At 39.5% G+C, this 65,789-nt stretch overlaps 1 protein-coding gene across 3 annotated transcripts; it reads left to right on the top strand.

Annotated features, from left to right (window-relative positions):
- Window positions 1-7,461: 7,461 nt before the first annotated feature.
- On the top strand, window positions 7,462-62,985 carry LOC134336680 (cadherin-like protein 26). Of its 3 annotated transcripts, none has more exons than XM_063031048.1 (17): window positions 7,462-7,528; window positions 11,112-11,234; window positions 15,747-15,905; window positions 18,659-18,806; window positions 23,922-24,088; window positions 24,221-24,349; window positions 31,489-31,674; window positions 33,101-33,360; window positions 36,238-36,380; window positions 36,606-36,839; window positions 37,312-37,533; window positions 44,754-44,869; window positions 46,143-46,241; window positions 49,919-49,999; window positions 52,894-52,977; window positions 55,133-55,183; window positions 61,187-62,985. In XM_063031048.1, the coding sequence occupies exons 1-17, from the start codon at window positions 7,487-7,489 to the stop codon at window positions 61,391-61,393; spliced, it is 2,451 nt and encodes an 816-aa protein (XP_062887118.1). In that variant the 5' UTR covers window positions 7,462-7,486; the 3' UTR covers window positions 61,394-62,985. The 3 variants fall into 3 exon arrangements, with proteins under 3 accessions (XP_062887118.1, XP_062887110.1, XP_062887126.1); XM_063031040.1 differs by having other exon boundaries at window positions 55,094-55,183; XM_063031056.1 differs by having other exon boundaries at window positions 55,153-55,183; window positions 61,187-61,348.
- The last annotated feature ends 2,804 nt before the right edge of the window (window positions 62,986-65,789 follow it).

The following is a 65,789-nucleotide window of genomic DNA, read 5'->3' as shown; positions in this document are numbered from 1 at the left end:
CTGATGTTTCTTGTGACTGTCTGCAATCTTGAACAAATTTGTTCCTTTGTATTTGCTCCTTTGCTTTATTTGTAAAAGAAAAACAAGGCAAGGCAATCCATAGTAAGTGGCAAGAAACTGAGAATTGCAAAGGAAAAGCAAGACTGATTGTCTGTCAGTACATCCTTGAAGATTGCTTCAAATGATGTAGTTAAGGAGACCTACAGGATTAATATTAAAATAAAAATCTGCAAATGCTGAAAATACTCGCACACCAGGCAACATCAATAGAAAGAGAAACAGACTTATTGCTTCAGGTTCAATTCCCTTCAAGATTGACTTAATCATAACATAAGAGCAAGGAAGTATTCTGGAAGGGAATATGTAAAAATCTACCTCCAACTAGCATAGTAGGACAGCATGTATGGCCAACAGCAAGCTCCCTGTGCTCACAGCTGACATTCAAAGAAAGTATTTTTTTGGGTTTAGGGTAACATATAGAACATAGAATAGTACAGCACAGTACAGGCCCTTCAGCCCACAATGTTGTGCCAAGCCTCAAACCCTGCCTCCCATATAATCCCCGACCTTAATTTCCTCCATATACCTGTCTAGTAGTCTCTTAAATTTCACTAGTGTATCTGCCTCCACCACTGACTCAGGCAGTGCATTCCACGCACCAACCACTCTAAGAAAAAAACCTTCCTCTAATATCCCCCTTGAACTTCCCACCCCTTACCTTAAAGCCATGTCCTCTTGTATTGAGCAGTGGTGCCCTGGGGAAGAGGCGCTGGCAATCCACTCTATCTATTCCTCTTAATATCTTGTATACCTCTATCATGTCTCCTCTCATTCTCCTTCTCTCCAAAGAGTAAAGCCCCAGCTCCCTTCATCTCTGATCATAATGCATACTCTCTAAACCAGGCAGCATCCTGGTAAATCTCCTCTGTACCCTCTCCAATGCTTCCACATCCTTCCTATAGTGAGGCGACCAGAACTGGACACAGTACTCCAAATGTGGCCTAACCAGAGTTTTATAGAGCTGCATCATTACCTCATGACTCTTAAACTTTATCCCTCGACTTATGCAAGCTAACACTCCATAAGCTTTCTTAACCACCCTATCTACCTGTGAGGCAACTTTCAGGGATCTGTGGACATGTACCCCCAGATCCCTCTGCTCCTCCACACTACCAAGTATCCTGCCATTTACTTTGTACTCTGCCTTGGAGTTTGTCCTTCCAAAGTGTACCACCTCACGCTTCTCCGGGTTGAACTCCATCTGCCACTTCTCAGCCCTCTTCTGCTTCCTATCAATGTCTCTCTGCAATCTTCAACTAAACTATCTACAACACCACCAACCTTTGTGTCATCTGCAAACTTCGCAACCCACCCTTCTACCCCCACATCCAGGTCGTTAATAAAAAAATCACAAAACGTAGAGGTCCCAGAACTGATCCTTGTGGGACAACATGAGTCACAATCCTCCAATCTGAATGTACTCCCTCCACCACGACCCTCTGCCTTCTGCAGGCGTCAATTCTGAATCCACCTGGCCAAACTTCCCTGGATCCCATGCCTTCTGACTTTCTGAATAAGCCTACAATGTGGAACCTTGTCAAATGCCTTAATAAAATCCATATAGATCACATCCACTGCACTACCCTCATATATATGACTGGTCACCTCCTCAAAGAACTCTATCAGGCTTGTTAGACACGATCTGCCCTTCACAAAGCCATGCTGACTGTCCCTGATCAGACCATGATTCTCTAAATGCCCATAGATCCGATCTCTAAGAATCTCTTCCAACAGCTTTCCCACCACAGAAGTAAGGCTTACTGGTCTATAATTACCCGGACTATCCCTACTACCTTTTTTGAACAAGGGGACAACATTCACCTCCCTCCAATCCTCCGGTACGATTCCCGTAGACAACGAGGACATAACTATCCTAGCCAGAGGCTCAGCAATCTCTTCCCTCACTTCGTGTAGCAGCCTGGGGAATATTCCGTCAGGCCCTGGGGACTTATCCGTCCGAATGTATTTTAACAACTCCAACACCTCCTCTCCCTTAATATCAACATGCTCCAGAACATCAACCTCACTCATATTGTCCTCACCATCATCAAGTTCCCTCTCATTGGTGAATACTGAAGAGAAGTATTCATTGAGGACCTTGCTCACTTCCACACCCTGCAAGCACATCTTCCCACCTTTATCTCTAATTGGTCCTATCTTTGCTCCTGTCATCCTTTTGTTCTTCACATAATTGAAGAATGCTTTGTGGTTTTCCTTTACCCTACTCACCAAGGCCTTCTCATGCCCCTTTCTTGCTCTTCTCAGCCGCTTCTTAAGCTCCTTTCTTGCTACCCTATATTCCTCAATAGACCCATCTGATCCTTGCTTCCTAAACCTCATGTATGTTGCCTTCTTCCACCTGACTAGATTCTCCACCTCACTTGTCACCCATGGTTCTTTCACCCTGCCATTCTTTATCTTCCTCACCGGGACAAATTTATCCCTAACATCCTACAAGAGATCCCTAAACAGCGACCATACGTCCATAGTACATATCCCTGAAAAAACATTATCCCAATTCACACCTGCAAGTTCTAGCCTTGTAGCCTCATAATTTGCCCTTCCCTAATTAAAAATTTTCCTGTCCTCTCTGATTCTATCCTTTTCCATGATAATGCTAAAGGCCAGGGAGCGGTGCTCACTGTCCCCCAGATGCTCACCCACTGAGAGATCTGTGACCTGATTCGGTTTGTTACCTAATACTAGATCTAGTATGGCATTCCCTCTAGTCAGCCTGTCCACATACTGCGACAGGAATCCATCCTCGACACACTTAACAAACCCTGCCCCATCTAAACCCTTGGAACTAATCAGGTGCCAATCAATATTACGGAAGTAATAGTCACCCATGATAACAACCCTGTTATTTTTGCACCTTTCCAAAATCTGCCTCCCAATCTGCTCCTCAGTATCTCTGCCGCTACCAATGGGGCTATAGAGTACCCCCAATAGAGTAACTGCTCCCTTCCTGTTCCTGAATTCCACCCATACTGACTCAAAAAAGGATCCTGCTACATTACCCATCCTTTCTGTAGCTGTAATAGTATCCCTGACCAGTAATGCCACCCCTCCTCCCCTTCCCCCCCTCTGTATCCCTTTCAAAGCACTGAAATCCAGGAATATTGAGAATCCATTCCTGCCCTGGTGCCAGCCAAGTCTCTGTAATGGTCACTACATCATAATTCCAAGTATGTATCCAAGCTCTCAGTTCATCACCTTTGTTCCTGATGCTTCTTGCATTGAGGTACACACACTTCAGCCCTTCTACCTTACTACCTTTACACCCTTTATTCTGCTTCTCTTTCCTCAAAGCCTCTCTATATGTTAGATCTGGCTTTACTCCATGCACTTCCTCCACTGCTCTATCGCTCCGGGTCCCATCCCCTTTTTAAATTAGTTTAAACACTCCTGAACCATGCTAGCAAACCTACCTGCAAGGATATTGCTCCCCCTTAAGTTCAGGTGCAACCCATCCAATCTGTGCAGGTCCCACCTTCCGCAGAAGAGATCCCAATGATCCAAAAATCTAAAACCTTGCCCCCTGCAGCAACTCCTCAGCCACGCATCTAACAGCCATCTCCTCCCATTCTTAGCATCACTATAACAGAGCACTGGCAGCAATCCTGAGAACGCCACTCTTGAGATCCTGTTTTTCAGCCTTCTGCCTAGTTCCCAAAACTCAAATTTTAGGACCTCATCCCTCTTCCTGCCTATGTCATTGGTACCAACATGTATCACGACTTCTGGTTGTTTTCTCTCTCATACCAGGATTTCGAGCACCCGGTCAGTGACATCCTGGACCCTGGCACCCAGGAGGCAACAAACCATGCGGGTGTCCTTCTCATGTCAACAAAATCTCATGTCTGCTCCCTTGACTATAGTGTCTCCAACGACGACAGCTCTCCTCTTCTCCATCCCACCCTTCTGCACCACCGGGTCAGACTCAGTGCTGGAGGCCCTGCCACCATGGTCGGTCATCCCCATCAACAGTATCCAGGACAGTATACTTATTATTCAGGGGAATGGTTGCAGGGGTGCTCTGCACTACCTGTCTACTCACCTTCATTTTCACCCCTCTGATTGTCACCCAACAACCTGCCAGGCTAGGTGTGACTACCTTCCTGTTGGTCTCATCTATGACTGCCTCATTCTCCCTTATGAGTCAAAGGTCATCCAGCTGCTGCTCCAGTTTCCTTACGTGGTCTTCCATATCACCCAGCCGTATGCACTTCTGGCAGATGTGACTCTGCAGGAGAGGGGAGTTCCCCCAAGACTGCCACATCTCACATGAGAGGCACATCACCATCTCAGGAGGCATTGTAAAGCCTAACTGGGAACAAGCTCGTCCTCCACCTCTTCTCAAAGCTCCACCCCTTCACTGGTTGCTCCGCTTGAGCTACCCCTCTATTTATCTGTTTGAGCTTTTCAAAATGTTTGGTCACCTGACCTCCATTGCCCAATCAGCTGCTTTCTGCTGAGTCTGAGCTATTCAAATCTTGATTGTCTAATCAACTGCTTTCTGCTGAGCTATTCAAATCTTGATTGACTTGATTGCACGGTCCAACTGCCAGAATCCCTCGAGTCAAAGCCTGGCGGCGGATGAACTGCAGTGTCCGAGTGTTGGACGTTGTGAGTAGGAGAGCGGGAGTTGATTGTGGAGCTCACTGGAAAGTGGCGGAGAGAGAGAACATCAAGAAAAGAGCCAAGCTGTTGAAGGAATTTTTTGGCGAGAGTGGAAGTAAACTAGAGATGGAGGTCGGCGGGAAAGAGGAACGGAATGGAAAGAGGAAGAAAAGAAAGCAGAAGTACGGGAACCTGGAGTCAGCGGACGGTCAAGACAGGACAGCAAAGCAATGGAAAGAAGATGAGATTAAAGCAATTGTAAAACTAAGTGAAGTCTTTTGGTGATTGGAACCTGATTCATTTGACGAAGATGCTCAACAAAATTATAGGCGAGATTAAAAGAGCAAAGATTTTGCGAAATGGATCGCTATTAATGATTTGTCGGGATAGTGCTCAGCAAGGCAAAGTGATAAGATTAAGTAAAATAGACAGCAAAGAAGTACAGTGTTCAATACTCAACAATAGAAAGTGGACTAGAGGAGTTATTTCATGGATACCAACAAAAGTTACTATGGATTAGATTAAACAGAATATAAAAGGAACAAAAATTATTGAGGCCAAGCGTTTGAAAGTTACAAGAAACAGGAAAAAATGTGCTAGTTTATTGGTAATGATTAACTTTGATGAAGAGCGATTGCCGACTAACGTTTACTTAGGGCTTATGTGTTGTGCAGTTAGAAAATATATACCACCGCCTTTAAAATGCAATAAATGTCAGAAATTCGGGCACATTGCGGCGGTCTGCAGAGGAAAACAAAGATGTGGGCGATGCGCTGGAGAACACGAATATGGGAAATGTGAAGCAGGAGCTAGGCTGAAATGCTGCAATTGTGGCGAGGAACACAGCGCAGCTTATCGAGGGTGCATTTATAGCAAGAAGGCGGCTGAGATACAATATGTAAAAGTAACTCAAGGAATCAGTTATGCAGAGGCAGTGAAAGAATTCGCTAAGAAAAGGCTATCAAGCAAACAAATACAGGGAATAATAAACTGATGAATTGTGAGGGCTGTAATATGAAAAATAAGGACACACTATTAATGAGAAGACAGGATTTCGTACTTTTTATGGTGGATGAAATTAATTGTTCAGTGCAAACAAGCAAAAGAACTGGAAAAATTAAAATTATAGTCAAGTCTGCAGAAAAGTATCTTGGTATTAAAGGGATTAGGTGGGAAGAAGTCAAAGAAACGCTGAATGGAGGATCCAACAGTTCACAGGCAGGGGAGATGGAATCTTAATGGCAGTATATTTATCACAAATGGTCAAGAATTTAAGAAATATGTTTCAGAACTTGAGGAAAATCCTCAGATTTTATGGTTGAAGCCCAGGGTAAATGTGCAGAACTCCAACAACAAATAGAAGTACCCGACAAGAACAACTATGAGTTGGAAAAGAGATTGGAAAATGGAGGAAATTATTACAAGGATACAAAAGGAAAAGGAATTTGTTGCAAAGTGAATTATCTACATTCAGATTATAAAATGAAAACATGGAAGCAAATGAAGAAGAATTCCGAGGACTCAGTAAACAACTGCAGGCTACGATCCAAGAGAAGGAAAACCTGAAAAAGCAGATAGACTTGGAAAAACAGCAATTTTAAAAGTATAACGTGCGATAATTACTATTCTTTAACAAGACGATTTTAGTCTTACAAGTGATGTAGATGAAATGAATGTAATTGAGGTAATGAAACTACATGAAAACGTGACAAAATTAGGGAAGAATAGCAGTTTGCAGCATTATCTAATTAGCGCATTAAGCATTCACGAGGAATTGCAACTACGGAGTGATGCTAATAGAGAACTGCAGGCTGAACTAGATTGCCTAAAGTAGAGAATTCCAGGACATATTTGGTTGGAACACCACAAGTCTAGCAGATGGCAGTATCTTCTTTCAACAGCTTCCTCTTCCATTCCATTGTTAACTTCACCAGGCTACACTTGTGTCATTTTAATGACTTAAAAAACAACAGAATTATTGCAGGACAACAGCCAAATATCTCAGAATCCCAATCTCAAAGTTAATCAGGAGAAATGAGACTAGCCTGCAGGCACTGCTAGATACTTTGAAAGAGTACTTCATTCACATGAACTTTGTCTTCAGCTGCGTGAAGTTAAGAAGGGGCAACATGGCTTTTGAAAATGATGAAAATATCTAGCTGTGAAATATTGTTGCATTTCTGTTGACACTCTGTTTTTCTGTAATGGGATATGATTTATTTTGGAAAATCTGAGTTGGAGCTTCAAAATTACGACAATAACTCCACCCACAATCTGAGCTGAGCAGTATCAGAAATTTCTTCTTTTTTCACATACATCAGTCTCTGATCAAATTTCGATTCACTGAATGCAGATTAGCCTTGGTACGATGTACACTTTTCAGACAACAAACAACAAATAGATACATGCCTGCAAAGAAAACAGAAAGCAAAGTGATATTCCTGTGATGGATTAAGTGAATTTGTTACTAGTGTTTATTATTGATTTCTAATTAAAGTAGCATAAACTTTAATTTGTTTGGATTTATTGTTCAAATATACTGTAAAATATCATTACTCTGTTAAAGTCAAACCCAACTTCATCGTAACTGAGAGAAATTCACTTAATTCTCTGGAACCTGTAGTTACTGGTGGAACATTAAAGAGAGGAAAACTGTGAAGTAAATAAGTTGACATTAAAAACAGGAATTTCAGGTTGCGTTATTTGATCTTATTAAGCCCTCTCACAGAGAGTTAAAGAAGCCATCCGCGACTGTGATTTGCAAAACAAATTCAACATCAGCGTTGTTGGATATACAGTCATCATGGAATTAGGAATGCATATGTTTCTGCTTTTCTTTGTAATTGTAAGTATATTTTGCTGATTTATTTTTTAATTTAACAAGTCACTTTGTTAGAAAAGACTCACTGAATTTAATGCAGAGCAAGAAAATGCATATTATTTCTGCTCAGTATATAAACATCAATTTCTATTGTCTCAGTGCTTTAGCAAAGACTGGTTTGCTTCATCATATTAAATTTTAACCTCTGCACAAGGTGATGGGAACTTATTTTTATAAGAAGGATTTGTATATCTCAAAGATTAAATGTTGTGCCAGTTTTTGTATTCATTAGTCGGTAGGCAGGAGGCAGAAGAAAACCTCTGAGTTGAAACATGATTTAATCAAGCAGCAGCTTTTCTTTCTCTGCATTCTTAATGGTGCCAGCTGAAAACGGTATGACATTTTTTTTCTCTGGCCATACAATTGCCAACTATTAATCAAAATTTAATGTGAAAGAAACTAAGTGAGTTTCTTTCAAATTGAATTTCATAGCTCAGATTTCTTTTGCTTTGTGGTATCTAAAATACAAATCTGTGAGTTCACAGTTTAAGCCTATACTAATTAAGATTAAGTAAAAACATACCTACCGTATATTGCTCAAGGTCCCACTATTGTGTTCTGTCAAACAAGGTTTCATCTTTTCATTCGCTTTTAATGGCTTAAATGTTGTATTATTTTTGTTAATGATATGTTTCCACTTATAGTGTAGCATCACCTGAGAGTAGAAGGGGATATTTGTAGTCTAATTTCTCTGCAGGCTCATCCTGACTCATTCAACATTTCCTTCAGGAACTGTAGTTTTTTGTATCTGAACAGCTTTGATGTGAAGTCAGAAACTTTAAAACAGATCTTACTTTGCACAATACTGTGCATTATGTTACATAATATTGATTGGCACCTGATTAGTTCCAGTGGTTTAGATGGGGCAGAGTTTGTTAAGTGTGTCCAGGACGGATCCTGTCACAGTATGTTGACAGGCCGACTAGGGGGAATGCCGTACTAGATCTAGTATTAGGTAACGAACCGGGTCAGGTCACAAATCTCTCAGTGGGTGAGCATCTGGGAGAGAGTGACCACTGCTCCCTGGCCTGGATAGAAAAGGATAGAGTCAGAAAGGACAGGATAATTTTTGATTGGAGAAGGGCAAATTATAAGGCTATAAGGCTAGAACTTGCAGGTGTGAATTGAGATGATGTTTTTGCCGGGAAATGTACTTTGGACATGTGATCGATGTTTAGGGAGCTCTTGCAGGTTGTTAGGAATAAATTTGTCCCAGTAAGGAAGATAAAGAATGGTAGGGTGAAGGAACAATGAGTGACAAGTGAGGTGGAGAATCTAGTCAGGTGGAAGAAGGCAGCATACATGAGGTTTAGGAAGCAAGGATCAGGTGGGTCTATCGAGGAATATAGGGTAGCAAGAAAGGAGCTTAAGAAGGGGGCATGAGAAGGCCTTAACGAGTAGGGTAAAGGAAAACCCCAAGGCATTCTTCAATTATGTGAAGAACAGAAGGTTGACAGGAGTGAAGATAGGACCAATTAGAGATAAAGGTGGAAAGATGTGGAAACCTGGAGAAGTGTGAGGTCGTAAACTTTGGAAGAACAAACTCTAAGGCAGAGTACAAAGCAAATAGCAGGATACTTGGTAGTATGGAGGAGCAGAGGGATCTGGGGGTACATGTCCACAGATCCCTGAAAGTTGCCTCACAGGTAGATAGGGTAGTTAAGAAAGCTTATGGGGTGTTAGCTTTCATAAGTCGAGGGACAGAGTTTAAGAGTCGTGTGGTAATGATGCAGCTCTATAAAACTCTGGTTAGGCCACACTTAGAGTACTGTGTCCAGTTCTGGTCGCCTCACTATAGGAAGGATGTGGAAGCATTGGAGAGGGTATAGAGGAGATTTACCAGGATGCTGCCTGGTTTGGAGAGTATGCATTATGATCAGAGATTAAGGGAGCTAGGGCTTTACTCTTTGGAGAGAAGGAGGTTGACAGGAGACATGATAGAGGTGTGCAAGATATTAAGAGGAATAGATAGAGTGGACAGCCAGTGCCCCTTCCCCAGGGCACCACTGCTCAATACAAGAGGACATGGCTTCAGTGTAGGGGTGGTATGTTCAAGGGGGATATTAGAGGAAGGTTTTTCACTCAGAGAATGGTTGGTGTGTGGAATGCACTGCCTGAGTCAGTGGTGGAGGTAGATACACCAGTGAAATTTAAGAGGCTTACTAGACAGGTATATGTAGGAATTTAAGGTGGGTGTTTGGATTATATGGGAGGTAGGGTTTAAGGGTCGGCACAACATTGTGAGCCAAAGGGCCTGTACTGTGCTGTACTGTTCTATGTTCTATGTTCTATAAAGTGATTTGTTTTTCAAAGAAGTGATTGCCAAATGGTTAGTGTGTCAGTTGTTTTCTCCCAGATTTTCTGTTTACATCCTTCTCCTCTGATGCAATGTGCTTGTAAACCATTGTGTCACAGGCTTCCAGTACTGAGGCAGTTTGGAATGAAATGGTTGATTCTACTCTGCATTATTTATGGACCTCAATCTTCAGCTGGGATATGGCAGATCGAGGTATCAAATATCCCCTAGATAGGCTCCTTTTCTTTGAATTTTATTCACTACTTATCACCCTCCTCTTTTCTGGTCTTCAGCCCAGACAACCCAGCCCTCACCCCACTTTTCACCCATCTCCTGAGCAAAGCTGATCTAATATGTGCGTTAAATTGCTCTGCAGTTTCTAGTGCTCAGGGAAGTTTTTATTTACTTCCTTTGTAGTTTCTAGTGTCCAGGAAAGTTTCTGTGGGTAACCCTAGATAATATTTAAGGTAAGGACATGTTCCGCACAGCTTTGTGGGCTGAAGGACCTGTATTGTGTTGTAGATTTTCTATATTTCTATATTTCTATTCAAAACTCTAGCCTGTTTCAGGTAGTAACCTTATTTTTATAATAAGAAGGTCTTTAGGTACAATTAGAACCTTATTTGCCCTGAATGGGAATGGACTGTGGTCCTTGGAGTACAAACACTAATCATTTCTTTGCATATGGAGCAGAAAAGGCTCCATAAATTTAAAAATTTGTTTTTTTTTGTGGAAGCTGGCGGCATCAGGAATGCATAAATGTATCTTGCTGGTTAACTGGCTAATAGCCAAGTGTCAATCCAATAATATGCATGGATGAATCGTATGGCACCCTGCAGACTGTTGGTTTAATTAAAAATACAGCTGATGCCTGAGCACCCTGACTTCCACATTGCATGCACAATACTTCACCGTGTGGAGCTGGAGCTGAACATCTCCTTCCCTTCACCTAACTCAGAAGGCTAGACCCAAATAAGATGAAGTCTGAACTTTCTACCGATTTTGCTTTCAAAAGCATGCGTAGTGCTATTATTTAATGATGTTATGTACGGATAAACTTGAATGGTTTCAGAATTCGGTGCTGTTTAAGATTTAAGAAAGCAGATTTCTTTGAAGTGGATCTCTTATTGATGGATTAGATACAACTTCAGATTTCCAGAACTGGAGCTTAAAGAAAGTACCTGTTAATAAAAATATTACATATTAATCTTGGATACTTTATATATTAAAAACTGAAATGCTTAAATTTAGGACATGTGCAGGGCTGAAGAACAGCATTCGATCATACTGCACCGGGAAAAGAGAAGGTGGATTTCTGCTGTTTTTAAACTTACAGAGGAAGATCCAGGACCTTACCCAAAAAAGGCTATACAAGTAAGCATTGTAATGGAAGAAAGAAAACTTTTTTTTAATGAGAACAAATTAGCATAAAATAAATCTATGTCTTTCATAAAGTAATAAGGTAGTGCAATTCTGTTTCTGCCTCACATAGAATGTTGATGACCGGCTTATTATCGCCCTGTGTTAAGCATTATCATTATTTTGGAGTCAGAAAAAAAGCTGTAACTCATTATTTTCTATTTAAATTAATTTGGTGTTGGTTACAGTTGTGAAAGTTTCTAGAAATTTCTCCTGTACAACAGGTGCACAGGAGGTGTCCACAACCTAAGTTTTGCCAAATTGCTGCTGTATACCTCCAGCTGTGGAAGCCCCAGAGGCTTCATCTTTCCATGGGTTCATTGCATACATCTCTCAAATGGAGCAAGAGAGTGGGATCAGATAGGGCAAATGACTGTATATCAAATTTATGCACTTTACAAACACAACCTACAAATGTAGTTGATCTAAAAAAAATGTTGGAATTGCAGTGTAGAAGTAATGCATGTCAAAATGACCTGGCCTCATTCTTGAAGCTAGTGCCTGCCTTTCTATAACACAATTATAGGCTCTAAATGCACATTAGATGTAGATTGGTGCACATTCACAGTCTGTGAACTCAAGACGCTGAAGCACAAACCAACGATACAAGTTATGCAAGACAGGCACAGGTATTGACAATAATTGGGGCAGTCACAGTATAGAGAGTGGGTTACAGAACTGATGAAGATGATAGCAAGCTCATATCCAATCCCCCTTCTCACTAGGGCAGAAGTCGGCTATCTATCCCTTCCAGGCTGCTCTGTCATTTATCAATATCATAGCTGATCTTTTATCTGAGCATCCTTTTTCCAGCACCATTCCTATACCTGTTGATTCTTTTAACATCCAGAAATTTACTTACTTTTGTTATGAATACATATAATGGCTGGGATTCTTCAGCTCCCTGAACCTGAGAATTCCAAAGGCAGACAATACCCTGACTGAAGACATTTCTCCTAACCTCATCCCTAATGGCCTCATATTTATTCCGAAACTCTGCCCACCAATCTTAGATACCTTGAACAGGGGAATCATCCTCTTTGTATCTTGCCAGTCAAGTTCTTAAAAAATTTTCTACACTTCAATGACATTTCATTTTAGTCTGCAGTCAACAGGATGAGTTGCAACGTAAAAGGTGGACAAAATCAAATGAGGTAAATACAGGACTGAACGTGTTATATTTGAATGCACACAGTATATGTAATAAGGCAGATAAACTTGTAGCACAGTTGCAGATTGGCAGATATGATGTTGTAGGCATCATTGAACCATGGCTGAAAGAAGATTATAGCTGGGAGCTTAACATCCAAGGATACATATTGTATCAAAAGGACAGGCAGGAAGGCAGAATGAGTTGCATTGCTCTGAGGCGACATACAGTCAGAAGGTGACGATCTTTGTGCATAGAGCTAAGGAACTGCAAGGTAAAATGGCCCTGATGGGAATTGTATACAGACACCCAAACAGTAGTATGGGTGTAGTCTACAAATTACAACGGGAGGCAGAAAATGCATGCCAAAAGAGCAATGTTACAATAGTCATGGGGCATTTCAATATGCAGGTAGATTGGGAAAATAATGTTGGTACTGGATTCCAGGAGGGGGAATTTCTAAAATGCCTACGAATTGGCTTTTTAGAGCAGCTCATGGTTGAGCCCAATAAGGGATCGACTATTCTGGATTAGTTGTGCAATGAACCAGAATTGATCAGAGACCTTGGGGCCATTAGGGCCAAGTAATCATAATATAATCAAATTCACCCTGAAATTGAGAAGGAAAGCCAAAGTCAGATGTATCAGTGTTACAGTGGAGTAAAGGGATTCACAGAGGCATGACTGAAGAGTTGGCCAGAATTGATGGAAAAGACACTAGCAGGGATGATGGTAGAGCAGAAATGGCTGGAATTTCTGGTAGCAATTCAGAAGGTACAGGATATATCCATCCCAAAGAGGAAGAAATATTCTAAAGGAACAATGATACAATTGCAGTTAACAAGGGAAGTCATAGCCAACAGAAAAGCCAAAGAGAGTGCATATAATAGAGCAAGAATGAGTGGGAAGTTAGAGAATTGGGAAGCTTTTAAAAACCAACAAAAGGCAACTAAAAAAGTCATTAAGAAGATAAAGATGGAATATGAAAGTAAACTAGCCAATAATGTTAAGGAGGATACCAAAAGTTTCTTCAGATACATTAAATATAAAAGAGAGGCGAGAGTGGAATTTGAACTGCCAAAATGATCCTGGAAGGCAGTAAAGGGAAACAAGGAAATAGCGGACAAACTGCGTAAGTATTTTGTATTAGTCTTCACAGTGGATGACACTAGTGAAGTTCCAGGTGTCAGGGGTCATGAAGTGTGTCCAGTTATGATAACTGGAGAGAAGGTTCTTGGGAAACTGAAAGGTCTGAAGGTCAATAAGTCACCTGGACTAGATGGTGTACACCCCAGAGTTCTGAAAAAGGTGGCTGCAGAGAGTGTGGAGGCATTAGTAATGATCTTTCAAGAATCACTAGATTCTGCAATGGTTCCGGAAGACTGGAAAATTGCAAATGTCACACCACTCTTCAAGAAGGGAAAGAGGCAGAAGCAAGGAAACTCTAGGCCAGTTAGTCTGAGTTCAATGGTTGGGAAGATGTTGGAGTCAATTATTAAGAATGATGTCTCTGGGAACTTAGAGGCACATAATAAAATAGGCCATAGTCAACATGGGTTCCTCAAGGGAAAATCTAGCCTGACAAATCTGTTGGAATTCTTTGAAGAAACAACAAACAGCATAGACAAAAGAAAATTGGTTGTTGTTGTGTCTTGGATTTTGACAAGGTGCCACAAATGAGGCTACGAGCCCACGCTATTATAGGAAAGATTCTATCATGGATAAAGCAGTGGTTAATTGGCAGGAGGCAAAGAGTGTGAATAAAGGGAGCTTTTTTTGGACTGGCTGTCGGTGTAGATGATTCAATCACACTTTCATAACTTCCAAACTTATCCATGAACTTCCAGTTATGTAGGTTTCAATTGCTTAATGGAAAGCCTTTGAAGAAGAAACCCTTTCATTCAATCTGATAACGGCGATCACCAAATCAGCTCCTGGCACTCCTATAATTACTAGTACAGCACGTCACCAGGAAGTAATGCCCTCCAATCATGGTACAAGGGAAGATGACCCTTTGTGTCAGTTTCCTAAAGGTCATTGGCGGTTCTTCTCCAGTGGACTCAATTTAGGCTTCTGCTACCTGTATCAATGATGAGCATTGAGCATTTTAATCGGATTGGTAAGTTGGGGGGGGGGGAAGTATGCGAAAATATTGGAGTGATTATTCACTATCAAATTTATAGTCAAATTGGGTCTGCAATCCAATTTCTAGACCTACTCATTGTGCCATCCCTAGCGTCATGAGTACTGTAACTGTGACAGGGATTGCAAATACCTCAACTTGATCCAAAATAAATCCACCTTGCTGATGCACACAGTCCACCATTCAACTACATGCTGTTCCATATCTAACCAATGTCACTATGTTTTGCTTTTTATGGAGTTCCTGCTATGGTCCCTGCTGTCAAGATAGACGTTGGATTTTTACAGTAAGAATATATCTTCACAGACTCTTTCCTCAAACTTATTTTCCTTTCTCCTTCTCTAGATTTCTTCTTTTTAATACTCTTTTGTTCAATGGATCACATGTTTTGTTTCATATTTATTTTGAACACACATTCCTTCTCTTCATACACTCACATTTTTCCCTTTCCCATTTAACCTGCTCTTGCTTGTGTTGATCTTTATGTTTGCCCAAGTCTTATGTTCAGAGGTACTTGTATCTCTCCTTGTTTCTCCAAGGTTGGAATCTGAAATTAAACAGAGAGAAAGTGGAAGCAGAGGGATAGTTAAAGAAACAAGGAACAAGGCTCAGGGGGTTTTCATTATTTTGAAATCTTGGTGCACTTCAGTCAGGCTGTGCTTTCTATGAGATAATACAAGATATTATATATCTTTTTCAAGCCAATACATGATTAAGTCCAGTTAAAATCTGATATAGTGGATATTCTTTGAAACACTTTTGTAATAAAATGGGAAAGTGTTCATTCAATCCTAAGAAATAAAGGATAGCAGAGCACTCCACAGTAAGTAAAACTTGTCTCTCAGTTCTTGCAAAAGCCAAACACAAGTGTACAGCATTGACATGCCCATCTGCTGTAGATTGTGAAAACTTGTCATAGATTCCAGATCAACTAAGAACCTGCAATCCATTTCAAACAGACTGGCGTAACTTTACTTATTTAATAAAGATTAATAGCTCAGACATAAAATTTAACTCTTAGAGAAAATTCAAAGCCAAAGTCTTTAATGGCACATCATGTTTGCAAGTTAAAAGCTAAGTAATTGTATATTTTAAAGAAATGCTTTTGATAAGTCACTTTGTTTCATTCTCTTGGACAATCATTTCCGGAAGTAACAGCTTTCTTCTCTTACAGCTTTCCAATGACAGGTCAAAAAACCATACACTGCTATATATAATTTCCGGTGAGGGTGTTGATGAGGATCCTGAGAGAAACTTGTTCTCGATTGACAGAGAGACTGGAGAAATATTTGTTCATCACAAAGTTGATCGTGAGGAAACACAATCATTGATGGTACACATTTTCTTCCTATTATTCACTTCAACAGATGTTTTGCTGTATGATTCAATGCATATGAACCGGGTCCTATGATTTGTGCAACATTCATACATAAGATAGTGCTGGGTTTCTTAGGGATTGGTAGCCAATGTTCCGTTGGCAGAGCTGGAATGTCATAGGCAGGGATAAGGGACAATAAAATGTCCCACTGAGCAAAATTATCACAATCAGCTAAAAACTTCAGCCTTTGATAAACATTGTCACTCTTGTTCAGAGGTTGTTTCTCTTTGTCACAAAGACCCTGTGGCAGTAACATCAATCAATCCTGAAAGACTGAAAGCATTGTGGTTGCTTTCATTAATATTATTACTTACCAGGATCAACTGCATGGTTTTATGTCTTGCAGTTGCTCTGTATTTGCACAGTCATGAAAAATCAATGTTTTCAGCTTTTGTATAGCACTTTCCTGAGAATGATGCTGCCCTTTATTTGCTTTTATTGTGCATATTAACCTCAATATTGTGTCCAAGAATGTTCATCATTATCTTATCCTCCTAATTACATTACAAAGATTCGTGATTTTGATACAATCAATAATATCGGGAGACACACATTCATTTCAGCCTCTGTTCATAAATATAAAATCACCATTTCTATTCATAAAAACTATCACCTGCACTTCCTGTCTTGTGATCCTGTATATTTGAGGCTCTATATCAAACCATGAAGCTACCGGACAGAATGCTTTCCAGTGTACATCTTGTATCAATCTGTTGGGCCTACAGTGGAACCTCTGTGATGTTGATGCCCATTGCTAACCCCTCAGTGAGGACTGGTTATGTTTTCCTGACCTCCCCTTCCTGAAGCCCACTATCAATTCCTTGGTTTTGCTGACACCGAGTCAGAGGTTGTTGTTACAATAGCATTCAACCAGCTGATCTATACCTCACTCTTTACGCTTCCTCATTAGCATCTAAGATTATACCAACAGTAGTGGTGTCACCCATGAATCTGTAGATGGCATTTCAGCTGAGCATTCCCATCCAGTTCAAAGTTTTGGTATGTTCTGGTGAGACTTGTCAGAAACAGGTGTTCAGATGTCAGGTCTCTGATCTTTCATGTTGCAGGGCACAGATACAGATGTGGAAAATGCACTGAATAAATGAACCTATGTTTGTTCGTTATGTGCTGTGTTGTATGATGAGGGCGATCATGGTCTTTCCATGTCCATGACTGTTCTTGGCAAATTTTTCTACAGAAGTGGTTTGCCAATGCCCTTTTCTGGGTAGTGTCATTACAAGATGGGTGACCCCATTTTATCAATACTCTTCAGAGATTATCTGCCTGGGAACAGTGGTCACATACCCAGGACTCGTGAAATGCACCAGCTGCTCATACGAGCATCCACAACCTGCTCCCATGGTTTCATGTGACCCTGATCATGGGCCTAAGCAGGTGCTGCACCTTGCAGGCAAGTAGAAGGAAGGAGTGCCTTACACCTCCTTCGGTAGCTATATATCCCCAACACCCAGTCTGAACCTATCAGCATATGAATTAGGAGTTGTGTAATCCCTTGAACTAACCTTGACATTCTATCAGATCATGGGTCATCTGACTTTAACCTCTAATGTAGTTTAGAGTCATGGAGAGATATAGCACAAAACAGGCCCTTCAGCCCTTCAAATCCATTGCAACCATCAACCACCCATCTAACACTAATTAGATATTAATCCCATTTTTTATTCTCCCATACAACTTCCATATAAAGAGAACCAATAGTAGGATTGAACTTGGATCTCTATGCCATGCGGTAGTGACTGTACCAGCTGTGTGACTGCACCATTCTTTCCTCTGTTTCACCCCTAATAACCTCTCATTCCCTTGCAAATCTAATTATCTCTGCTTGAAGTTATTCAAAGCCTCTGATTCCACCATCCCTTTGAGGGAGAGAGTTCCAAAATTTCATAAGCCTCTGAGAGAAGAAACTTTCTCTTCGTGTCTGATTTGAACATATAATCAGTTATTTTTCACTTATGTCTTTCAGAACTAGATTCTTCCACTGGACTAGGGGAGACATCGTTTTGATGGCCATATAGTTGGGATTTTTATGTTTCAATACATTTATTTTTTAGGCTCCTAAACTCACCCAACTTGTCCAATCTTCTGTCATCAGGCAGCCTGAAAAAAAAACTTTCATTAATTTTCTGATCTTTTTTCCTTCAATTTTAATAGTGGTCACCATTCAGCACCACATTGGATTATTGCTGTTAGAGAATGATGCATGAAAGATCTTTCTAATAGCGTGATATTATGGAAGTTTATAAAATTATGAGCAGCACAGGTGATCAGAATCACTTTACCGAAGTAGGGGAGTCTTAAGCTAGAAGGAAATGGTTAAGGTGAGATGGGAAAATTTTAAAGGGGGTCTGATATTATCTTTTTTTTCTATTTGGATGAGCTGCCAGATGAGGTGGTAGAATCAGATATGATAAGGCACTTGGACAGGAATGAGAAATAAGTAGAGAGTAATGGGCCTAATTTGGGAAAATGGGATTATCATAGATGGACATCATAATTGGCATAAGCAATGTGAGTTTTAAGGGCTCATTTCTCTGCTGTATGGTTCCATGATTTTATCATAACCTAAATAAATAACACAGTTTTTAGTGCTTACTGAATATACTTATTTTGAGAAAATAACTACATTGAATTTGCTAATGTATAATTAATTTTGTATTTTATCTAATACTTCCTTTTTGACTTTTTAGTTTAAAGTTGATGCTATGGACAGAGCTACTTTGAAGATAGTTGATGACCACATGTTATATAAAATTCAAGTGATTGATATTAATGACAATAGCCCTAAATTCAAACAAGATGTATATAAAGTTGACATATTGGAAAGTACATATCCAGGTAGGAGTCTCTATCAAAACAGATCTATGCTTTTATATTTCTTTTCATTTAATCAGCACCTGTATATTATTGTTCAGAAAGAAAGAAAGAAATAATGCCTAATTAATATAGTTACTTTTGCAGAAAATGAAGCAATCTTTGCCTGTTTGAGAATAAGACAAAGACAACACTGCAGGAAGAGCTGATAGGTTGCACGTAGCATACTTCACATGAAAATGCCAAATAACCATTTCTATCTAGAGTGTTAAGTGACCTATCCTTAACATTCAAGGACATTTCAGCTGCCAAGCCACTCATCTTCAATAGCTTAGGGTTCATTACTGCTCATAAATCAAGTGGACCAGCCTCATAATTTCTGTAGATACAAGGACGAATCAGAAACTAGGAGTCTTCTTGAGAGTGACACACCACCTGACAGTCCAAAAGATTTCTACTAACTACAAGGCATAAATCAGGATGGTGATAGAATAATTTCTACTTGCTTGCATAAGCAGGGTTCTAACAACATCGAGTAACTTAATACCAAGTTGCTTCTTTGGCATCCCAGCCACAGCCTTAATCATTCAGTTCCTTCAACACCAGTACACAGAAGCTGTAGTGTATAGCTTTTACAAAATACATTTTTCTTGGCGATTCTGACAATATTTCCCAAATCTACAATCTGTACCAACAAAGTTGCATGGAAATATCCGCATCAAAGGGTTCCTCTCCAAGCCACATTGTTCATTGATTATCACTGATTCTAAATCCTGAAACTCCCTACCCAACAACATTGTGGGAATACTTTCACCAGAAGGACTGTACTGGTTCAATAGAAAACCAAGCACTTTGGCAGGATAGTCGCTATCATAATCTTGGAACATGCAATAGTCAAACTACTGTGCAAACTACAATGCAATAATAAAAAAACAAATTTTTGAAGGGACAGTATTTGATAGAGGATAAAATGTGGATGGAATTCCTTGATATTGCTGGAGGATCTTTAAATTTATTGAGAAGATCAATATGTGACATTTCACTTACAAGACAACTCTTCTGACATGCCACCTTAGTGCCATACAGAGTGACAAATCCAGAGATAAAAGATCTATCACTGTAGAAAGGCTGATGCCAGGGTTGATATTTTGACAGGTCATGTACATTTATTGAATATAGACCCTTGATATGTAAATCAAAGAACAATAATTACTCGCAAGAATCAAAGATAAAAGTCGAAGTAAAATTTATAATCAAATTACATATGTTACCATATACTACCTTGAGATTTACTTTCTTACAGATATTTGCAGAAAAATAGATATGACAAAATTTATGAAAATCTATAGATAAACAAAGACTGACAAATGACCAATGTACAAAAGAAGACAAACTGTGCAAACAAACGATTAAAAAAACGTACTGAGAACATGATTTGTAAGGAGTCTTTGAAAGTGAGTCTGTAAGGTGTAGGATCAGCTCAGAGTTGTGACGAATGTAGAGCAGAACGGGCACAAAGCTGGAGGAACTCAGCAGGCCAGGCAATATCTATGGAAAAGAATAAACAGTTGACGTTTCATACTGAGACCCTTTTTCAGTACTCACGGTGAATGTAGTTATCCACACCGGTTGTAGGGTAATAATTGTTCCTGAGCCTGGTGGTATGGGACCTAAGCCTTCTGTACCTCTGGTGCAATGGTAGCAGCGAGAAGAGAGCATGGGCTGGATGGTGGGATTCCTTGATGATGGGTGCTGCTTTCTTGAGGCAGTGTTCCATGTAAATGTGCTTAATGGCAGGGAGAGCCGTTGCCTGTGAGGGACTGGGCTATATCTACCACTTTCTGTAGACTTTTCTGTTCCTGGACATTGGCGTTTCCATAGCAGGCTGTGATGTAACCAGTTAGGACAGGCTCCTTAAATGAAATGAAGATGTGGAACCTTTAAATGCTTAACCAAAGATGCAGACCAGGCATTAATTTAATATCTCATCCATGTTGACAGGCCTTTATAGAAGGGTTTCTGTTTCAATTATGGAATGGAAATGTCATGCTTTTGAATGCAAAATAAAACTTCATCATAATCAAATTAATGTGCAAATTGTAGTTGTATGCATTTCGTGGGTGGCGAACACAGATTCAGATTTAGATTTACTTATCACTTGTAGGAGGGGTGATTGATAAGTTCGTGGCCTAAGGTAGACGGAGTCAATTTTAGAAAACCTAGCACATTTATTTTGCAACATAGTCCCCTCCTACATTTACACACTTAGTCCAGCGGTTGTGGAGCACACGGATCCCTCCTTTGTAGAAGTCGGCGTCTTGGACCTCCAGAAAATGGTCCACAGCAGAGGTGATTGATAAGTTCGTGGCCTAAGGTAGAAGGAGATGAGTTATACAGCTCTCTTTACATACACGTGTAGTTCAATTCTTTGAGTGATTATACAGAAAGTTTGAAGTTAATAACCCATCTCCTTCTACCTTAGGCCACGAACCTATCAATTACCCCTGCTGTGGACCACTTTCTGGAGGTCCAAGACGCCAACTTCTACAAAGGAGGGATCCATGTGCTCCACAACCGCTGGACTAAGTGTGTAAGTGTAGGAGGGGACTACGTTGCAAAATAAATGTGCTAGGTTTTCTAAAATTGACTCCTTCTACCTTAGGCCACAAACTTATCAATCACCCCTCCTACATCGAAACATACATTGAAATGCATTATTTGTTTGAACACCCATCACTAACCTATATATTTGCTGGGAACAGCCTGCAAGTCACACATTTCAGTGCCAAAACTGCATGCACACAATGCTCAGCAGAACAACACAGAACACAACAAGTAACAAATCAAGTCCCTTTCCTCCCTCCCATCTATCCACTTAAAGGGACAGTCCTACAACTCAAGAACAGGCCTCCAGGCACCATCCACTGATCTTTGTTCTCCGGACTACCGATTGACCTTCAGGCTCTGATTGACCTCTTGACTAGCTAATACTGGACCTCCCCCCCCACCCCCCACAACTCCAGGCTTCCAAGGACTCCTAGTTGCTGGTCTTTGAGTGATTTATAAAGTGGATTTTATGGCATCTCTTACTTGATTAGAAAGACTTTCCACTTTGTCAAATGCAGAAGATGTACAACCCACTGCACACTAAAATGCATGTTGCTTTGACTGGTTGCATTCTGAATTTTCAACAATTATAAACAAGCTGGTTACCCCTAAATATGGATTATGTATTCTGAAATCAAAAACAAAAATGAACAGTAAACAAAGAATCCACAAAATCTATTCTTGACTTAATTTATTGGAAGGACAACCACTTGGGAAGCAGGAGAATCATGTATTACCTTTTAAGATATATATTTTGATTTTATTTATTGTTTTTATGTGCTATTGAAGAGTCATACCTGGATCTCTTGTGTTTTTCTAGATTGCCAGTTCCGAATACTTTAGATCTAGCCGTCATCAGATTTTGAATCTCATGGTTCTTCTAGGGCTTCTGGTGGGGGAAGACTCATGGGGTCCCACTTACCCATGGGTGTCTTTAAAGTCCATGACAACCATAACACATAGGAGCAGAACTAGGCCATTCAGACCATCGAATCTGCTCCACTGTTCCATCGTGGCTGATTTATTATCCTTCTCATTTATTATCCAGACTTTACCCTGTAACCTTTAATACCTAACTAATCAAGAACTTATCCACCTCCACTTTAAATATACTCAATGGACTCCACAGCCATCTTTACCAATGAATTCCAAAGATTCTCTACTCTCTGGCAAAAGAACTTCCTCCTCATCACTGCTCTAACTGGATGTCCCTCTATTCTGAGACTGCATTCTGGTCCTAGTCTCCCCCATTGTAGGAAATATCCTCCCCACATCTACTACTCTGTTTAGACCTTTCAATATTTGATAGGTTTCGACCTCCCCTTCCCCCGTTCTTCTAAACTATAGCAGGTACAAGATAATCAGAGATGTGTATAAGATAAAGAGAGGCATTGATAGCGTGGATAGTCAGAGGCTTTTCCCCAGGGCTGAAATGGCTGGCATGAAAGGGCATAGTTTTAAGATGCTTGGAAGTAGGTACAGAGGAGACGTCAGGGTTAAGTTTTTTACGCAGAGAGTAGTGAGTGTGTGGAATGGGCTGTCGGCGGCGGTGGTGGAGGCGGAAATGGTAGGGTCTTTTAAGAGACTCCTGGATAGCTACATGGAGCTTAGAAAAATAGAGGGCTATGGGTAAAGCGTAGGTAGTTCTAAGGTAGGGACATGTATGGACAGCTTTGTGGGCCGAAGGGCCTGTATTGTGCTGTATGTTTTCTATGTTTCTATGTACAGGTTCAGAACCATTAAATGTTCCTCATACATTAACCCTTTAATTCCCAGAGTCATTCTTGTGAATCTAACCTCCTGTGGGCCATTTCCAATGCCAGCTAACCTTTTCTTTAATAATGGGCCCAAAACGGCTCACAGTACTCCAAGTGCAGACTGACCCCAGGACTTATAAAACATCACCATTCCATCCTTGCTTTTATATTCTTGCCTTCTTTAATGAATCCTAACATTGCATTTGCCTTCCCTAACGGTGTGTCAATCTGCAAGCTAATTTCTAGGGAATCCTGTGCAAGGACTCCAAAGTCCCTCTGATTTTTTAAAATTTTCTTCCCATTTAGAAAAGTGCATGACCAAACACTTCACTAAACCATATTCCATCTGCCACTTCTTCACTCATTCTCCCTATCTGTCTAAGTCCTTCTGCAGACTTTCTGGTTCTTCTGTACTACTTGCCCCTCCACCTATCTTCATATCATCCGCAAAGCTGCCCACAAAGCCATCAATTCCATCAGCCAAATCATTGGCATATAATGTGAAAAGAACAGTCCCAACACCGACCCCTGTGGAAGATTTCTAGTCATCGGCAGTCAACCATGGTGTATTCATTTAGGTTCTCTGATGAATCCATAAACATGGCACAGTCCACAGTCCCATAGCTCTTCCTCTGTCTCCCATGGCCACCCATTTGTTGCCTTTACTTCTGGTGGCTTGCTCTTTAGTCTCTGCTTACATGCAGGTTGGAGGAGGACAGCTAGATGGCCAGATGTTAAAACAAATTTACTGAGCACTTCATGCTCTGTGTTTCAGGGACAAGTGTCTTCAGAATTAAAGCAGAAGATCCTGATGAAATAAGCAGTGGTAATGGACGAGTTTCATACTCTATTATGTCTCAAGATCCTAAAAAACCTTCGAATATGTTTAGAATTGATGAAAACAATGGAACCATTTTTCTTCAAAAATGTTTAGACTATGAGGTATGTACAGCATCTGGAGATTTAATCCAAACTGCTTTGATTATGTCTAGACAGCCCAGACACTTGTCATTTACTATGACTTAAAGTTTTAAAGTCATTGTTTGTAAGGTCTGATTCTTATTTGTGTTCTAGGCCATCAAATCTTATTCATTAATCATTAAAGCAAGAGACAATGGACAGAAAGTGCTTTCATCTTCTGCGCAAGTGAAGTTCAAAGTGATAGATTCCAATACCCATCCTCCTATTTTCATAGAGAAAAGTGTAAGTATTTTTAAAGAAACTTTAAGGGGAATATTAAGTACAAGGAATGAAGAGGATGGGGGTTGGGTGGACTTCGCTTACTTCAAATCAAAGTACAATCCAGCTCTATAGCTCCTCATCTGTGTTTAATTCCTTTGTATTTGGATACTGCTGAGCTGAGATGTGCACAGTAACTTAAATTTGACTACTTTTGAAAAGGTATGTAATACACATAACAACTGGATGCAAATATGCATACATGCACCTCCTCAATTTGCATAACAGAACACAGAACAGTGCAGTATAGTACAGGCCATTTGGCCCAAAATATGGTGCCAATGCTTTAACCTTCTCCAAGGCCATGCAGTCCTCCATTTTTCCTTCATCCCTGTGCTTATCTAAGAGTTTCTTAATTCATTGCAAAGTGTTTGCCCCTACCACCGCCCCTGGCTGTGTGTTTCACACACCCACCACTCTTTGTGGTTAGAAACCTGCCTCTGATATCCTGCCCCATATAATTTTCTTCAAGCACCTTAAATTTATGCTCCCATGTATTAACCTATCGCCACCACCACCCCCCCCCCGAGAAAAGTCTTTGGTTGTCCATTCAATCTATGACTCTTACCATACAATATACTCCTAACATGTTACCTCTCATCTTCCTTTTCTTCAAAGAGAAAAGCCCTAGTTTGCTCAAGCCATCCTTATAAACTATGCTGTCTAATCCAGGCAGCATCTGAATAATTCCTCTTCCTTCCTAGAGTGAAATGACCAGAAATTAGCACAATACTCTAAGTGTGATCAAAGTGGAGTTTTATAGAGCTGAAACATTATCTCAGAGCTCTTGAACTTAATCCCCTAACTAATAAAGGCCAATACACCTTATACCTTCTTCACCACCCTATCAACTTATGCTGAAATATTGAAGGATCTATGGATGTGAACCCCAAGATCCTTCTTTTCCTCCACACTCTTAAGAATCCTGCCATCAATCTTGTATTCTGCTTTCAACTTCACTATTCCAAGGTGAGTCACTTCACACATTTCCAGATTGAAGTCCATCTGCCACTTCTCAGTCCAGCTGCATTTCTATGTTCTATCAATGTCCCATTCTAATCTGTAACTGGGAGTAGATGTTGGAGCCTTTTCCAAGCTAGCTGCAGTGTACACTCACTGAAGATGGAGAAGTGAGTTTCGAAGATGAGCAGGTATATAAGTGATTAACATCCTACTGGAGATGTGAATGAGAACACAGAACAGAGAAAACATATGAGAAGATGTCCTCAGGGAGAGTGCAAGAGAACATTGAACAAGCACTTTCTACTTTTCTATTGAGAAACTCTTGACAATTTAGAATATCTTCATATGCTTTTCCACTCCAAAATTCCTTGCTGATGCCTTTGTCACAGATGCTTATCTGGCACCATAATATTCTCCTGTCACCATCATGAATTTCTGTACACAGGTGTTCCTTGCAAAATCGTCTAACATTGTCATATATTACAATTTGTATGAATGCAAAAACTGACAGAACTCCATGCCAATGCAAAATTATTTTAAATTAGTACATAATTTGTTTTAAATTGATTTCAAAAGTCTTTAATATCATTTGAAATATTGTTTTACTAGTACTTCTCTATTTACAACTTCCTGTCTAATTATTTGGACTAACATTGTATTGTTTGTAGAGGATAGAATTGCAATTTTCCCTATTTATTGAGTAGAACATTATCAATAATTCAAATGAACTATAGATGCAGGTGCAAGCAGCAGTTTTAAGAAGTATATCCACTCAGTGGCCTCTATAGTGGTTAGGAGGGGGAAGGGGAAAAGTCAGGTGATGGGGAGTACCCCGGTGGCTGTGCCCCTTAACAACAGGTACTCCTGTTTGAGTACTGTTGGGGGGGACAGCTTACCCGGGGGAAGCGACAGTAGCCGTGCCTCCGGCACAGAGTCTGGCCCTGTAGCTCAGAAGGGTAGGGCAAGGAAGAGGAGGGCAGTTGTGATAGGGGACTCGATAGTAAGGGGGTCAGACAGTCCAGAGACCCGGATGGTAGTTTGCCTCCCTGGTGCCAGTGTCCGGGATATTTCTGATCGTGTCCAAGATATCCTGAAGTGGGAGGGTGAGGAACCAGAGGTCGTGGTACATATAGGTACCAATGACATAGGTAGGAAAAGGGATGAGGTCCTGAAAGGAGAATATAGGGAGCTAGGAAGGGAGTTGAGAAAAAGGACCGCAAAGGTAGTAATCTCGGGATTACTGCCTGTGCCACGCGACAGTGAGAGTAGGAATGCGATGAGGTGGAGGATAAATGCGTGGCTGAGGGATTGGAGCAGGGGGCAGGGATTCAAGTTTTTGGATCATTGGGACCTCTTTTGGCGCAGGCGTGACCTGTACAAAAAGGACGGGTTACACTTGAATCCTAGAGGGACCAATATCCTGGCAGGTAGATTAGCGGGGGCTACTGAGGTGACTTTAAACTAGAATGGTTGGGGGGTGGGAATCAAATTAAAGAGGCTAGGCGTGAGGAGGTTAGTTCACAACAGAGGGATGGGAACCAGTGCAGAGAGACAGAGGGGTGTAAAGTGAGCGAAGAAGCATAAAGTACAAAGGAGAAAAGTAAAAGTGGCAGGCCGACAAATCCAGGGCAAGCATTAAAAAGGGCCACTTTTCAACATGATTGTACAAGGGCTAAGAGAGTTGTAAAAGAGCGCCTGAAGGCTTTATGTGTCAATGCAAGGAGCATTCGTAATAAGGTGGATGAATTGAAAGTGCAGATTGTTATTAATGATTATGATATAGTTGGGATCACAGAGACATGGCTCCAGGGTGACCAGGGATGGGAGCTCAACGTTCAGGGATATTCAATATTCAGGAGGGATAGACGTGAAGGAAGGGGAGGTGGGGTGGCGTTGCTGGTTAAAAAAGAGATTAACGCAATAGAAAGGAAGGACATAAGCCGGGAAGTTGTGGAATCGATATGGGTAGAGCTGCGTAACACTAAGGGGCAGAAGACGCTGGTGGGAGTTGTGTACAGGCCACCTAACAGTAGTAGTGAGGTCGGAGATGGTATTAAACAGGAAATTAGAAATGTGTGCAATAAAGGAACAGCAGTTATAATGGGTGACTTCAATCTACATGTAGACTGGGTGAACCAAATTGGTAAAGGTGCTGAGGAAGAGGATTTCTTGGAATGTATGCGGGATGGTTTTTTGAAGCAACATGTCGAGGAACCAACTAGAGAGCAGGCTATTCTGGACTGGGTTTTGAGCAATGAGGAAGGGTTAATTAGCGATCTTGTCGTGAGAGGCCCCTTGGGTAAGAGTGACCATAATATGGTGGAATTCTTCATTAACATGGAGAGTGACATAGTTAATTCAGAAACAAAGGTTCTGAACTTAAAGAGGGGTAACTTTGAAGGTATGAGACGTGAATTAGCTAAGATAGACTGGCAAATGACACTTAAAGGATTAACGGTGGATATGCAATGGCAAGCATTTAAAGGTTGCATGGATGAACTACAACAATTGTTCATCCCAGTTTGGCAAAAGAATAAATCGAGGAAGGTAGTGCACCCGTGGCTGACAAGAGAAATTAGGGATAGTATCAATTCCAAAGAAGTAGCATACAAATTAGCCAGAGAAAGTGGCTCACCTGAGGACTGGGAGAAATTCAGAGTTCAGCAGAGGAGGACAAAGGGCTTAATTAGGAAGGGGAAAAAAGATTATGAGAGAAAACTGGCAGAGAACATAAAAACGGACTGTAAAAGCTTTTATAGATATGTAAAAAGGAAAAGACTGGTAAAGACAAATGTAGGTCCCCTGCAGACAGAAACAGGTGAATTGATTATGGGGAGCACGGACATGGCAGACAAATTGAATAATTACTTTGGTTCTGTCTTCACTAAGGAGGACATAAATAATCTTCCAGAAATAGTAAGGGACAGAGGGTCCAGTGAGATGGAGGAACTGAGTGAAATACATGTTAGTAGGGAAGTGGTGTTAGGTAAATTGAAGGGATTGAAGGCAGATAAATCCCCAGGGCCAGATGGTCTGCATCCTAGAGTGCTTAAGGAAGTAGCCCAAGAAATAGTGGATGCATTAGTGATAATTTTTCAAAACTCGTTAGATTCTGGACTAGTTCCTGAGGATTGGAGGGTGGCTAATGTAACCCCACTTTTTAAAAAAGGAGGGAGAGAGAAACCGGGGAATTATAGGCCGGTTAGCCTAACGTCGGTGGTGGGGAAACTGCTGGAGTCAGTTATCAAGGATGTGATCACAGCACATTTGGAAAGCGGTGAAATGATCGGACAAAGTCAGCATGGATTTGTGAAAGGAAAGTCATGTCTGACGAATCTCATAGAATTTTTTGAGGATGTAACTAGTAGAGTGGATAGGGGAGAACCAGTGGATGTGGTATATTTGGATTTTCTTTTTTTTTTAATTTTTTTAAATTTTATTTTTATTTGGATAAGGAGTTCACAATTATCATGTACTTTTTTCACACATATAACCTTTTCCATTTTTTTATATGTATAAAACTACAATTATTTATACATTCTTAAGTACACATTGAGATGATATAAAAGCAAAATAAACATTTAAATAGATAATTATGTACTGTGGTAAATCTAACCTATTAGGCTAAGTAATGAAATTAGTTGTTAAGAAAAATGGTAATAATAGTTTCCATACAACCCTTCTGGACCATTTCCACTGGTCCAAAATGTTGCATACAAGCCTATATACCAACCATTGTAGGTGTTTATATCCCAATTTGTTCGTGCTTGTTCCTGCCCGCAGACATAATTATCCAATCCCTATGTACTTATTTACTTAATTTTTTCTTTTTTTTTATCCCTTTCCCAAATCTTTCCCTTTACTTGTGATAATTCTCTATTTTCCAAAAAAAACAACAAACATTTAGACTAGGGGTTGTTGGAGAAGGTGTGGCTCCAAGGAGGCAAATCATTTTCATTTGGGGCATGTATTGTTCCTTGAACAGAAGGAAGATATAAAGTTGCTGCAGGCCCTCTTAGCGGCAAGTAAGAAATCAATCACTAGAAAATGGCTAAATCCAATACCACCTACATTAGAAGATTGGTACGAAATTATCTTGGAAATATTTAAAATGGAAAAGTTGACCTACTCCCTGAGAACTCAAAAAGAAACATTTTATCAAATCTGGAATAAATGGATTGAATATATAACCCCAATGCGAGCAGACTTTAGATGACTCTCCTAATGATTTATATTGCTCTTCTCATCAACACAGTAATATTGCTAAGGTATATTTGGATTTTCAAAAGGCTTTTGACAAGGTCCCACACAGGAGATTAGTGTGCAAACTTAAAGCACACGGTATTGGGGGTAAGGTATTGGTGTGGGTGGAGAATTGGTTAGCAGACAGGAAGCAAAGAGTGGGAATAAACGGGACCTTTTCAGAACGGCAGGCGGTGACTAGTGGGGTACCGCAAGGCTCAGTGCTGGGACCCCAGTTGTTTACAATATATATTAATGACTTGGATGAGGGAATTAAATGCAGCATCTCCAAGTTTGCGGATGACACGAAGCTGGGTGGCAGTGTTAGCAGTGAGGAGGATGCTAAGAGGATGCAGGGTGACTTGGATAGGTTGGGTGAGTGGGCAAACTCATGGCAGATGCAACTTAATGTGGATAAATGTGAAGTTATCCACTTTGGTGGCAAAAATAGGAAAACAGATTATTATCTGAATGGTGGCCGATTAGGAAAAGGGGAGGTGCAACGAGACCTGGGTGTCATTATACACCAGTCATTGAAAGTGGGCATGCAGGTACAGCAGGCGGTGAAAAAGGCGAACGGTATGCTGGCATTTATAGCGAGAGGATTCGAGTACAGGAGCAGGGAGGTACTACTGCAGTTGTACAAGGCCTTGGTGAGACCACACCTGGAGTATTGTGTGCAGTTTTGGTCCCCTAATCTGAGGAAAGACATCTTTGCCATAGAGGGAGTACAAAGAAGGTTCACCAGATTGATTCCTGGGATGGCAGGTCTTTCATATGAAGAAAGACTGGATGAACTGGGCTTGTACTCATTGGAATTTAGAAGATTGAGGGGGGATCTGATTGAAACGTATAAGATCCTAAAGGGATTGGACAGGCTAGATGCAGGAAGATTGTTCCCGATGTTGGGGAGGTCCAGAACGAGGGGTCACAGTTTGAGGATAGAGGGGAAGCCTTTTAGGACCGAGATTAGGAAAAACTTCTTCACACAGAGAGTGGTGAATCTGTGGAATTCTCTGCCACAGCAAACTGTTGAGGCCAGTTCATTGGCTATGTTTAAGAGGGAGTTAGATATGGCCCTTGTGGCTACAGGGGTCAGGGGGTATGGAGGGAAGGCTGGGTTCTGAGTTGAATGATCAACCATGATCATAATAAATGGCGGTGCAGGCTCGAAGGACCGAATGGCCTACTCCTGCACCTATTTTCTATGTTTCTATGTTTCTATATTAGGTATACTTGTACACCTGCTTATTAATGCAGATATCTAATCACTCAATCATGTGGCAGCAACTCAGTGCAAAAAAGCATACAGACATGGTCAAGTTGTTGTTCAGAGCAAACACAAGAATGGGAAAGAAATGTGATCTAAGTGACTTTGACCATGGACTGAATGTTGGTGTCATATGGGGTGGTCTGAGTATCCCAGAAACTGCTGATCTCCTGGGGTTGTCACACATAACAATCTCTAGAATTTACAGAGAATGTTGTAAAAGACAAAAAAAAAAATCCAGTGAGTGGCAGTTTTGTGGGCAAAAATGTCTTGTTAATTAGAAAGATCAGAGGAGAACGGTTGGTTTAAATTGACAGGAAGGCAACAGTAACTCAAATAACCACCTGTTACAACAGCGATATGCAGAAGAGCATCTCTGAATGCATAAAATGTTGAACCCTGAAGTGGAGGGGCTACAGCATCGTGAGACCACAAACATACACTCAATGACCACAGGAGGTACCTAAGAAAGTGGTCACTGAATGTAAGTTCATTTCTCAAGGAACAAAGGAATTTGAGCACTGGAGAGTCTACATAATTAAAAAACCTATCTGTTTTGGCTTTGGAGTCTAAAGGTTTGGTGTACTTGTTTTTTTTTCTGTGACCTATCTAATTTTCTTTTCACTAGGCTTCAGCAATTATCAATGAGAGTGCCAAAAACGTGGTTATATTACGAGTAGGTGTTACTGATCAAGACACTCCCAATACACCAGCCTGGAGGGCAAAGTTTAAAATAATAGAAGGGAATGAAAATGAAAATTATAAAATGGAAACAGATCCAGAAACAAATGAGGGTCTACTGAGTCTGATAAAGGTATGATATGGTAACTCTGCTTTAATTTTGCTTGAAGGAAAAGTGGGTAAAGAGAAATATGTTATCTTCATTTGTATCGTTTCTAATATAAATATTTATAATTTTCAATTTTATATTGCAGCTGGAATGCAAAATTTTCCTTCATTCTTTAATATTAGTCGTATGCAATTTTTGTTATTATTGAATTAAGTTAATGTTTCTGCCTTTTAGATTTGGTGATCAAGTGATCAATATCAAAACTCTGGGGTGAGATTTCTATATCTATGGATTTAATTTTTAGTTCATGTAACTAAGTCTAAAACTGTATCTATGTACTTGCACTTGCTATCATCTAGTCAGGGAAAGAAAACATCAGAACTTGGATTCCTTTTCTGTTCCAATTATTCTAAGACCATTTGTAATACTTCAATTCTTTATGGCTAATTTGTTCATTCAAAAATGCACAATTAAATTTAGTCTGCTTCCAAAGACTAACAAACAACATTAGCCACAGTGATGAGCTTATTTTGAACATATCTGAATCTGAAATGATGAGTTGGATTTCAAATAAACTTCAGCTGTTAGAAATTAATGTATTAATGCTGAAAAATGTCTATTGACTTTAATAGTTGATGTGCAAATAAATATTATTATATTCCAGGACCCAATTACTAAAGCTTTGTAGATGTTGAATGACAAGACACATTGTTGATCAATCATTAAGAAAGCATTTGGAAAGGCTTCCAGTATTTTTCAACAGTGTCACATGTAGTTACTAAAATGTCATCATCACAACCTCTGGATTAAAATTAATGTTCCCTTCTACTCTTTTAATGTGTTCTGTTGGGTTTCTTTGTTTTGTGACTGCCTGTAAGGAGATGAATCTCAAGGTTGTATATAGTATATGTACATTGATATTAAACGTACTTTGAACTTTAAAATTTGAACATGATTCTTCCTTGCTTCACATTTCTGTCAATTCAGAAGTCACATTTATTTCTACAATCTTGAGGCCTTTAATTATTTTGTGATCACCGAAGTAAAGATTGGAATTCTTTCAGAAATCAGTATTATTCAACTGCAAGTAAGCGTTATCCAAAACAAAAAAAAAGACAACTCAGCATGCCTGAACCTTTATTCAGAGCTTTGACAATACACAAAGAACAGTACATAATTGACTGTTGTTGTAGAATGCAGAATTCCCTCCAGGTTACGACAAGGACTGTAACCTGAACTACTCACAAATCAGAAATGTAGCTGCATAAACCCAGAATAGGAGATGCCCGCAGCCCTAGAGCAGCCTGCAAATCCATTCCACTGGAGTCCCAGATGTTGTTCAAAAATGCAGACTGTACACACATTGGGTGTTCATAAACTGAGTTGGCCACATAAGGAAAAACTCCGTAAGATATTTAATTCAAACTGTTTGTGTTTCTTACTATTGCAGTCTCTGGATTATGAGCTTGGTCCTAAAAGGAATCTTAAAATAACTATGGAGAATGAAGAGCCACTTTTCACATGTCTGGGTACAAAGCCTATGGAACCAGAAGTGTTATCTGCAGTTATTACTGTGAAGGATGTGAATGACCGCCCAGTGTTTGATCCTCCAGTGTTAGTTGTTAATGAGCATGAAGGCGAAAAACCTGGAAGAGTTCTGGGAAAATTCAACGCTTATGATACTGACAAATTTTATAAACATTCCATCAAGTAAGATACTGAAATCTACAGAATAATAATGTGAAACATTGAAACATGCAGTTTTTTTTGCTACAGTATTCCAGATTATTGTTACATTTCTTTGATTATGAAAAGTGAAGTTTTAATTAAGCCTTTGGCATGGTGAGCCAATGCCATAGGATCAGCTGGATAATGTGTAAATATAGTTTTGCTACTACATAATGAGCGAATTTAAGTAATTTAAATATAAAAGCAGCACGTGAAATGAAATACCACATAACCAATGGATTATAAGATAAAGATCTTTTGTTTGTCAACATTTTGTTGAGAATGCTGGCAGAACAATAGAAAATGACATGGCCCAGTATACAAGTCAAGAGGCAGTCAAAAATATCAAATAAATTATCTTACTCACTAACATCACCATACGTGCCAGTATCTAGCTACAGAAAGTTCATAAGTGACCGAATCCATTGAAATTATAAACTCAAGAGATCCTGAAGATACTGGAAATCTTGAGCAGCATGCACAAAATGCTGGAGGAACTCAACAAGTCAGGCTGCATCGATGGATGGTCCTCCATCAGCTGTTTCTCTTTTTAGCTTCTCTCACTTTCCATTGGCACGTGTATGAGACTCACCTATGTGTGCCTTTTTGTCAGCCATGTGGAACAATCCATGTTCCAAGCCTACACTGATAACATTCCTCAAGTCTTTCTGCGCTACGTTGATAAGCGTATTGGTGCTGCTTCCTACAAACATGCTGAGCTTGGCATTTTCATCAAATTTGCATCCAACTTCCACGCTGCTATTTTGGTCAATCTCTGACACTTCTCCCCCTTTTCTCAATCTCTCTGTGACAGGCTATCTAGTGATATCTTTTATAAACCTACCGACTCTCATAGCTATCTTGACTTCCCACCCTGTCACTTATAAAAATGCTACTCATTTTTTTTTCATTTCCTCTGTCTACATCTGTTCTCAGGGTGAGACTTTCCACTCTAGAACATCTGAGATGTCCTCCTTGCTTAAAGAACAAGGTTTTCCTTCTATTACCATAGACGCTGCCCTCCCCTCTATCTACCTCATTTCCTGCACCCATCCTCCTTTTACCATAACAGAGAAAGGGTTCTCCTTGTCCTTACCTATCACACCATAAGCCTCTGTATCCAGTACTTAATTCTCCATTACTTTCACTATCTACAGTGGGATCTAACCACTAATCACATCTTTCTCTCTTCCCCCCCCCCCCCGCCCCACATCCCACTCCCAGGTTCAGCTTTCCATATGAGTCAATATGACTTCCTTGTCCACTCATCCTTCCCCACTCATGTGCCTCCTGGCACTTAACTCTGTAAGTGGCACAGGTGCTACATCTTCCCCTATACCCCCCACCCCGCTACTACCATTCAGGACTCAAATCAGTCCTTCCAGGTGAGATGACAATTCACCTGCAAGACAGTTGGGATCACTTACAGCATCTGGGCTCCTGTTGTAGCCTCCTCTACTTCGGCGAGACTTGATATAAATTGGGGTCTGGTTCATTGAGTGCTGCCTGCAACAAAAGCAGAGATTCCCCGATGGGCACCTATCTAAATTTGATTTCCTATTTCCATTCTGACATGTTGGTCCATTGCCTCTACTGCCAGGATGAGGCCACATTCTGGTTGGAGGAGCAACAACTCCTGTTTTGTCTGGGCAACTTCCAAACTGACGGCATGAACGTCGATTTCTACCCCCACCCCTTCTCTGTTTTTCCATACCCCATAATAGCTCACCTCTTTCCCCTTCTCTTCTCCTCAGATGCTCATCACCTCCCTCTGATGCTCCTCCTTCTTCCCTTTCATCTATGCTTCACTATTGCCTCCTATCAGATTATTGTTTCTTCTGCCCTTCACCTCTTCCACCTATCACCTTCCATCTTCTTGATTTTCCCCCTCCCCATTTTCTTGTTTTGGCTTCTGCCCCCTTCCTTTCCAATCTTGATGAAGGGTCTTGGCCCAAAATGTTGATTGTGTCATTCCCCTCCACAGGTGCGTCCTGAAACCAACATTTTGTGTTGCTGAATGTATTGAAAGGCAAAATACTTTTCAAAATCACACAAATGATAGTTAGTTATTTTCAGAGTGGAATATGATAGTGATCACTTTGGAAATTTAACCAGGCCATGGACTTCCAAATCAATTGTCATTTGCGTACTTTGCCTGGGAAATTATGTCTCATCCTGTCCAGATCTGAAGTTGGAAACTTCCAGAAGTAGTGGTCCCTCCATAGTTAGTTAGGCATCCGTTAGTCTCATGGGACCATGGATTTGTGCCTTGGGAGTTTTCCAGGGTGCAGGCCTGGGCAAGGTTGTATAGAAGACCAGCAGTTGCTCATGCTGGAAGTCTCCCCTCTCCACGCCACCAATGTTGTCCAAGGGAAGGGCATTAGGACCCATACAGCTTGGCAGCGGTGTTGTCGCAGAGCAGTGTGTGGTTAAGTGCCTTGTTCAAGGACACATTCGCTGCCTCAGCCAAGGCTCGAACTAGCGACCTTCAAATCACTACACGAATGCCTTAACCACTTGGCCACGCGCCGTAGTAATGGAAGTTGATCAGATGTGCCTGAAGAGGATCTCTAGGCACTGGGAAAGTTGACTCATGCAAACTTTCTTAATTTAATTAGTTGTCAGTTCTCCTCTGGATCAACATATCCCCCATATAGTGTTTGGATTTCCAATAATGACTGCCTAATCCTGAAGGTTTCTATTCCTCAAATGTTGACATCCATGCTCCCATAAACTATTATAAACTAAGAAGCTATTTCCTCAGATAATTAAATGCAGTTTAGGAGACTATATAAACTTTCTTAGTTTTAAACAATCTGAATTCCTGGCTAACCTAGTCTGTCTCTTTTTGTTGGAAAGATATTATAAAGATGATGAACCTGCAGGATGGGTGACTGTAGATTCAGAAACTGGTGTTGTCACAACAGTAAAAGAATTGGACAGAGAATCCCCGTACGTGAATAACAGTGTTTACGTATTTACAGTGCATGCAGTTGAACTTGGTAAGTATTTTCTGGACATTTATTTACAGCTCACTTGCTTGAATATGAACAAATAGAACATAGACATTAGCATCTGTTTATGCACATTTTTAATTAGACTATCAACACATGGCAGGCTCTCTCTCAGTTTCTCCATTCATATGTTTTGTTACAAACCATTTACTTCCAAGGGAAATTTATGTTACCATTTAATTTTAGTATTGATTGCATCTCTTCCTACTTTAGGTGAGGATCCCATGACAGGAACTGGCACAATGTCTATTATTCTATCAGACATTAATGATAATCAACCATATCTGAAAACTGAATATGAAGACATGTGTGATGATGGAGAAATGAAATTTATAACTGTTACAGCAAATGATAAGGACCTAGAGCCCTTCAGTAGTCCCTTTACATTTGAATTGTTGGACAATGAACAAAATATAAAGAAAAACTGGAAATTAGGTAAAATGACAGGTATGCATCAATAATGCGTTTTCTTTAAATGTAATAAATGAAAAAAATATTAAAACAAAAAAAACCTACAAATGCTCTACATCTTAGGTAAAAATATGTGAACTATCAAATTAATATTTCAATCTTCTAGTAATAATGTTTTGTTGATGAAATATTTACTATGGCATGCAATGAAAAGCAAAGACCATCTTGAGCTATTACACTCTGTCAATCTTCATTGGCTGTATAAAGATGGAATTTAATTGAAAAGTTAACCTTCAAGACTAAAGGAAGGTCCCTCAAAATGAATGCTGGCTATCAGGGGAAAAGGTAGTGCAAATAATGAGAGGTTGATACTTGATTCTCTTGCCATTATTTCTCCTCTCAGAATATTCATTATATTTGATTTTTTTTACAATGACTGTGTTGTAATGATAGTGTGCAATGTTATTATCTGTAAGTACTCTAATGTTGTTCTTATTTGTTTTGTTAGATACCACTGTTCAGCTCAACAGAATAAGAAAAGTTCCCATTGGAAATTACAGCATACCTTTCAAAATCCGAGATAGGCAAGGAATTTCCAAGGAAAGTTCACTGAATTTACATGTTTGCCATTGCATTGATGGGAAAACATGTCCTGCTCCAATGCCTGCAACATCCTTCTTGGGCAGAGCTGCAATTGGTTTTCTCTTTGCTGGTTTATTATTCTTAATTTGTAAGTATACCCAAACTCAAAATATCCGTATCAGCTATTTTTATATTCAGCTGAGCATGTTGCATTATTTCATGGTCTGATGCTATTTTGAAGAAGTTATATATTTAAGGATAGATCAGTATGATTTTATAGAGACATATGGGACTGCAGATACTGGAATCTGGAACAAACAAAAAACACAGGAGGAGCTCAGCTGGTCAAGTAGCATCTGAGGGGGAAAAGGAATTGCCAACATTTTGGTTTTCCCCCTTACGTTGCTGAATCTGCTAAATTCCTCCAGCAGTTTGTTATTTGCTCTAGTAGAATTTAATTTTACATTCAAAGCCACATATTGTTAAAATATTTGAATGCTTTCCATTATTAAAAGCAACTTTAACTAATTTTTCAAAAATTTGAGTAGAAAAATTGAAGAAGTGGAAAATACTCAGTGGATCATTGAGAGTTTGTTGAGAAAAAGCAGTTAATATTTTAGATCAAACAACTTCCATCGGAACCGGAAAAGTGAGAATACTAGCAACTGTTAACTTGTTGGAATTGGAGAAAGCAAAGTGAATGTCAGTGAAAGGTGAAAACCAAGTTTGTCTAGATAGCACAGATAGTGTTGGTACTGTAGCTGAAGACATTTGCTGACAAAAGTACTGTGACTATTGAAGTGAGGTTTGCTCAATAAATTTTCAAGATAAAGAAGAGAAACAGAAGCCATTGAAGATTAGCAAAATGTAAGAGACAAATGGAGATCCCATCAGAAATAGGGGTACAGTATCTTCAAGGCTAAATATTTTCAGCATTTTCTGGTTTTGTTTCAGATTCCCAGCATCTTAAGTTGTTTGGTGAGGAAATTGGATTAGAGTTATTTATATATAATTTAGTTGTAAAACTCAGTTATTGAATGTTTGTGAGACAAACAGTCAAATTTCCATAGACATTGCACCATTGGATATTGGTATATTGTTAGATACCCTGGTATATAATGGGGACACGAAGTGCCAAGCTTTTAATGTCAAGGAAGAAATCTGCATCCTGTTTTGCAAGGAAAAGAGTATTTGCCCCACTCAAGGCAAAACCATTGGGCTTTATGATGGTGTCTCCCTTCAGAGGAACTTCTGCTTCAGTGGCTTCAAAGAAATTAGAACTAACGCCGGCCAACAGCTAATGCCATTTGTTCCTGATTTGCATATTGCGAGAAACTTCGTTGAATAAAACTATGATACAACCTGTTTATGCAATTTTGCCTTCAGTGATTTCAACTAAAAACACACAGCAGGTCAGAAGTGAAATGGAATTAATGCTTCCAGTCATAGATCATCTGGCAGAAATACGAGGGTGAAAAACGAGCTGGTTTAACTTACAGTGAAGGTGGGGAAGAGTAGTCACTTCTGTTAGGGCAAGGCCTGATAATCATTGACGTTAATGGAGACATGGCAACTCTTTACCTAAATAAAAAATTGAAATAAGGAGCACTTATAAGTCACATCAATATACTTTCTGGCCACGGAAGTTCCTAAATAGCAGTCATTAATGCCAGAAATACAGCAAGCCATGTATTAACATGGAGGCCCTATAAACAACAAGGGTGAAATGATCAAGAAATCTGTGTTTGGCATGCTGCCTGATGGATAAATATTGTCCAGGACACTAGGGAAGACATAGTGCCATGAACTTCCATCTGAGAGAGCAATAGGGGAGCAGGTTTAAAATCCTGTCTGCCAATGCAGCAATTCCTCAGTAATAATGGATAATAAAAAAAATGTGTGGATGGGAGTCAAGGTCTGGTGAGAGTTTGTGAAGATGGGTAGTGAGGGTTTAGTGTCTGGCCTGTTGAGCAAAGCAAAATATTTTCTGAGGTAAGCTTTGCTGGAAACTGCAGTGGTTTTGTTAAAGGAGAGCTCAATTCACGCTCAAATGAAATGCAGAAATTTCTGCCTAAGGGTTGACTTTCAACACTTCAAACATTTAAATTAATAGCTTTACCAGCAGGTTTTCATAATGCATTGAATTTACCTTGATTTATGCTGTCAAACAGAACAGGAAGTTTTACTGAACTTCATTCTTATGCAAAGTAAAGATCATAAATTTTGGATTTATGTTTCTATTTACCAGAAGCCTGAAGGAGTTAAGTACTGCCTTAGATCTGATCAAAATATCGTCTCTGAAAATGTTTTACATTACATATTTTAAGCACTTAAAAAGTTAGGTAAATCAACAATTAAAAAAAAGTTCAATTCAGATCTGTTGTTCTTGAGGTAAGCTATATCTACCTAATAAACAGGGAAGTGTGTATTCCAACAATGTACTGCAGGAAGTAAACAGTCAATTGACCAAAAGACTACAAGATATAGGAGCAGAATTAGGTCATTCGGCCCATCGAGTCTGTTGCACCATTCAATCATGGGCTGATCCAATTCTTCCAGTCATCTCCATTCCCCTGACTTCTCCCCATACCCTTTGATGCCCTGGCTAATCAAGAACCTATCTATCTCTGCCTTAAATGTACCCAATGACTTGGCCTCCACAGCCGTTTGTGGCAGCAAATTCCACAGATTTACCACCTTCTGACTGAAGTAATTTCTCTGCATCTCTGTTCTAAATGGACATCATTCAATCCTGAAGTCATACCCTGGTGTCCCGGACTTCCCTACTAAGGGAAATAACTTTGCCATATCTAATCTGTTCAGGCCTTTTAACATTCAGAATGTTTCTATGAGATCCCCCCCACCCCATTCTCCTGAATTCCAGGGAATACAGCTCAAGAGCTGCCAGACGTTCCTCATACGGTAACCCTTTCATTCCTGGAATCATTCTTGTGAATCTTCTCTGAACCCTCTCCAATGTTAGTATACCCTTTCGAAAATAAGGAGCCCAAAACTGCACACAACTTCCCAACCACTGATGTCAGACTAACAGATCTATAGATTCCTTTCTGCTGCCTCCCACCCTTCCTAAATAGTGGAGTAACATTTGCAATTTTCCAGTCATCTGGTACAATGCCAGAATCTATCGGTTCTTGAAAGATCATTGTTAATGTCTCCACAATCTCTCCAACTACTTTCTTCAGAACCCAAGGGTGCATTCCATCAGGTCCTGGAGATTTATCCACCCTCAGACCATTAAGCTTCCTGAGCACCTTCTCAGTCATAATTTTCACTGCACATAATTCACATCCCTGACACTCTTGAATGTCCGGTATACTGCAGATGTCTTCCATTGAGAAGACTGATGAGTTAAGTGTTAAAAATACACTTGGACTAAGATGTTAACTGTCCTGTGCTATCACCAGTGGGATCATCAGTTGATCTGCCACCTGTCTTCAGGAGTTTTGGCCCGCTCATGATCAAGACTCCCTCGAGGTGGTGGGCCAGCAGTGCTAAAGTACCACCTCCCACTTTGCCATCTCTGCGTCTCTCATTACAATATCTCCAGTGTCATTTTCTATTGGTCCTTTATCCACCCTAAACTCCCTTTTACCCTTTATATACTTAAAAAAACTTTGAGTATCTTCTTTGATATTATTTACCAGTTTCCTTTCATAACTCATCTTTTCCTTCCTAATGACCTTCTTAGTTTCCTTCTGCAAATTTTTATTAGCTTCCCAATTCTCTATCTTCCCACCAGCTTTGGCTTCCTTGTATGCCCTCTCTTTTGCTTTTACTTTGACTCTGACTTCACTTGTCAGCCATGGTAGTGTCCTTCCTCCATTCGAAAATTTCTTCTTATTTGGAATATATCTGTCTTGCACTTCCCTCATTTTTCGCAGAAATTCCAGCCATTGCTGCTCTGCTGTCCTTCCTGCTAGTGTCTTTTTCCAGTCAACCTTGGCCAGTTCCCCTCTCAAGCCATTGTAATTTCCTTTTATTCCACTGAAATACCGACACATTGGGATTTAGTTTCTCCTTCTCAAATTTCAAAGTGAACTCGATCATATTGTGATCACTGTTTCCTAAGCGTTCCTTAACCTTAAGCTCTCTTATCACCTCCAGATCATTACACCAACACCCAATCCAGCACAGCCGATCCCCTAGAAGGTTCAACAACAAACTGATCTGAAAAGCCATCCCTCAGACATTTTACAAATTCTCTCTCTTGAGGTCGGGTACTAGCCTAGTTTTCCCAATCCACTTTCACGTTAAAATCTCCAATGATTATCATGACATTGCCCTTCTGACATGCTTTTTCTATCTCCTGCTGTAACTTGTAATCCACATCCTGGCTGCTGTTTGGAGGCCTGTATACAACTGCCATTAGTGTCCTTTTAAAAATTGATGTCCATTCACCATATTCAAAAAACATTGATTGTTTTAACATACTGTTTCTGTTACAATAAATTCCATTTGATTACAGAACAAAGTTCTTTGTTGTAGTTTACACCTTGTAATATTTGAATGTACTGTTATCATGCTACTGTTATTCTATTGTTAAACATAGAACATAGAACGTTGACAGGTACAGCACAGGATCAGGCCATTTGGTCCACAATGTTGTGCTGAACCAGCTGAAAGCCAAATCAAAAGCACCCAAACACTAATCCCTCCTACCTACACTATGTCCATATCCCTCCGTCTTCCTTAAATACATGTACCTATCCAAACGTCTCTTAAAAAGCCTCCAATGCATTTGCATCCATCACCACTCCAGGCATCCACCACTCTCTGAGTAAAAAAGTTTCCCCACCCATCCACCTTGAACCTGCCCCCTCTCATCTTCAATCTATTGTTTGCCTCTCATAATCTCGTAAACCTCTATCAGATCTCCTCTCAGTCTCTGATGGGCCAGGGAGAACAGCACAAGTTTATCCAATCTCTTGCGATAGCACATCCCTCTGAACTAGGTAACATCCTGGTAAACCTCTTCTGCACCCTCTCCAAAGCCTCAACATCGTTTCTGCTGTGGGGCAACTAGAACTGTGCACAATACTCCAGATGTGGCCCAACCAGAATTTTATACTTGCAACATAACCTCCTGACTTTTGAACTTAATGCCTTGACTAATAAGAGCAAATATTCAACGAGCCTTCTGATCACCTTATCAATCTGTGTAGCCACTTTCAAGGAGCTATGAACTTTGATCCCAAGATCTTTCTGCTCAGCAACATTGTTAAGGATCTTGCTTGTCTCCTTGAGCTTGCCCTACCGAGATGCAACACTCACATTTATCTCGGTTAAACTCCATCTGCCATTTCTCAGCCCATCTGCAACTGATCTATATTGTGCTGTATCCTTTGCCAGTCTTCTACACTATCCAAAACTCCACCAATCTTGGTGTCATCTGCAAATTTACCAACCTACCCATCTACATTTTCATCCAGGTCATTTATATACATTACAAACAGCAGAGGTCCCAGCACAGATCCTTGTGGAACTCCACTAATTACACACCTCCAACTCAAATGCATCCAACCACTACCCTCTGTCTTTTATGCACACACCAGTTCTGAATCTAACCAGCCAATTAACTGTGGGTCCCATGCATTTTAATCTTCTGGATTAGCCTCTCATGAGGGACTTGGTTAAATGACTTACTAAAATCCATGTGGATAACAACCACTGCCCTATTCATCAATCTCTCTTCTCAATTTGGCAAAAAACTCAATCAATTTGGTAAGGCATGACTTGCCACGCACAAAGCCATGCTGGCTCTCCCTAGTTAAGCTGTGAGTTTCCAAACACTTTTATATCCTAACTCTAAGAATTTTCTTCAGCAATTTCTCTACAACTGACATGAGACTCACCAGTCTATAGTTCCCAGGATTTTCTCTTGTTCTCTTCTTAGATAGAGGTACAACATAAGCCACTTACCAGTTTTCTGGGACCTCGCCTATGGCTAGAGAGGACACAAAGATACAGGTCAAGGGTCCAGCAATCTCATCTCTTGCCTCCTTCAATACCCTGGGGCAAATCACATCAGGCCCTGGGGACTTGTCTACCTTAATCCTCATTAGGAAGTTCAACAATTCCTCCATGACCTCTAAAAGCCTTAATGTATTTATACACTCAGCACTGATCTCCTAGTCCTCCATATCCCTTTCCTTGGTAATACTAAATACTGATTAAGAACCTCACTCATGTTCTCTGTATCCAAGGAAATTTTACTCCCTTTATCTTTGAGTAGTCTCACACTCTCCTTAGTTATCCTTTTGCTTTTGATGTATGCATGGAATGCCCTGGGATTCACCTTAGTCCTACTTGCCAAAGATTTTTCAGAGCCTCTCCTGTCTTTCCTAATTCCCTTTAGTTCTTTTCTGGCTTGCTTATACTCCTCATGGGCTTTGTTTGATCCTGAATTCTGAAGCTTTACATGCTTTTCCCTGTTTTTCTTGACTAAATTCTTCATCTCTTCGGACATCCAAGGTTCTCTTATCTTTCCATCCTCATCCTTCCTTCTACTAGGAACACACTTTTTCTGTACTCTGTGCAATAGATCTTTAAAGTTGTAAGTTGCTTTAGTATTGCTATGTGTACTGAGATACTGGGGAAAAATTGTGTTACACACCATCCATACAGACTATTTCATCACATCTGTACATAGAGGCAGTACAAAGGGATATCAATAACAGAATGCAAAATGAAGTGTTACAGTTACAATAAAAGTGCAGTGATGATCGACAATAAGATGCAAGACCATGATGAGGGAGATTGTGAAGACAAGAGTAAATCTTATCATACTAGAGAAACATTCTTATAATGTGGGATAGAAGCTGTCCTTGAACCTGGTGGTGTATACTTCCATGTTTTTGTATCTTTTACCCAATGGGAGATGGAAAGAATAAAGAATGTAAGTAAATGGAACTTAATGAAAATTATAAAAAAAAACCTGCAGATGCTGGAAATCTAAAATAAGCTAAAATAATCAAAGATATATCAAATAAAGCAAGTCAGTCTGCATCTGAAGCAGAGAAACAAATCAAATGCATCAGGTCAAAGATCAATGTTAGAAGTGGAAAGGAGAGACAAGTTTATTAAGTTTCAGGGAATGCAGAGGAGTCCGATGAAGGACTGATATGATAGGCAGTAAAAGCTCAGGGATGCTCCAGCAGGCATTCTGTAAGGTGATTACTCAATTTGCGTTTTGTTTCTTCATGCAGAGGAGAATACATTGTGAACGCTACAGTAAAAGCATTACACTAGATTGGAATATATGTGAGGATTAAGACTAGTGATGAAATTGGTGCCCAAATGAACATTAACTGATTAAACTATGCATTCTTTTCTTTTAAAATTTTGCAGTGGGATTATGCTTACTCCTGTTTTGCACATCTAAAAAGACGTTTTTGAAACCTTACAATGAACCTGTGTGGACCTTGATTAAATACAATGATGAAGGAGTTCCTGTAGAGATTCAGGCGAGTAAATTAAATCTGTTTTAAACCTCTGTGCATTGCAATTTTATGACAACATTAGTTAATTTATTGTCCATTCTACTGAGTAAACATAAGTAATCAGTGAAAGTCATTAAGATGCATGTTTAATTTTTATATTACCTGTAGAGTCTATTAAAGTATGCGGCCAGAAAGAGGCTCTGCAGACCAAGGGTATCACTCTGTAGTAATCACATTTCCATTATTATCTAATTCTTTATATACTTGTTCTAAAACTCACTGCTCTTATATTCCATGCCTCACTGGAGAAGGTAAGTATCCTATTTGACGTCTTAACTATCTGTGCTCAAGATTCTTGGACACGTTCCCAAAATCTCTCTCTTCCTCAGTCATAATATTCTGTGTATATATGCTAGTCTTATCCATCTTTCCAAAACATATTTTTGAGGATTAAATTTCATCTGTGATTATTGTGCCAATTTTATCAACTGATTACAGGAAATGTTACCAGTCAGTTTGCTGATGACATCAAAGCTGTTGACGTTGTTTTGTTTTTGAAGACTACCCTGATGATCAACAACGTTAATAAATTTCATCAGCGAATGGACATTTCCTACATTGACACCTAGTCATAGAGTCATAGGGAAATACAGCACAGAAACAGGTCCTTCAGCCCATCTAGTCCATGTTGAAACCATTTAATCTGCCTACTCCCAACAACCTGCACTGGGTCCATAGCCTTTTATACTCCTGCTATCCAAGTGCCTATCCAAACTTCTCCTAAACATTGAAATCAAGTTCACACGGATCACTTGTGCCGGCAGCTCATTCCACACTCTACCAACCCTGTGAGTGAAGAAGTTTCCCCTCATGTTCCCCTTAAACTTCTCACCTTTTACCCTTAACCTGTGACCTCTGGTTATAATTCCACCCAACTTCAGTGGAAAAAGCCTTTTTACATTTACCTTATCTATATCCCTCATAATTTTGAATACCTCTATCAAATCCTCTCAATCTTCGATGTTATAAAGAATACAGTCCTAACCAGTTCCATCTTTCCATATAACTCATTATAGTTCATTAATTTATAACACAATTCGAAAATACAAGCCTTTGAGCATCATTTGAATGTGTTAAATAATCTCTATGTATAGCACATCTGTTCATGCAACATTCTGGTCGAACTATATCAGTTAAGATTCATTTACTGCTCTAATGGCAATTACAAATTACCCTCGTTCACCATGTACTGAATTTATGAAATCATTTGAAAGACATGATTCCTTTTTCACTACAGAAGCCAGCAAATATTCTTTCATCACAAGTAGTTTCCAATGAAGTCGGGCTGGGTGTTAAAAGGAATACAATCAATTATAGCAGTCAAGGAAATGTTGGAGTAAGTAATTGGCCTTTTAATTTCACTTAAAGGTGTGATGATAGCTATTTTAGATGCATTTAGTTTTAATTTAAAATATTACTTGACAATGTATATGTCTTTGCAGGAAGCAGTTAAGTTCAAGTGCATGAACTTTCTGTACCTTATTAAGATGAGTTCTTTTGCCAACAGCAAATAAAAACGAATATAAACAAAGGTTTTGATTTCCTTCAGCGTTGTCATATTCAAATAAATAAAATAAAGGCAGCAAGAAATATAAAATATATAAAATAGTAGCTCATTATTTGGTGGGGCCATCGTAGTTCCTGATTGCTGTGCCTTGGTATTGATTACTTCTTCTCAGGTAATGATTAAAGATTAGCTTTATATGTCACATGTACATTGAAAAATAATAGTGAAATGTGTTGTTTTGTGTCAACAATCAACACAGTCCAAGGATTGTGCTGGGGACAGCCCGCAAGTGTCGCCATGCTTCTTGTGCATGCACACAACTCATAATCCTAACTGCATGTCTTTGCAGGAAACACATTCGGTCACAGGGAGAATGCACAAACTCCATATAGATAATGGCTTATTTTTTTGCCAACTATCAGTGACAAAAATCATTGCTTTTTGAACACATACACATGCAACTAATGCTACTTAAAAACTGATCACTCTAAACATGGTGTGATATTTAATAGTGTACTATCTAAAGTTCTTGCACCTGACAATAGTTAGAAATTGCTCAGCAATAGTCTCCTGTCCCAATTAAGTGACATAGTATCCCAAATAAACAAAGGGACTTCTGGTTATTTTCTCAATTTAGTTTTTGTCTTTAAGAATTGTACCAAATAATTGGCTATCTTGAATAACAGATAACCCAGTTAACTATAATCCACTGTTGACGTGTCCTAGGTCCTCCGTCTACCATGCACTGTGAAAGTCCTATCCTGGTCAGACCTTACAAAATACAACACCTTGCACTTCTTCGGGTTGAATGCCTTTTACCATTTCTGAACACACTTACTGTACCTTGCTAATCAAAATCCCCTTTTAAATTTTGATAACCTTTTTCACTGTCTATGATACCAATTATTTTAGTGTCTTATGAAACATGTCTTGCAGATTCTCATTCAAACTCATCATCATTATTATTATGTGCCCTGTCATATGACATGAGTGATCATGGTCTTCCATCTGTCTTTAATTTGATCCTTGCCTGCGAGGAAGACCCCCTTCACGCCGTTCTTATTCTTTTCTCTGTCCATGGCCAAGATTGCTCTTCGCAATTTTTTCTACAGAAGTGATTTGCCATTACATTCTTCTGGGCAGTGTCTTTACGAGATGGGTGACCCCAAACATTATCCATACTCTTCAGAGATTTTCTGCCTGCTGTCAATGATTGCATAACCAGAACTTGTGATATGGACCAGCTGCTCACACAACTATCCACTACTTGCTTCCAAGGCTTCATATGACCCTGATCATGGGGCTAAGCATGTGCATTACCTTGCCCTGCAGGCCAGCAGAGGGAAGGAGTGACTTGCACGTCCTTTGATAGAGACATTTCTTTACCTCACCATAAACAACAATAGTACCACTAGTTAAAGTTCAAAGTAAATTTATTATCAAAGTACAGATATGTTACCATTTACAACCATGAGATTTATTTTCTTGTGGGCATACTCAATAAATCCTTAATAAAATAATAACCATAACAGAATCAATAAAAGGTCACACCAACATGGGTATTCAACCAATGTGCTAAAGGCAACAAGCTGGGAACATTTCAATAATGTGACAAGTGAAGTTGAGTGAAGTTATCCCCTTTGATTTGAGAGCCTGATGGTTGATGAGTAATAACTGTTACTGGCTTCCAGTCCAAAAAAAACAATCTTCTACTATCATCCTCTGTTTCCTCCCATCAGGCCAATTGTTTTTCTACTTAGCTTGCTTTCCTTGGATCCTATGTAAGCTGACCTTCCAGATAAGCTTTTCGTATGGGATCTTGTCAAAAGCTTTGTTAAAAAGATGTCCACCATGCTGCCCTCATCAGTCCTCTTGGTTACCTCTTCAAAAAAACACTAAGATTTCTGAGACACAACTTCTCATTCATAAAGCCTTTCTAACGATTCCTAATTGGTCCTTGTCTATCCAAATGCTGCACAATGTGTCTCAGAATCACCTCCAGTAACTTACCTACTGCCAATGTCAGGCTCACTGGCCTCCAGTTTCCTGGTTTGTCTCAGCTGCCTTTTTTAAAATACAATAACAGTACAATATTGGCCGTCTTCAACATTTACCAGAACTTTACCCATGGCTAAAGATTTTATTTATTTATTTATTGAGATACAGCACAGAGTAGCCCTTTTGATCCTTTGAGTCGTGCTGCCAAGCAACCCCTGATTTCACCCTGAGCCTAATCATGGGACAATTTACAATGACCAATTAGCCTACTAACTGGTACATCTTTGGAATGTGGGAGGAAACCAGAGCACCTGGAGGAAATCCACATGGTCACGGGGAGAACATACAAACTCCTTACAAAGAGCAGCAGGAATTGAACCCAGGTAGCTGGTATTATAAAGCATTGTGCTAACCACTACGTGACCATGCTCCCCACCCCCATGTAAGTTGATGTAAATACCTCTGTAATTTCTTCCTTAGCTACCCATAAGGTTTGAGTTCTCACTTGGACAGGCCTTGGAAACTTAGCTCTTAAATGTACTTTCGGATTGTTAGTGCCTCGTCTTTGGTATTTCGTATATTCAGTAGCCCAAGACATCCCAACTTATTTGTCCCAATTCCTCAATGTCCATCATTTTCTCAACTTATGTAGCTTGAGATAATTGCTCCCCATGTAAATTCATGGCAGACATTGAAATGAATTTCTCTTAATCAACAATAATTGATTTTGTTGTAATGCAAATCAAATATTATAGTAAACAATACATCAAAATTGTGGTAATCCACTATCTGAAAGGTTGATACATGGCTCATCAGGTGCTGATTCCTGTGCTCCTTTGAAACTTACTTGGTTCAGTTAAAATTGTTTTTTTCTACTCTATAACATTTGTTTCAAAAAGTGAATTAAAATGTGTTGGAGTATTAACAGAATAACATTCAATAATCCAAGACAGCCGCTAATATGGCACCGCTAAAGTGCCGAGTGTCCCAAAAGTAGTAGTTCACAGAAATGAATAATTAATTTTTTAAATTATCAGTAATATATGATAGGTTTCACAAAGGCATTATGGATCTGTAATATAATTTCTACATTAATATTCTGTCTTTAGATAAGGGCCAATGTTTTCATTAATCTTTTTAACCAATTTATAGTTGCCACTAATTTTTAGAGACTTTTATTCTAAATTTCTCTGCTCTTCTACAATTCCCAGCTTCTTATCAAATTGAAAATATTCTCATCTGTCTTTACCAGATCCAAATTGGACAGCATCTCACTTACACACATTGAAGTCCACTTGCACAGTTTTGCCTAGTGGGTGGACTGGTATTTTAATATCGTCAATATACAGTACTTTTCCATCTTCTTTGTGGCTTCATTAGAAATTCTGTGAAAAAATGTGATTTTATACCCATGATCAATTCTCATTCTACTATTTCTAAACAATTTTTTTCCAAACCAATAGATTGCTTTCAATTTCATAACAGAACATGATTTCTTTTCACATTAGGGGATGCAATCCAACGTCAATGGGACAATAAGACAGATGAATCCCTATGATTCAAGAGCATTGTCTTTTAGAAGCAATTTGGTAAGAACAAATACTCATCACTGCTTTATAATATTTTCATTTAATTTTGGTAGAATGGCAGTAAACACATAACTGAAGGTCTCAAATTAAATGACAGAGCAAAATATAATTAAAATTGTTCTTTAGCTTCATTCTATGATTGGTTCTTTAAAGACCCAGGTGTGTGGTGCTGGCCTTCTGATCATTATAAAATATTGGTTCAGCTATTGTACGATGATCAGTTCAGAGAACAGCACTTCAGGAAAGAAGGCAAGTGGAAATAGAGAGACAACCTGTTCCTGTTACAGAGGAGTCAAAATCTAGTGACATTGAATAAAGTTGATTGACCAAGCAACCAATTTTTGCATCAGGGAAACATTTCTTTGAAGTAAGAGATTTATGTCTGGTACATGTAACAAGGGTAGCAGCAGAGGCCGATTCAATTATAGTAATTCCAAACGGAACTGGCTAAGCATCAGAAAGGAAAAAAAAATGCGGTACTGGGGAAGTGTGCTGTCGGATTAATCTTACATAGAGATGGTACAGATTGGCAAGCTTAATGGTCTCCATTTCTTAATAGCAACCATTTTGTGAAATCATGATGCTCTACACTCCAAGAAAAGGAACTTGCTTGACTTTTCTTTCAGTAGAAAATATGAGGGTGCATGGGCTTGCTCTGACCTCAGTTTCTCAGGATGCTGGCTGTGTTTATGGAGCAGTGGGCTTCCCTTCAAACCCAGAGTTCTTCATTAATAAAGGGCTCCCAGTGCTTCCAAATACATTCTTATTGATACATAGTTTCCTTTGTTCCTAACCATTGCAATTGAAAGATTCTGTGCTGGAAATGTAGTAAAAGTTGAAAATATGTGTAAAGTGCGGGAAGATTTACTAATCCTTAAAGACTGCAGTTCACTTATTCAGGAAGATTTTTCTTGGAGAACTTAAAGTTTAATAAAACTCTTGATTTCTTTCAAATGTAGATTCATCACTTGAGGGGAGCATGATCATACCAGTCACTAGCTCCTTGACATTTTGGGAATACAGGCAAATTTATTTGACAAATAAACAAAACTTGGTACCAGCTGTCATGGAAACTTGAGGAAATATTGACAGCAAAGATTTAGCATGATTCTTCAATGTTCTGTAAACATTCCCATCTTGAATGTTCTTCATTCGAACATAAATGATGAAAGGAGGAGGAGCGGGGGATGGGGGGTGGAGTTGATGAGAGAAGGAGTGAGGCTGAGGACAGAGAGAGGAAGAGAGGGAAATAGGAGAGCAGAGAGAGGAGAAAAAGCAGAGCAGTCTTGGCTCAACTGCATTGTAGGTGAAGATTACATCCATAGTATGGCAAAGAATTTTGCACATCTTATTCCAATTTACTTATACAATATGTTTATGGGTTGAATCCACAGGATGTCTTATGACTCAGCCTATTCCATCTACAGTTCATAAATACACCAATAGATCTTATTAAAGCATAAGATTTTGAGGAAGCTGGTACAGTGCTGTGATAATGTTTTTTTTAAGTGGAGGACATCTAAGTCAAGGCAAGGCATCCATGGAATAAAGGAACTCCCACTTATGTATGAGTTTAGGATGAATTTCTTTCTGCAGAGAGTCATGAATTTTGGAGTCCTTTATGCCAGAGACCAGTAGCTGCTGAGTGATTAACTATATTTGGAATTTGGTAATGTCCTCAATCCTCAGATACTGGTTTCCTAAAATTGCCTTGATACTCAGGCAGCAGCTTTGAAAATCAAAAGTGTTAACTTTTCAGGCCTAAGACTCAGCTTTAATTGAAGATGATTTCAAACATACCTCAGCCTGGCAATTACTCAAAGTAGTCTTTTCCCATGCTTGTAGGTGTTCAATCTTGCAAATTATTAAAGGTTGTCTACAGCACTGTATCTTCATTACACAATTACATCTTCGGTAATTTTAGTGATGTAATTGCTCCTTTGTGGTTGGTCACAGCATCTTTAGCTTGTCAGTGTTACAAGTCTGCATTGTCCTCTCAAGGAAATATCACTCTGATTCATATTTTGACTTTTAACATATAAAGGTGATTTGATAAGGTAAATTCTGGGTTTATTCACATATTGAATGGATTTTACTCCAGGTCCACTATGGTTACTGCATTTGGACTTGTCTCTTTATTTGAAGATGGTTATGATTATGGCATTTCTGCACTCCTCTGTCAAAGTTGGGCATTTTAGACAAAGAGTCCAAGGGCTTAATGTCCATCACAGGCATTTTTTTTTGGTGTTTTGGGTGGTAGGGTGCCTGCACTGAATAGTTTGCTGTAGTATGGAATGAAGGACAAAGCCATGGTTGAGGAATTCTTCAATGTGTTCTTTCCTCTTAGTGCTGATTACCTCCTCATACAAGACATTTGCCTCTATTCTTGGCTTACATTTAGGGTGGCCCTTTTGTGTTTGGGCTGCAGATGAAGAATCATCATCATAGTTACTGAAGTATTGCTGAACCTCCTGTGCTCATCCTAGTAAGCTGTTAAGTAACAGGTTTTCTAGTCTTCAGGACCTAAGGAGCTGTTTCTTTTCCCTGAGATCTGGTGGACTTCCAACCCAAGCAACTCCCGGTCATACTTACCAAAATTTTCCTGGTAGAGTAGCAGCTTGAAATTATAGACAAGGAAGGCATTTTTGAGTTAGCATGAAGTTGCTGGTGAAGGTGTACAGGTAAGTAGCCCTATTGGTGAGCACAACTTAAAATGCAAATTGTATAACCGTATTCTTGGCTTATGGCATAGTCACCATTAGAAATCTAAATAATCATTATTTACCTTAGTAAGAAACAAGCTAATGCATTGTAAAGCATTAATAATTTTTAAATGTTATTTAATTTGATTATTTTAACTTACTTTAAATTATTCATCTTTCTTGTAATTGTAGAATACTTATGGAGATGGCAGATTAAGAATGAATAACATGTCACAAAGATTTAGCATGTATGGTTTGGCTAACAGGCAGAATATGGTAAGAACAATTAACTCTGATGTTCGATCCTTTGTTAAAGAAATATTAATATATTGTACATAGGCTGCAAGATGTGAAGAATAGAAGTTTTGATCTCGGCCTAACTGTGCATACTCTCTAATCAGCATGAATATAGTTATATACCTTAATACTTGACACTGGGTCAGATGAATTAGTGCCCAGGATATGAAATCAATATTACTCATAGGTTAGGCATTAGAACTCTGAGAATATATTTTGAGCATACTGAGGGTGCTGCCTAACAAAGAGAGCAGTGATCATGGAATGAATTGCTGGGTTCCCACTGGAGATCATTCTTTTTCCCAGCCCCACTAATGGACTTTGTTTAAACCCTGGCTTAGAATCACAGGTGATTACTGCAGCTGGTTATCAGGAAGTTACATTTGCTCTAACCAAGTCTCTCTTTGCCATTGTTTTGCTGGGCCCTTTCAAGACTCAAGATTTGAGAAATCCTAATACAAGGAAGCCCCATCTCTTCCTTTAGCAATTACAGGGAATACCATCCCAAAAATGCCAATTTAGAAAGTTATATAGTATAGCAAGTGTATTCATGTTCATATCACTGAGCTCCAAGTTCCTTTTCAAGTTACAGTGCGAATACACAGGAATTCCATACATTTTCAGGGCCTACATACCATAATTTCCTCTGTAGAAGTTCATTTCATTGGCCAGCAATTTTGAGGGAACCATGGACAATCAAGTGATTGCCAAGTAATGAATTTCCATGGTTCCACAAACCCACTGGCCCGCCCAACATCTCATTTCATCATTAGTCTCCATGTTGAAAATTGGAAAAAGTTGGATTGAAGAGTTGGAAAATTTCCAACATGGGAATGAAAACTCCAGGCATTTCAGTGGGGGTACCCAGACCAGAGACTAGGAGGAGAAAAGTAATAAGTAATTTACCTATTTTATATTAATATTGTCAATGTCTTTTAATCTGTTTACAACATTATAAATGTTTCTTCAATTATTTGTAGTAATTGTAATTACTCTGAGCATGTGATATTTATAAACTTAAATGTTCACCGGGTCAGGTAGGAGGTGCGGGTTTAGTCATGCTTTGCCTCTTAGGGAAGCACAGTAGTGTGGTGGTTCGTATAATGCAATTACAGCACCCGTACTATGGGTTTAATCCAGCTGCTGTCTGTAAGGAGTTTGTACTGTATGTTCTCCCCGTGACCGTATGGGTTTCCTCCTGTATTCCAAAGACGTACGGGTTAATAGGTTAATTGGTCCCATGGGTGCAATTTGGCAGTGTGGGTTTGCTGGGTTGGAAGAGCCTGCTAACATGCTTTATCTCCAAGTAAATAAATAAAATCTAAGACCGTCAGGGTGGTCTAGACTGGGCTTCAGTAGCACACAATCGAAGGCAAATTTGTCTTCTAAGAACCCCTATGTCTCACTGCTCAAACCACAAAGGCATGTACTCCACTCTTTCAGTCTCATGCATTTACCCTAAGTAAGTGCATGTAGATAGGAGCCATCTTTATTAAGGCCAATTCAGCTCAAAGGGCCCCAGGTCTACAAATAATGCAACTGATGTACAAGGGGGAACAGAAGAAAGACATGCAAAATATAATGCAGTAAGGGTCAAAAGAGCAACTATTGCCGTAGGTTCTTTGGCTGAAGTTAGACCACTCCCATGAAGCCAGCAGGGTATCCAGCAGGAAAGTTGAAAATGCAACAGCGTAGTATGAATGGAATCTAGAAATTAAATAGGTCTGATTTAAAACAAAGTGAGGCAAGAGAAACACAAAAGAAAGTAGGGATCAGGTGGAACAGGGCAAGGGGTAGAATGAATCTTGGTGAATTTTGGATTGGTTGGAAAGAAACAATCGAAGCAGATGAAGATGGTGTGAGTCATAGTCATAGGACCTCAGATTTATTGCTGGAGGGGAATGTAAAGGCAGTAGGGAGAATGGCTGGACTTCCTGTAGGATAGCATGTTGTAGGAGGGTGAGAGACCAAAAGAATCTAACTACAATGTAGGCACAAAGTATTTTGTCACTCAATGGATGAAGTAATAGTGCATTCATAATAAATGTTTTTACTTTCTTGGACAATTAAATTAAACTATTATTTTTCTTGGTAGGACCATTCATCACATGCAAGTTCTGTATTCAATTCACAGAATTCTTTGCACTTCTACAGGGCACAAGATTGGGGTGCCAGGGAAAGGATGGTAAGTATAAATTTTATTATTATGCCATTATCCAAAACATTCCTTTCTGTTCTAGAATGTTCAAAGTGGTACAGGAAACTAAAGTACAAATAACATTTTATAAACACAAGAAATTCTGCAGGTGCTGGAAATCCAAAGCAACACATAACAGATGCCAGAATTAAAAGATACGGGGAGGGGAAGGAGAACAGCTAGTAAGAGATAAGTGAAACCAATTGGTAGGAAAGGTAAAGAGCAGGAGAAGAAGGAGAGGAGAGAGGACCGGGGAGAAAGGGAAGAAGGAAGGGACCCAGGGGGAGGTGATAGGGAGGTGAGAAGAGGTAAGAAGCTAGAGTGGGGAATGGAAGAAGAGGCGAGGGAGAGGGAGGTTTTTTAACAAAAGGAAAAAAAAATGATATTCATGCCTTCAAGTTGGAGGCTTCCCAAATGAAATATAAGGTTTTGTTCCTCTATCCTGAGGATAGCCTCATTTTGGCGCAAGAGAAGCCATGGACCATGCTACATGTTGAATGGGAATCAAAATTAAAATGTTTGACCACCCAGAAGTTCTGCTTTTGGCTGATGGAGCGGAGGTGCTCAACGAATTAGTCCCGCAATTTATGACGGGTCTCACCAATGTAGAGGAGGACACATCAGGAGGAGAGGACACAATAGACAATGCCAGCAGATTCACGGGTGAAATGCTCCCTCATCTGAAAGGACTGTTTGGAGCCCTGAATGGAGGTGAATGGGTAGGTGTAGCACTTTTGCTGCTTGTAGGGATAAGTGCAGGGAGAAAGATTAGTGGGGAAGGATGAGTGGACAAGGGAATCATGGCGGGAGCAATCCCTGCAGAAAATGGAGGGGGCGGGGGTGCGTGAGGTAAAGATATGTTTGGTGATAGGATCCCTTTGGAGATGGCAGAAGTTGCAGAGGATGATATATTGGATGTGGAGACTCATGGGAAGGTAGGTAAGGACAAGAGGAACTCTGTCACTGCTCAGATGGCAGGAAGATGGAGTGAGAATGGGTGTTTGGGAAATGGAGGAGATGTGGGTGGGGGTAACATCAATGGTGGAGGAAGGGAAACCCCATACTTTGAAGAATTAAGACATCTTTGATGTATTGGTAAAGAAAGCCACATCCTGGAAATGTTTTATAAGCTTCTTTTTAAAAAGGTGAATGGACAATAATCTTATCATATAGATTTAATGAAATGAAATTATTTATTCTCATCAATTCTACCTATTGGATGCAATCTGGCTCACTGGGGACCATTTCCATCAATCATTTTTGCTCTCTCCTTATTTCACTGTTGCCCTGCAATTCATTCTCCAACAACAGCTCCATGGGAAGGGGAAAATTACAATTAACCTCTCAGATATGGGAGGAAACCCATCTGGTCACAGAAGAGATAGCACACCGCAGAGTCAGAATTAAACCTAGACCCCCTCCTTAGACCAATGAGGTTGTCCAACTAACAATTGTGCTACCATATTACTCTAGCGGCCACCATCCAGTCCCTGCCAGCTCCCTGCAGAGCAAACCTCATTAACTCCATTCATCCCTCTTCTAATTCCCTTTTCACTGATGACTCATTCTCACTCACACCCATCAATTCCAATATTGATTCTTTTGCCTCTTAAATACAGCTAAAGGATACTTTTCAGCAGATGATGAAACTAATAAAATGTTAAATAAGAGATTACATAAGAGGTTGTTTGCATCCACCCAGTTTTTGCCCCTCACAGCCACAGTAGCCTTTTATGCAGGTATTTCATGGCTGTGATGTGGAGAAGGGCCAGTAAAGTACTTCATGGTGATCCTAACAGCAATAACCTAGCAGGCACAAACTTTTAAGTTCATTTTCCTGGGAAGCACATGGGTTCTGTTTTGGTGAATGTCTCTATGTGCAAACTGTTTAAATGCTGTTTCTAGCATACTTCATCCAATGTTATAGATTTTCAGAGATTTCACTGCCTGTTAGAGCTACATGGAGCACGTGTTCACCAGTCTAGTAAAGCATAAACTGCATGTTTCTAGGCAACTAACTGAAAAGAAAAGCAATGGACACAGTTCATGCAGATACTGTCAGTCATCAATATGGTTCATAATGGTTGTTTAAATCTTAGTGAATGGTATGGAAGTCCAAAATCTGCTGGGATGATAGTTCTGTGTACACCCATCCAGAGTATGAAAGGAGATACCTGTATTTGTTGTTTTAAACCAGCATATCTAGATTAACAGCATAGTTAAAAATGTCAGCTTCATTTGAGACTTTGTTGTCTATATTTAGTCACAAGAAATTACTAGTCCTACTATTGTAGTGCTGCCAGAAATCCAATCAGGTGACTGCTGAGAATATGTAATGCACCTTGGATGAAGCAAACAGGTTTCAAGGGTGTGCTAGGCCGAAGGGCCTATTTCTGTGCTGTAGAGCTCTGTGACTATGACTGAGCTCTGTATGTGAGTAACCGTGGATGTTCTTACTCTAAAAACAGCACCTAATGACAAAATAGTAAATATAATCAGAGTCAGGAAGTCATATCGTTGAATACAGGAATTCAAGAAAGGATTTTTATGCAGTATTTGAAAATATCTTCACAGTGCATTAACTATAATTATAATTTTAGAGTCATACAGCACAGAAACAGGCCCCTGAGCCCAACATGATTCCAATCTAAGCTAGCCCTTTTTGCTTGCATTTGGTCCATATCCCTTTAAATGTTAGCTTTGTGTGCCCCGTGATTGGGTTAGGGTTAAATCAGGCTTGTCAGAGTTGCTGGGTGGTGTGGCACGAAGGGCCAGCAGGACCTATTCTGCGCTGTACTTCTAAATCAGTAAAAAATAAATAAACAAACCTTTCCTACCCATGTACCTGTCCAAGTACCTTTAAAATGATGTTTATGCATCTTCCTGAACCATTTCCTGTGACAGTCCATTCCACATACTGACTATTCTCTGGGTGAAATAATTGTCCTTCAGGTTCCCATTAAATCAATTCCCTCTCAGCTTAAACCTATATGCTCTGGTTCCTAATTCCTGCTTCCTAGGGAAAAAAAAACTACAGTATATGTGCATCGACCTTATCTATGCCCCTCATGATTTAAACACCTCTGTATGATCAAACTTCTTTCTCGTACACCACAATGTAAAAAGTCACAACCTGTTTAAACTCCCTCCATTAGAAGATGCATCAAGTCCTAGCGCCATCCTCACAAGTCCCTTCTGAAACTTTTCCAGCTTATTGGTATCTTTATTACATCAGGGTAATGGAAACTGAGCAAAATATTTCAAATATAGCATAACACCTGCAACATAACATCTCAGTTTCTATACTCAGTGACTTACTTATGAAGGCCAGTGTGCCAAAATACTTCACCACCCCGTCACCACCTTCAGGGAATCATGTACTTGTACTTCTAGGTTCCTCTGTTCTACGAAACTCCCATGGCCATACCATTCACTGTGAAAGTCTTACCCGCATTTATCTTCCCTAATACCATACCTCACACTTATTGAAATTAAACTCAGTTTTCCATTCTTTTTCCCCGCTTACTCAGCTGACAAAGAACCTTCTAAATCCTGACACCACCTGTTTCAGTGACATCTATAAACTTACTAACCACGCCTTGTACTTTGTGTTGGACACGTGGCCAAGTGGTTAAGGCGTTCGTCTAGTGACCTGAAGGCCGCTAGTTCGAGCCTCAGCGTGGCAGCATGTTTGTGTCCTTGACCAAGGCACTTAACCCCACATTGCTCTAGTGTCTGTGCGAGGAGTGGCGCCCCTCACAGACATCCAATCTGCACCTTGTAAGGCATGAAAATGCCCGACGCAGGCCTCTCATGGTCTGAGTCGACGTTCCCTCCCCCCCTTGTACTTCCTCACCCGAGTCATTCAAGTAGATGGCAAATGATCCCTGAGGAACACCACTAGTCACAGAGACTGGAGGTCTGAGAAACAGTCCACCATTCCTACCTCCTGCTTCCTACCATCAAGCCAATTGTGTATCAGTTAGCTAGCTCTTCCTAGATCACATGTGATCTAACTTTCCATAGAAGCTGGCCTTTCAGAAACTTATCAAAAACTTTACTGAAATCTACTGTATGTCTACTGCTCTGTTGTCACTGAATTTTTTGGTTACTTCAATCAAGTTTGTGAGAAATGATCTCACATGCATACAGCCGATAAAATCTACTGTATGTCTACTGCTCTGTTGTCATTGAATTTTTTGGTTACTTCAATCAAGTTTGTGAGAAATGATCTCACATGCATACAGCCGATAAAATCTACTGTATGTCTACTGCTCTGTTGTCATTGAATTTTTTGGTTACTTCAATCAAGTTTGTGAGAAATGATCTCACATGCATACAGCCGATAAAATCTACTGTATGTCTACTGCTCTGTTGTCATTGAATTTTTTGGTTACTTCAATCAAGTTTGTGAGAAATGATCTCACATGCATACAGCAATTGTCTGTCCAAATGCCAATTCTTGTGCCCCCAGAATCCCCTGTAGTAACTTATAATGTTAGGCTGACTAGTCTATAGTTCTCAAGCATTTCTTTGCAACCCTTCATAAATAAAGGCCTTCATTAACCACCCTCCTGTCTTCTGTCCCTTTATCCGTTGCTAACGATAATACTGTACATATATCTCAATCTGGGCACCTGCAAACTCCTCTCCAGATAGGTAAATTGCACCTAATGAACTTGCAGATAATAATGCAGGAGTTATCTTAATAATACCTTAGAATATATGTTTATCATTTATCAGAAATGACCATTATTTAAGAGAATATTATAGCAAGTAAAAGAAAATAATTGATAATGGTAAAAAACAGAGGATTTTTGATTTAAGGGATGATGAGAAACAGAAAATATACTATACTACTGTTGTTAGAAAATCACTTGCCTCGAGGATCATTTTTGTACAATCAGGAATGGAATTTATATCAAAAATAGGATTTCCAAATGCCTATAGGATCTGCATAGATCTTCTGTAATGTCAGATTGGTGTCAGATTTAAGTTACTTTATGCAGTTTGGTGCCTTGATAGAAACAGTAAAACACAAGTTGACACAACTTCCAAGCAAAGTAGAATATTTGTGCAGAAACATGTCTTCATGACACTCAAAGTTCATTTCACAGCAAACTAAAATGCACCTAACAGATTAAGTTCAATGTAGAGAGCTGGTAATATGGAAGTGTCTATAAGTGCGTCTCCTTTAAATTCTGCACCCATCCTTTGCTACAGACAGTCTTGGGTCTTTCACCTCCAAGTTTTACTTGTTGCAATGCAAATCCATCCCATATCCATCTCATCACAACTGATCACAACCAGACCCACCATCTTCACCATGTGATAGGAATGTCTGCCTCTGTGCCCACTTTCCATGGTGACCTTGCATTTACTGAATGAATTTACAGCCTTTAATTTCTTCCTCACCCTGATTTTGCTTAACTGCAACCAACTCTAGTTTCTTGGTTAACCTTACCAACTTAAGTCTTTAACAGTGAAGATTCCAAATAGGCATAACTTAGCTCACCTTTTTCCTTATCAGAGAACAAATACTAGGCCATGTCATCTTTCCTGGTTTTCAGCCAATCTTCCACTGCTCAGGAAAGAAACTCTTTTCCCCATGAGATGTGTGGTATGAAAATTTTATCTTTACTGGGTCTGCAAAATTGGTTCACTGTGAAACTTTTATTTGGCTGCTGCCTTACTAACATTGATCTGTTAGATATGGAGGAGAAGTTGGTCTCCATAATGTCCAGGTTATAGAGAAAAAATGAAGTAAACCAATTTCCATGCACAACCACCCTGGAAATACAAAAACAAGCATTTCAATTCTTCAAGTTATTAGCTTAATTGTAGGGTTTGTGATGGAAGAGTTCATGGTTCATAATAACTCAGATTTTAATTTTTAGAACTGATACTTATTTAAGATAATATTTTATGATTTAGAAAATCATACAAAATCATAAACAAAGTGATATCTAGTTTGATTTTTATTACTTCTAGGACATGGATGCAGAAATTACAGAGGCTGTCTATAAGCCTTGTGTATATGGCTATGAAGGAGAAGAATCAAGTATGCTAACTCTTGATTCCATCAGCAGGATTGAAGATAATGTAAGCTTAAGCTTCTTGAATGACTTGGGACCAAAGTTTAAAACACTGGCAAAAGTATGTCAAGATAAGAATCCACATTTAAGTCAACAGGAATAGATCAAAGCTGTGCTTTCAAAGCCTTTTATTCAACCAATACCTAATTAAATTGCATAACTTCAGCTTGTGACATTTGAATTGAGATAAAAATGATATTTCTCAATGGTTCTGTATTCAAAGCCGTTATTACATGTTGCAACAAGGTTGCACATTGAACCAAGATGACTTCATTGTGACCTCTAAGGCAACTCTATGCAATACCATGGAATATTCATACATTTGAATTTCTGCTGGATTTCCTAGATTATCACGACTGGCTGATCATGAGATTAAAAAAGCAAATTCAAGTCTTAGAAAATTAACCAAAATGATATTTAGTCCAGTGTTTTGGAAATTTCTGCAGTAGACCAAACAAGTGAGGAGAATTATACAGGAAGTTAAATTCCATAAATTGTAGTTTATACAAAAACTGGGGACTAGTTTTGACTATGTTTTTGTGATTTTTATAGCTCTGACTCATTGCCAATTAAGGATTGAAAATATGTTCAGTTTGCTCTTATATTTTCTTTGCAAAATTATTTTAACTGTTTGAAAAGGCTGTAAATGTTTCATATAGCAAGAGGAGTTAGCATTACATTTTTTCATGTAAAAGGACCATTCAATTATATTAACATTCCTTTTCTCAGGGCATTTTTAGTGTTGAAACACAGGGTTAAATTATCATTTGGCACTACATTAACAAAACAGCTTAAGTAGGGCATCATCATTCCTGGCTTAACTGCAATACTTATTAGTTAGACTAGTCTGGAGTAGTTGCCTCTTGCTACATGCCTCTTCTTTGGAAAAACATTACAAGAGTGAAAAAACACCCTGTAAACCACTTCATTTATTTGCCCTTTTCTTCAGAGTTAACTAGGGAAAAGACACTGTTACTGTCAAAATCCAGCTTGGTGAGGGGGATCCTCCTGACATTTCAATTTTGCTTGACAAACTTCAAGTGAAGTAGTTTGAGGTCAATATTGTAGTTGCGAGTCTTGGCTCAATGTTATCCCACTAGCAGAATTTTTAGTCTATATTTGAATGTAAGGTGATAGGTTCACCATTTGGAATTCCATGTTCTTCTGTATTAGCTTTATTTAAATGTTATACTGGTGTTTTGGAACAGTGGGCTGTGTAAATATTGTGTATTTTTTGACAGGGATTTGAAAAATGTACATTGAATTGTTTTAGACAACAGTTCTTTTGGAGTACGGATTATTTTGAGAATTGGTGAAGCTGGTTTTGATCTTTTAAGTATGCAACTTTAAACACTTTATATTGTTTTGTTTAAAAAGGGTTTATATGAAATATAGTTGAATATGAAATACTGTATGTTTAAATATCCTGATTTTTTTCTGCCTGTTTACCAAGTACAGAACAGCAGCAATAAACATTGTTTTTTCCCTTAAAAGTCTACATCAGCAGTTCAGCTGCAACAGATATTGCTGTCCACACTAGTAGTGGAAGTCCCAGCATCACACTCACTCTCCAGTGTGATATATAACTCTACTATGCTATTTAAGGAGACCATGTACATTTAAAATCTGTGCATTTTGTGGTTTGTTATATTGGTGGACCAGCTACTGCTGATAGTTGGGAGATGTTTGTCTTCAATAAAGGATACATTATTGGTAACTCTATCTGACTTATTTGCCAACTGAAGCAGTAACACCAACACTACATTGTTGAAGCTATTTTTGTTGACACAGACACTATATTGTTGACTCTGTATTGCTGACAAGTCCTGACACATTAAGTGAGTTTCAGTTAACAAAAACTGGGACTTTAAGTGAGATGCATGAGAATTTGAAGGAGGTAGGTTCTCAGGACTTACTGGTTAGTTTTACTTAACAGGACACATTTGTAAATGCTCAGTTAAGTTGATTTGAGTTATGTTTTATATCTCCAAACCATAAAACTAATTTACTGGACACTGTGGATCATAATGTGTCAGTACGGTGTTTGATGACACCATTTACTTTACCTTTTGGAAAGCCAACTCACACCATTGCCATTTCTTTCCAATCTGTAGCAATGAGTTCCAGGGGTGGAGCACAGTAGCCTGGATTGGCAGGAACTTGTTACAGTAATTGACAAATCTTAACTGCAAATATGACACATCCTTTGGCTTTGAGCATCCACTATTGCTTGAATTTTCCGAGCATGCTTGTTTATTCCTTGTGGTTCAATCATTTGACTACAGTAAGTCATCTTGGTTTAAAGAATTCACACTTGTTGCCTTGAGCTGCAAGCCCATAATCTTCTAATCTTTTTAACACTGACTAGAGATTTTGAAAACGTTCTTTGTCTTCCTTTCCAATAACAATGATGCCTTCCAGGTAACACTGAGTGCCTGGCTGCCATGCAGCACCAGGTGAATTGTTTCCTGCCCAAGCGCAGGTGCAGACCTTACTTCAAACATAAGCTCATTTATAGCAATAAAGCCCTTTTGCTTATAGTGAAAAACAATTTAGACTCTTCTTCCATCTTCATCTGTGGCTTCAGCTAAGTCCACTTTGCTGAAGTGTTTTCCTTCAGAAAGGTTTGCAAAAATATTCTTTATCCTGGGCAAGGGGTATTGATCTACTGTCAGTACTGGGTTGATGGTGACCTTACTGTTGCTACAGATGCTGACAGACTCATTCTTCTTGGACACTGGGCCACTCAGCCCTGGAAGAACTTATTTCAGCCTCCAAGTGATCCAGCTCACTGGCTACTTTATCATGGATAGTATAAGGAACAGGATGGGCTTTGTAAAACTTAGGTGTGGCATTTCATTAAACACTGTTTTACCCTTAATATGTTTGAGACTTCCAGTGCCATGCTTGAACACTGCAGTGGCCTCATTCAGTACTTCTCTTGATTTGCTTTCAGTTGACGTTATTGCAGGGGATGTGGCATGTAAATGGTAGATGGATGTTCAATCAAGTTGTGATTGTCTCAGCCACTGATGACCCCACAATACTGGTTCTCCTGTTCTTACCACATACAAACACAATGTGGCTTGTTAGTCATTATATTTCACTGTTATGAATCTCATTCTCTCAGGATTGATCTTTTTTCCAGTATAAGTAGAATATCTGCAGGCTTCAGCTCAGTATCTTTGAAATTCTGTTCAATCTCATTTTGTGAAATGAATGAAACAGCTGAGCCAGAGTCCAATTCATTTAAATTAATTTGTCGTTCACTTCTGGTGTATGCCATATTGCTTGTGGCCTGTTAGTTTTCACATTGTAAGTCTCAAGGCAATCCAGTCTTGTGTCACTATCATCACTATCAAATTTTTTGTCAATGGCATGCAGATTAGTACTCTTTTGAAACAGCAGCTTGACTTTTTAGCTTTTTCTCTTCTCTGTGCAGTCCATTTATTTTTGTCTGCCCAACATGCTCTTTGTATGTATCCTAGTTTGTTGCATTTTCTGCAAGTTTCACCTTTAAACCTGCATTGGTCTGGTGTATGTGAGCCCCTGCCACAATGATAACATAATTTGTTTGGTCAAGCATGCCTCCAGCTAGATACTGCAATTTTGTTCACACTCAATTTCATTCCTGTTTGCAACTCAGTTGCATCTTTGTCTGTTGTTTCCATTGGTACAGGTATTTTATCTGCTCTTTAAAATGTAAGTTGTGCTTCAATTAGGAGCCGTTTTTGAATGCTTTCTTGTAAGATTCCACAAACTAAACAACCTCTTACTGCATTACTGAACTGAGAATGCTCAGACAATTCTTCAATTCAACCAAGATGAATGGACCTTCCCTTCCTTTTGATCCCACTTATGAAACCTAAAGTGTTCTGCAATCAGCAATGGTTTTGGTTCTAAATGTTCCTGCATTACCTTCGCGATATCAGAAACACTAATTTCTGCTGGTTTGGTTGGAGCAGTCAAACTTCTAAGCAAACTGTATGTTTTTCTACCCAAATCATTCAGCAAAACTGGTACTTATTTCTCATTGGCTATTCCATTTGTTTTAAAATATTGCTCAATTCGCTCAGTATATATATTCCAGTTATCTGTTATATAATTGAACAGATCTGTCTTTCCAATATAAACAGCTATTTCTTTGTTTTTTAAAATTTATGATATCACCCAGTGTTCACTGTTTACAAAACTTTGGGTTTGTCTGTTTTCTGCCTTTACTTTAAACTCGACTGCGTTCTCTCTCTCTCTCTCTTCTGAAGAAATATGTGTTACGTTGAAAAGCTAAAACAGGTAAATAGAGGGATAGCTCAAGTGAAGCAGCCAGTGCGTGAGTGGGCCAGTGAAGGAGTGGAGCTTTGAGGCTTTGACTCGAGAGGCTTTGACGAGAAGAGGCGGAGGACGAGCTTGTTCCCAGTTAGTTTTTACAATGTCTCCTGAGATGGTGATGTGCCTCTCATGTGAGATGTGGCAGTCTTGGGGGAACTTCCCTTTCCCGC

Source organism: Mobula hypostoma, chromosome 2 (assembly GCF_963921235.1).
Source record: "Mobula hypostoma chromosome 2, sMobHyp1.1, whole genome shotgun sequence".
In the NCBI taxonomy this organism is placed as follows: domain Eukaryota; kingdom Metazoa; phylum Chordata; class Chondrichthyes; order Myliobatiformes; family Myliobatidae; genus Mobula; species Mobula hypostoma.
This window is presented reverse-complemented; position numbering and strand designations above follow the sequence as displayed.

Coding starts and splice junctions, on each gene's coding strand:
- LOC134336680 (XM_063031040.1), top strand. CDS start 7,487: ATGGAATTAGGAATGCATATGTTTCTGCTTTTCTTTGTAATT. Junction 7,529..11,111: donor TTCTGCTTTTCTTTGTAATT/GTAAGTATATTT, acceptor GCTTAAATTTAG/GACATGTGCAGGGCTGAAGA. Junction 18,807..23,921: donor ATTGGAAAGTACATATCCAG/GTAGGAGTCTCT, acceptor TCTGTGTTTCAG/GGACAAGTGTCTTCAGAATT.